At 35.1% G+C, this 60,948-nt stretch overlaps 2 protein-coding genes across 2 annotated transcripts in view; both read left to right on the top strand.

Annotated features, from left to right (window-relative positions):
* Positions 1 to 21,075: 21,075 nt before the first annotated feature.
* Positions 21,076 to 40,791, top strand: LOC137396377 (ESF1 homolog). Its single transcript, XM_068082634.1, has 9 exons — positions 21,076 to 21,233; positions 21,358 to 21,472; positions 22,051 to 22,165; positions 28,565 to 28,615; positions 33,553 to 33,696; positions 35,063 to 35,217; positions 35,353 to 35,508; positions 35,762 to 35,929; positions 40,410 to 40,791. The coding sequence occupies exons 1-9, from the start codon at positions 21,085 to 21,087 to the stop codon at positions 40,716 to 40,718; spliced, it is 1,362 nt and encodes a 453-aa protein (XP_067938735.1). The 5' UTR covers positions 21,076 to 21,084; the 3' UTR covers positions 40,719 to 40,791.
* A 10,918-nt stretch (positions 40,792 to 51,709) lies between these two features.
* Positions 51,710 to 60,948, top strand: part of LOC137396756 (ryncolin-1-like) — a 10,023-nt gene continuing 784 nt past the window's right edge. Inside the window, exons 1-4 of the mRNA XM_068083066.1 lie at positions 51,710 to 51,938; positions 52,609 to 52,827; positions 55,473 to 55,609; positions 58,969 to 59,095. Coding sequence (XP_067939167.1) covers positions 51,710 to 51,938; positions 52,609 to 52,827; positions 55,473 to 55,609; positions 58,969 to 59,095 — 712 coding nt within the window. The remainder of the gene's footprint in view (positions 51,939 to 52,608; positions 52,828 to 55,472; positions 55,610 to 58,968; positions 59,096 to 60,948) is intronic.

The following is a 60,948-nucleotide window of genomic DNA, read 5'->3' as shown; positions in this document are numbered from 1 at the left end:
TACCGTCTATTAATATTTAAAACTCAAGAAAGTTTTATTTTAAAACAGCTTTCTGTCTCACCTAAATAACTAACTGCATAAACATATTAGGAAAATAGCTCATAATTAAATATCCACTGAACATTAACACAATGTTATTGTAAAGGTAGCAGCCAGAAACACAGGCTACACATTATATATAGCATAAACAGATGAGAGCATTTATTTGGATTGCAAACTTAGAGAATTGTGTATATTGCAGGAGCCTGGTGGTACAATAGTTGTGCGAGTTCTAACCTCAATCGTGGCTATGATAATACCGGCCATGCTTCGATCTTGTGGTATCCCTTATTCCAGCTGAAAGAGACAGTGATGAGAGTCAGTAGAGATTAAGTTGTATCAACTCTAGTCAATAGACACAACTAACTAGTTACTAAACTCTATTGACTTTATGATGGATAAACATGACTTCGTTGGGGCTCTATTATATTATATTCATAATTATAGTGCATTTTGGTTGTCTGATGATGTCACCATAAACACTCTTATTATGTTTTTTTATGAATTTGTCTAAAATCGAACATATAACATAAAAACCGCACCTTTTCTCATTATTGTACATGTAGGTAAAGATGTATTTGTTCAGTAAAATTTGGCTGCTGTCCAAACAACATGCATTCTCGGTAAAGCACTATCTGTCAACATATTAAAATATTCACAAGTTTATTAGAAAGCTGATAGTTTTTGTCAAATTTAAAATCATTACTACTATAATAATGAATATAATGACAATTAAAATGACCCAGAACACATTTTAAAATGTTTGCTATTTATTTTAAAAATGTGGATACCTTTTTGAAAATGTAAAAACAAACATCACTTACAAACACTGCATATGAGCACGAATAAGTTATCGATGCTCCAATAATTTAATTATCTAACATTGCTTTATAAAAGGGAAGACAATTACTTGTTTTCTTTTGTTTGCTGCTCAAATTTGTATCTGCATACTGTTGTTGCTAGCAATAATTTTTTAGTTTCAGTTTATTTTGTAATCAATAGCAACATTATGTGTTGTATGTAAATAGTTGATATGTAAAAAATATCTGAAGTTTCCGATTTTTTAAGAAAAGATCGGCCGATACCGATTCAGATACTTAACACCCATATCGGCACCGATAGCGATTCCGATATCAAAATCGGGGCAACTCTAGTAACCATATATGCTGTATAGGTTATTGTTAGTTTCAGTTTGTTTTGTTATTGCTAGCAACCATATATGCTGTATAGGTTATTGTTAGTTTCAGTTTGTTTTGTTATTGCTAGCAACCATATATGCTGTATAGGTTATTGTTAGTTTCAGTTTGTTTAGTTATTGCTAGCAACCATATAGCTGTATAGGTTGTTGTTAGTTTCAGTTTGTTTGGTTATTGCTAGCAACCATATATGCTGTATTGGTTATTGTTAGTTTCAGTTTGTTTAGTTATTGCTAGCAACCATATATGCTGTATAGGTTATTGTTAGTTTCAGTTTGTTTTGTTATTGCTAGCAACCATATATGTTGTATAGGTTGTTGTTAGTTTCAGTTTGTTTAGTTATTGCTAGCAACCATATACGCTGTATAGGTTATTGTTAGTTTCAGTTTGTTTTGTTATTGCTAGCAACCATATATGTTGTATAGGTTATTGTTAGTTTCAGTTTGTTTAGTTATTGCTAGCAACCATATATGTTGTATAGGTTGTTATTAGTTTCAGTTTGTTTAGTTATTGCTAGCAACCATATACCGTAAAACCTCCAATTGAACGCCATGACGCTCTATTATTCAACTATTCTATGGTGGCGGTCAATTGTATGCAGCGTTCAAATAGAGGCTGGCGGTGTATTTTTCAAATGGCTCCTCAGAATCTTTGGGAGGCAAATTTAGCGCTCTTACAGGTGAAATGAATGTCGCCTATTTTTTGCTCTCTTCTTTTGGTGGAGCAAAATTAAACATTTTGGATGCAATAAATCTGCCAACTTGTGTCTAACTTGTCAAAGATCTCTTAATAAATGTGCAATGAGAAACCGAAAAATATATCTATTAGTTGATATCTACTGTGTGCAATTGACCTGCGATGAGATTATAGCTTGTGTTCTTCTTTACAATTGGCTGGAGTTTTCAATTTTTTTTCATTCTAAATTTGAAAACATATTTTTATTTTATATCTGCATTTGATATTATTGAATAAAAGCTTGTTGCACTTTGTAATATGTTTGCTACAATTTGCAGCCAAAACAAACACTTTAGTTGTCCAATACCTCCCGCAATATCCTCTGACCTCAACTCTTTTTTGCACTGCTGAACTAGTTGATGTTAGCGTCCAAACATTTTTAGCATAGCTTTTAGCATTCTTTAGCACGAACACAATGTGTAAAAGTTTGCTTAGTAAACGTAACCTTTGGTCCAAAACTTACGAACCGGTTTTTGTACGCATGTATTTTGAAGTATTATGACCACGTTAAACAAGAAACCACTACTAGCTTGAGATAGTAATTATTTTTATAGCGTTGCTTTGAAAGTTTATCTACCGTCGTATTATTAAGCCATTTTCATATGTAGGCTTCTTCAAAGTAGAAATACCGTGTTAAACAGAGAACTACTACTAGCCTGAGACCGTTATTGATTATTCCTATGGTGTCGCTTTCAAAGTTTTAACAAAAATAAATGAAAAGCATTGGAATTGAATATCAAGATAATTGATTGTTATTGATACAAACAATTCATTAGTAATACGATTTTGTGGACACTTTTCTACTGATTAGTGCATATTATGGGCTCGTAAAGATCAAAGAATATCAAAGTGGTGGTCAAATGGAGGTGGCGTTCAATCGGAGAGTGGCGGTCTATTTTTAACCCTTCTCTCAGGGTGGCGTTCAATTAGAGGTTTTACGGTATGTTGTTAGTTTCAGTTTGATTTGTTGTTGCTAGCAACCATATATGTTGTGAAGGTTGTTGAATTTAATGTCCGTTGCAACGTCAACACCAATTTTTTATAGAAGAGCATATATCACTTTCTGCAATAAATTTGCTTAAAATAATACTAAAGGTTTGAAATCGTTGTATCTATAAACTGGCCTTCTGGCTAACGTACAACTGTAGCCTACACATTGACACTCTTAATATGCTAGACAAAACATATTTTATAAGCAGATGTTGGACTGGTGCTGAGTTAGACAAAGATTGATGAAATATCAAAAAATTCAACTGAACATAAATATATTAGCAAGCTAGGATAACAATTAAATAATTATATTTGGAGTTTCCTACACTGACGTCATATAATAGAAAACCTGGTGCAAGATAAATCATTCCATCAAGGCACTACTATATAAATTGTCTTCCCCTTACAGCTAACCAAATAGCAAAAGGTTTTCTTACAGATATTCAAATTTTCTAACATTTCCTTCATACACAAAATTTGCTGATTTTCATTTTCATGCGGACATGTACGACCATCGGCTTTTACATGTCATTTAAAGATATACCAACTTTATTTCTACATCATCGTTTTAGAAAATGATTTGAATATACAGTAGTTGTATTCAGCAGTGACCCTTATTTGCATTTGACAGTCGCTTGTGTAAATGGTGATACCTAACAGCATTCACAGAGAAAGACAGATTTTTAGGCAATTTTCTCGAATGGCTGGCTGATGGTGCAGTTATTGTGAAAATAACATCATTGATAAGATAACACTTTTTTTCCCTTTGTGCTCTTTCTCCAAAGACTTTAAAACAATATAGAACATATAAATTATCCAGTCAAGCCTCAGAGAAATGTCATTCTAAAGACTGTTTATAATGTAGATATCAATTTTGGTTACAAATTGACCGATATGTAAATAGAGACCACTTCAAACAGCACAGATATAAGCATGATTTTAAACCATCCAGCAGAGCTGCCACTCAGTCAGCAAAGGAAGCAAAGAGATTAGTAGCAGTCACAGACTTTTTTCCCAGACCTAGCCTGTTGTCTTTGAAATCGACGCAAGGCAGCATTACTGCATTGTAATCCAGAGCCCATCATTTTTGGATCCAAGTCCCCTATATACATAAGTAGAACACTATCAAAAACCAGAAAGTTTTCAGCGAGTTAAACTTACGACAGATTAACACTAATATGTTTTCATCTTTCTGTTCTGCTTATTGCAAACACTCAGCTTTTTAAGAGGTTATCGCCTAAAAAGAAAGCGGTATTTCTTGCTGTAGCCCTTGAAAGATAAACTTACACGAAACTTTATCAGATTTATTGTAGAGTATAATTTGTCTATAATTTACAGTGTTATCTGATGTTTAAAGCACATCAATTACATAATAACTGTTTAAGCATATTCAGGTTTTTCAATATCTTGGCTTTCAAATGAGCCATTGTTTGACATGGTGAGACAGACATTGGTTGGTTTTTATAGGATTTCTCCAGAGCTCTACCACAGAAATGTTCAATAGTTAAGGCTCGGAACTTATGACGTCGCAATTTTCATATCCGGTGTTGTGTGCTCTTGCCGCTTCTTTTTATTGCTTACCACTTTTATTATCAACTACGATGATGACGCTAGTGAAAAGCAAAGGTGGGACAACTCCAAAGAACCATCAAAGATGACAAAGGAATCAGTGTCATTAGTTTTCCATGTACAGATTATTTTTATGATAAATAACTCAGATTCTAAGCACTATACTATATTTTCCAAATGATATTATGTACTATCTCTCTTTTTATTGTGATGTTAAGGGGCACGGCTGAGGCTAACTAATGTCAAACATTGCGAGATCTCGCAAGAGTGCAATCTACACAGGCCTGCATTCCCTGGTTGAAGGTTTGGGGGTTAATGTTAGGCAACTAATTATGAGCATCTTGGGGTTTGGAGAGGTGGTGTGAGCCCCCACCCCTCGCAAGAGTGCAATCTACACAGGCCTGTATTCCCTGGTTGCAAGTTGGGGCGGCTAATGTTAGGCGACTAACCATGAGCATCTGGGGGTTTGAAGAGGCAGTGTCAGCCCCCCTTATTGGATGAAATACTTTCTAAAGGGGTTAAAAAGAGGGAAAACAAACACAAATGTAATAAGAGTTATCTTATCTATAATGAACACACGACTCCAATACTTATGGCTATAATAGGTAGCTGGACTAAATTTATGATGAATACTAGTGATGGGCACGAGTACTTCTTGGCCAACAGGCTTTTCTGGTTTCGGGTTTATTAATACAGGGTTTTGTGTCAAAAATCTCTCAACACTAGACATATCTTAAAATTTACAATGTGATTATAATTCTTCTCAATTGATTTATTATCTTTTTACTATTTTCTATCCACTGATATTCGTTCTCGCAGCGTTAATCGGCGAGTTGCTAAACTGTGCTTAGAGCGCAATGGAACGAGTTTTTTTTACTCTACTCGATGGATCCGTGTACCAACCACCCAAACTCGCAAGTGAAAACTCAAACCGGCAAGATCAAAATTCTCCAAATTTCTATTGCCTGAGACTCGAGAGAAAATAAACCCGGAAGTTCAGCAAGTTTCATTACTCGGGCCCAGCACTAATAAGTACAGTAAGTATAAATGTCATAGCTCCACACTTGACTTGCGATCTTTGCGAGTTCTAAACCAATTAGAAGCAGATTTTTCATTCCTAGCTTTAATTTATTTCTAGAATTTAATTGCTGTAGCTAGATGACAACAAACTTTGAGAATTATAGATATTCATAAATATTCATAAATCCTATGCACCAGCTTGTATTAATGCATCACAGAAAGTAACAAAAACTCAAAACTCAAAGCTGAAATAAACAAAGGTACTATAAAACAGAAAACAGACTTCAATAATCATCTATGATGACCTTGATAAATCAGAACAAGCGGTCTATTCTTCATCCTGCACAAGGTGCTTTAAAGGATGGCGAACTAATGCGTAAGTGCAAATATAATATACCCTAGTCAGTTTTGAAAAATATTCAGGCTATACAGTTATTGCCAAAGAAACAAACACATTTCATAACCTTAATAAACATTTTATTTTCATTAGACTTTGAGACACCGACCATTTTCAACCATGCAAGTAAATTCATGGAGTCGATGATGAATTTTCTACTGACTCATGCTTGATGGTTAATAGCAATGCGTAAACATGACAACTTATGAGTGCCTTTAAGTAAACAGCTACCTGTGACACCTGCCACTCACCATGAAGTGTCATGAACTAGTAGAGCACCAGAAGCTCCTATGTAGCAGCTCATTGCAACTAATTTAATACGTTTAACCAATCAGCATTGGGTCTTAAGGTAGTTGTAAATCATTCTATCTAATCTGAATTCAGTGAGGATATGTGAAAACGAGGTGCAAACTCACACCACCACCAGCCACGTTATCAACTTTTCTATTAGGCCTTTGAAATGGCTGACAAGATCGAAGATGAATCTACTGAAAACTTTAGATGATTTTACGGGGAAATATTATAAATATTAATATAACTAATAAATGAAATTATCAATATTTTCCATTCATTTCTGATTGTTGTTGATGTTTAACGAGATCTGACTGCCAAGATGTATTAAGGTTAAAATAGACTAAACTTGATCGGTGTTCAAACACTCAGAAGGAGAATACATACCATAATGACATCACTAGTTGATATAGGCTGTTGCTTACATGTTGCAGTATTACACATATCTATTTTGTCAATCTCTTTGCAACTATAGAGAAATCACACTTTCGCTTGACCAAGTTTTGTCGAATTTAATCTTGAAACATCTTTACAGTTAGTTCACTTCAAACACTAAAAACTAACTGAAACAATAGAAAAATGTGAGTACTTTCTGATAAAATTCACTAAGTTCTTGTGTAAGTTTTTTAGGAAGAGAAAATTACTTTTTTATAAAAATGTAAGTTTCATAGGAAAGGTTATGTTTATACAATAACAGAAGTGGCAAAATGAATGCCTGGCTTTAGTTGTGTTGTTCATGCATTTTTTTCAATTATGATAGATTAAATGTTGTATCATATATATTTTAGGTTATATTATAAATTGCATTGCCCAACAAAATGCTGGCAAACACACTTTCAATATTAGTGACTTACAGGCTTTGGTTTGACAACTTTATATATTTCTTGCATTCAACAAATATTCATATAAATTATACAAATGTACAAACTACAAGTAAGTGAGCTACTAGCAGGTTCAAACAGAGTTGGCATAAAAGTCAAAGACATAAAAAGGCTCTATGAAGCATTTGAAGCCTCTTCTTCCTTGGTGTGATTGATGTAGTTGATCGAAAAATTTTACAGAAAATCTGAACCCATTCGTAATATACTTAAAGCGTTCCTATTCCGCAGTGTCCCAAAATCTGAAATTTATGGTCTTCTCAGCCTTATTTACAGGTTTAGTATCACAGTCTACACCGATGGTGTCTGTGGATCCTGGTTTGACTGAAACAATCAAAAATTGACATTAAAAGCTGCAATTACAGTCAAATGAGTTGCTACAATAAAGTAGGCTACAACTACAACCAAGTTGGCTATCCCTGTAGTCAAATAAGCTACAACTACAACTCAAAAAGCTATAACCATAGTCAACAATCTATGGCTATATCCAAATAAGCTATAACATTTACAACTGGCTTCTTGCGTCATCAATACACAAACGTCTACACAACTGTTTGCATTATAAAAAATAAGCTAGACATTTTTCTTGTTAAGCCTTAAACTGGCAGGTGGCAGGACAACAAAACAATGGTGGCAACGATGTTATGATTGTGTGTGCTTCATAAAGTGTTTTACTGTTAATACATGCCTTCTGTCCACTAATTTTTGATACTGGTAATCCTTGGGAACTAACTTTATTACTTTTACCATTTATATATGGTGAAGCACTTTTACTATGATCATTTGTTTAGGCTTCACGTCGTGCTGTGTATGTTAGGTGTATAATTACAGTATGTAATTTCCTTTTCATATTTGATTTGACTCAGCAGCAACACGCTCATAAACATAAGTTGACTTAAAACATTTTACCATGAAATAGTCTCTGAGAAACCTGACTGGTAATTAAGTCTATACCGTATCTAAACACAAATACAGGTCGTTGTCAACTTACAGCTGCTTTGGTTTCTGCCAACCATAAGACGATTTGGAAATAGGTTGATTCAGTATATTTAGTAGATTCTGTATATTTGGTCTATTCTGATCTAACGTAAACAAATTTAGCTTACTAAACACCTCTTCTGTATCCCTACAGTGTTACGCCCACTTGTATTGAAACTGAACCCTTCTCATAAATTACCATAGCATTTCCTTCACTTGCATGGAATAGAGCCCACTCTAGAGCCCCTCTCACGTATCACCATTGTGTTCACCTTACTTATTCACCACTCTCGTGTACTACTGTAGCAGTTGCTCCCCGTCTCCCAACTTATATATAGTTGGGACACATCTTATGTAACCCTATAGTGTTCCTCCACTTGCATTGAATCTGAACCCCTTTTGTGTGCCCCTCATGATTGCCCCTTCAACTGTATGGAGACTGAATTTCTCTACTGTGCCACCACAGGGGTTCCCCTTACTTATATGAAAACGAAACCCCTCTCGTGAACTACCATAGTGTTTCCCTCACTTGTACGGAATTTAATCACTCTCACGTACCACCAGTGTTCACCTAACTTGTATTGTGTATAAACCACTCTCACATACCACCATTGTAGTGGTTACCTTATTTGTATAGAATCTGAACCTTCTCCTGTACCATCATAGCATTTTCCTCTTGCTGGTATGGAGTCTAAAAACTTCTTCTGTACCTCTATAGTGTTCCCATCTTGTATGGAATCTGCACCCCTTTCGTGTACCACCCTAGTTTTTCTACCTATTGTATGAAATCCAAACCTCTTTCATGTATCCCACAGTGTCCTTGACCTGTATAAAATCTTAACTTCTCTCGTGCACTCCTCATATTGTTGATCCAACATGTAGCGAATCTGAACCTCTTTCATGTATTCTTCACATTGGTTCCCTCACATAGATGAAATCTGAACCCATCTCATGTACCCATATAATGTTTCTCCAACATCTATAAATTCTGAAGTCCCCTCGTGTACCACCATAATGTTCTCATACTTACCATATGTACCATCATGGTGTTTTGCCCACTTGCATAGCAACTAGGAAACTCTCATGTGTACCCCATCATAGTGTTTCCCTCAGTTGTATAGAATCTGCATCCCACCGTTGTATCACCAGTGGTTCCGCCAGTTTTTAGAGTATGAACCCCTTTTGTGTACCGCCCAAGGGTCTCCTCAACTTGTATAGAATCTGAACACCTCTGATGTACCACGACAATATTACATATACCTCTATGGAATCTGAGTGTTCCACATGTACCTCCCATAGTATTATCCCCACCTGTATAAAATCTGAACCTCTCTCATGTACTCATGTAGGGTTTCCCCTTTTGTTTGAAATCTGAAACTCTATTGTGTACCACCATAGGGTTTCACTACTTGTATGAAATCTGAACCCCTCTCTGGTACCACTACAGTTTTCTATTTAATTGTATAGAATCTGAACCCTCCTTTGTACTAAACCCTCTAGGTTTTATAACACTTGCATGGAATCTGAATCTTTCGATATACCTTCAAATGCGTTTACTCTAATTCTATGAAAGCTGAGACCTTCTCATGTACACCCATAGTGTTGCCTGGCGGCAATTTGAAGTCCAAACACTCGACGTTGAGATCAGCAATTTTTCTATGAAAGTCTCTAAATTCAAATTAACTTTTTTGTCACTTTCCCTTGGTCTTAATCTTCCTCAACAATTCATATTGGGAGTACAATTATAGTACTCTTTTATCACTATACTTATGCTCCTAAAAACTACACTTTAAAGTCAGTTACCAAAATACTTTTAGCATATGAAATGAATGAAGCTGGAAAAAACTTTGAGTTTAGGCGCTTTTAATCATGGTTGTTAATAGAATAGTCTTATTCATTTAGCCAACTTTGACCATAATATGCTTTCAAGGAACTCACAGACAATACACTTGGCTTTAAAGTTAATCACATCCATTTACCTTTCAGTAATTTATGTTAGCAATTGAAGAACGCTCTATTTTATGCATTTTACAAATTACATTAGAAAAATATGGTGTAGCCTGTTAACATCATATTTTTATACTGGAGAGAAAACTGTGTTATCGTTAGCTGGTCAGTGTTGGTACAAACATTTCTGTTTGTTTTCTGTTTGTAGTCCGTTTACATTATATCACTTAGAGAGACAATTTTATTTTAATGTGATTTAGTCGGTGTTAGTACTAGGCAGGCTGCATAATTAGAAACATTCTAGCATATCAATCCAACACTTGCGTAGATTTGCTCGAGCTGGCTGATTCAAGCTCTGGTGAGAAAGATGAGATATCAATTGATAAGTACAGAGCTCTCCTACTCGGAGGGGGTCAAGACAACGAAGGAGGACAGTGACGGGTCAGTTGACCTTGAGGTCACATGGGATACAAGTACATAGACCTGTATTGAACCAAAACAGAGATAGTTTGGTTAAGTCTGGCAGTGTGTTCTAATGTATTTCTTAGTTTGCTGGTTTTTTTCTACTCTATCATGATTTTAGTTGACTATAAGGCACAGTGTGTCTTTGAACTGTCAGTGTTCCTGTGACGTACTTACATTAGGAAACTCTAAACACTTATGTCCTATTTAGCGCAAACAATTTTCCCACTAACTAAATATCTTCTTAATTGCCTTTTTTATGTAGAACATAATTTATTAGGCGCTTGAGTCTCGCTAGGGTCAAATTCACAGGCATGAGAATTATATGAATTCTGGATGTCTTTCATTTATGGTTTGTGATATGAAACTTTCATGGGTACTTCACAATCGCTAGGGAGTGTTCAATGTTGGGAGTCTTCCACTTCTGGTTTGTGATACAAAACATTTAAAGATTTCTCAACCCACTAATACTATTATACTAGCATAAAAGTGTAAAAGCTGTACAACCGTTACCATGCCTTTATTTTTGCTTTTGTCTCTATATGCCATTAAAATGTTTCAGGTCTAAAAGATACCACAAAAGGGTTGGTAAAAAAGAAAACGAAGGTAGAGAAAGTAAAGGAGCTGGATTCACTGTTTGATAAACAACGGCAGCAAAAACGTGAATAGGCAAAGTGTCTAAAAGAACTGAAAAAGATCAAAGAAATGGATGAACAGATAAACTTTGGTATACCTTGCATATTTAGTTCAAGCATTTCTTTGGAAAGTACAACATTAGGGTCTTCAGTTCCCTTTTTGATCCATATTGGTGGTTCTAAATTAACTGACAGATAAATATTGATGCTATGCATAGCATTAAAATTATGGTAACAATGTAAGCCATTTACAATTGGATATTGACTGTCACTAATTACTTCTATTTGATACAGGTGCGTTGTTGATGGTAATCAGAGAGAGAGTCGCTGTGCTGTGTAAATTGTTTACAAGGATCATGTGGTGAGTTTTGAACTCAGTTTGGTCCATAGTTCCTGCTTCAATGTCAGCAGGTATTAATACGCTCCCAACCACTGGTCTCTCACTTGTGTGTGACGATTTCATCTCGACTTATACTGATAAATTCTTCTTTAGCCTAAAGTATTCAATAGACATGACCTTGAAAATCCACCAACCCCCCCCCCCCCCCCCGCTGTTTATATGTTTACCACAATTATTTCACTTATTCGCTCCTATGATGAAAGGCTACATGGTTCATTCACTCACACTCTTCAAGACGTACCGAGCAATTTGGTTGAATCACAGGCTATGTAGTTCTTGCACCCAATCGCTGGGAAAAATCCTAGCTTTGTGACTGGATACCTTGCTAAATATTAAATCACAAACTCATCTCTTGTTTACAGTTTGTCCATTTGCGAGTGCTTTAAAGCAATTTTCAAGAATGATCTGGTGAATCAATTTGTTGTTGGAATGATTAAAATAAAAATTGCACCTGCAGTTACTGTCACTCACTGTAAAAGTGGTCAGTTAAAAAGTTTGACAAGTAGTGGCAGTTGTTAATAGCGAAGATGCTAAACCTTATAAGAAGCACCAAAAGATTCATCAGTATTTATTCATAGATAAGGAGATTATGTTCAGCTGTATTGAGATTTGAAAGTTCCTAAAAATAATAAATAAATTGTTCTCATACCCTTTATTTTTTAAGGAAAAAGTTATAAAAACTGACATATTTTATATGTGTATATTTCACAACCTTTTACAAAGCGAATAAATAAGTGCTTCTTATCAAGTTTTGAAATCATGCTTTTGCTACCCTAAATGATTTTTAAAAAATCATTGATTTATTGACTTCTCAAAGGCTTGTGACACAATTAACCGTGATATAATATTGCATGAGCTCAAGCTTTTTATATCAAGCTTTTTATAAGCCTTTTATTTCACGTGACATCGTCACATGTCAAAAAATTACCACATCGAGTTGAATACGTCATCAAAATAAAGGAATTCCCACCTATGACCATACTTTTTAATTGCTCGCTTTTGAGCTTTTAGGAGCTTGTAATCACAATTTAACATATTTTGGACCTACAATACAGTAGAGTGAAACATGGGAAACCTTTTGATGCTAAATAACTGTAATGCGAATTTTGTTGCAAGTCAACCTTTGAGAATCCTTTACAGAAAACTTGCTAATTATCACACAGCTTCATTATTCAGTTACCTGAAGTCCTGCAAATACCACAGCTTTACCAACAGAGTCCATGTCTTTCAGCTCATAGAGCATAATATTTTCATATTAATGGCTTCATGTTGAATCCCAGCTCGCACCATACTAATTTACTTGATAATCTAAACTCTTTTTACCTAAGCCCTCAGCTTGTGGCCAGAGAAATGTCTAAAACCAGATGATAGTCTCATACCATGTCTGAGGCCTGAATCTATCTTCCTGTAGATTTTAAGGTGTTGAAATGTATTGCTAAGTTTATGCTAGCACTGGAACAGTAACTGTTGGTTAATCTGGGTTAGCCAATCCTCAGTGTCGCTTGCTGACTTTAAAGCCTGAACTTTGATTAGCAATGCTATTGTGCATTAAGACCTGTTTCACTACATTCATGGCTACTTTCATGGCTTTTCTTTCCTTCGTTATCTTTCTTCCTTTCAAGCTCAAAGACAAACAAACATAAAACTGACATTTTTAGATGCGTATATTTCACAACTAATTTTATGACTGATTAAGTCATCACATGGTTTATTAGTAAATACCACCTTTAACTCTTTATTTTAGATTGATGATAAAGATGAGAGATTCAGGGCTAGGTACTCATCTCATCTTTACACTATCGACCCTCTTCATAAGACTACAGGAAAACTAAAGCTATGCAAGCAATAATTGATGAAAAGCAACGTCGTATATGTGACAGCGAACGTTCCATTGACAAACCAAAAAGTGGGAAATAGATCCAGAGAACAGCGTAATGATAGACAGTAAAACCCAGAATCAAACAAGAGTATATCTACTTTAGTAAAGTCTATTAAAGCTAAACGCCTACTACATTCTAAAAAAACACGACCATTGAATGCCAAAGGATAGCCTGAGGTGTTATTATTTTTATATTTTATGCATCAGTCGTTCTGTATGTAATAAACTGACCCCCCCTAAACAGTTGTGGAAAGCATTGTCTACATTGTGAATATTAACAGTGTAAACTGTAAAACTAGCAGCTAGATGCATATTGCATCGCTGTGATAGCTAAAGACAGGTTGACACTAGCCTGGGCACGGCTAACTTAGGGGGTGGAGAAGAAAGAGATTCTGGGACACTTAGTGAAAAAAAAGTAAGATAACTTCTGCAAAACGAGCAACGTGTTGCATATGACGCTCAGACTGATACTAATGGAAGCGTGTCAATAGATTCAGATCTCAGGATGTATTAGATGTGACGTGTCTTAGATGTTAAAAGCCTATTGTCACGGTCACGTGACTTGATTCGTCTACTTTATGAAAACAAGCAGTGTAAACTAAAACTATCAGCTAGTTGCATATTACATTGCTGTGATAGCTAAATACAGGTTCACACTCTATAAACATATCAGAGTTGTTCTCTCGGTAATTGTTAGTAGACTAGGTGTACCATAAATCAATTACCTCATTAAGGCAACGTGGATACGTCAGGAAAAACTGTATAAATTGTGAAAGCTGCTAGAATCGTGCTCGCTGATAATTTGTTTAGTAGAATGTTTAGTAGACTATTTTGGTGCGCATGCACAGCTCTGATAATTCGGTGAATTTCGGCCAAATAATTCTGTTTTTCGTTCAATTCGTGAATTTGATCAGAACCAATGAAAAAGTAGGCCCGGGTGGTCGGACCTTAAACAACATGAACCACTTCGGTGATGATAATTACCTATTGCGGATTGCTTGGTTTATGTTTTCTTTTTTGATCGTAGCTGTGACTAATATTTCATCATTTGTTGAATGAGAACACTAATGTTTAATGGTAATGATGATTGGCTATTGCGGATTGCTCCATCTATATTCTCATTCATGATCGTTGCTGTGGGATCAGTATTCCATTGTTATTGTGACCGCAACATATAACGAGAACGCTATACCACATCCTATTTGCTGATGTAAAATCATATGGGTTTGTGATAGTATGAATATCATTGTTATAGACGATCACCAAAGTAGTGTGTGATTATCACTGACATCCGGTGATATTGTGTGAACCAGTCTTTAGTTGTTGATAGCAAAAGAGATTCCAGTAAGAGTAGTTGATCACTACTAATATCTAATGGCAGCACAATTCTAGGGTATAAAAGTGATCAAACTCTTGTACGTGTCAGGGGGCGTCAGCTGTAACTGATAAATTGCTATTTCTATTGAGACTGTTTATATAAGGCAGATAATAAACTAGCAGACGTGATTTTCCACGCTCGCTTGTCCATGTGTTTGCTTACTGACTGCATACATTATTTATAATGGGCTGATATTAAGGGGCAAAAGGAACTACTTTAATCATAAACTCTGGCTACTGCCTCAAAGAAATGCATCACGAATGGGGAAATATAATCTGAATGTAAACACAACAGTATATCTATAGGAGATTCAAAGTAAAAGATAAATTTACCTCCATTCTCCTATCTTCCTCTGCAGCATCACGCTGCTGACACCTGTCAGCTCTAACTATAAGCTGTCTGTCCCAAACTTTAACCACCTGATGCTCAGAAAACTCAAGAGTCATCTTCGCAGGAACTGGTTGCATTTTCACAGTTCTGTTTTTCGTCAATAAAACGTGTCGATCGAGTAATTCATTAAAATAACGATGTTAATTATTTTAGTAAATATCAATGTTGATGCGATCTAATAATAGAGTAAAATGCATAACTTCGAGATCGCATACAAAGCATTTTACAAGTGATAACATTTATTACGACCTATATAAAAATTTTGTGCTGATGATTGGCTAAAGAAGAGATGTTATATTTATCACTCGTGGACTCTTTTTACATGTAACACTCGTCACGAATGAATGTTTAAAAGATGGCCTCATTCAAACGCTTATATCTCTGGACAGGGTTAGCTTATGAAGACAAAAGAGACCTCAATCGTAGCTAATGTTTAGCCTTTTATTGGTCTTAATTTCATTAAATCGAGCTTTTTGACGCAATCAAATTTTTAAGTCACAGGCTAGAAACTCATCTATTGTTTACAGTTTGTCCATTTTCAACTCCTTTAAAACAATGTTAGGAATAATCTGGTGTGTCAGTCTGTTGTATCGTTTATTAAAAGAAAAAAATTACCTGCAGTTACTATTACTCATTATAGAAGTCACCGGTTAAAAATATGACAAGTAATGGCAGGTGTTACTAGCGACGATGCCCAACCTTATGAGAAGCACCAAAGCATACATCGGTGTCTATTCGTAGATAGTAATATTACGTATAGTTGTATGGAGATTTGAAAGTCCCTGAAAATAATGGATATATCGTTCTCATTCCCTTTGTTTTTTTGTTCAGGCAATCATGAAAACTGACATTTTGTATTTATATATTTCACAACCAATTTTATGACTGAGTGCGTCATCATGTTGTTTATTAGTACACAATTAGCCGCAATTTTGTTTATTAGTAAATACCATCTTTCACTCTCTATTTCAAATTGATGTTAAGGATGAGAGATTCAGGGCTATGTACTCATCTCATCTTTACAATATCAACCCCTTTTCACAAGACTACAGGAAAACTAAGGCTATGCAAGCGATAATTGATGAAAAGCAACGTCGTATACGTGACAGCGAACGGTCGATTGACAAACCAAAAAGGCGAAAAATAGATCCGGAGACCAGCCTAATGATAAACAGTAAAAACTCAGAATCAAACAAGAATATATCTACTCTAGTAAAGTCTATTAAAGCTAAAAGTAGACTGCATTCTAAAAAACACGGCTTTTGAATGGCAAAGGAAAGGCTGAGGTGTTAATATTTTTATATTTTATGCATCAGTCTTTATGCATGTAATAAACTGACTCCCCCCAAACAGTTCTGGAAAGCATTGTCTACATTGTGAATATTAGCAGTGTAAACTGTATAACTAGCAGCTAGATGCATATTGCATCGCTGTAATAGCTGTAAATAGGTTCACACTAGCCTGGGCATGGCTATCTTGGAGGTGGGTGGGGGAAAGATAGTCTGGGACACCTAGCAAAAAAAAGTAAGATAACTTCTGCAAAACGAGTGACATATGTACATATGACGCTCAGACTGATACTCATGGAAGCGTGTCGATAGATTCAGATCTCACGATGTATTAGATGTGGCACATCTTAGATGTTAAAAGCCTATTGTCACGGTCACGTGACTTGATCTGTCTATTTTATGATTACAAGCAGTGTAAACTAAAACTAGCAGCTAGCTGCATATTACATTGCTGTGATAGCTAAATACAGGTTCACACTATATTAACATACCAGAGTTGTTCTCTCGGTAATTGTTTGTAGAATAGGTGTACCATAAATCAATGACTTCATTGAGGCAACGTGGATACGTCAGGAAAGATTATATAAATTGTGAAAGCTGCTAGAATCGCGCTCGCTAATAATTTGTTTAGTAGATTGTTTAGTAGACGATTTCGGTGCGCATGCACAGCTCTGATCATTCGGTTAATTTCGGCCAAATAATTCTGTTTTTCGTTCTTTTCGTGAATTCGATCAGAACCAACGAAAAAGTAGGCCCGGGTGGTCGGACCTTAAACAACATGAACCACTTCGGTGATGATAATTACCTATTGCGGATTGCTTGGTTTATGTTTTCTTTCGTGATCGTAGCTGTGACTAATATTTCATCATTTGTTTAATGAGAACACTAATGTTTAATGGTAATGATGATTGGCTATTGCGGATTGCTCAATCTATATTCTCATTCATGATCGTTGCTGTGGGATCAGTATTCCATTGCTTTTGTGACCGCAACATATAACGAAAACTCTATACCTCAGCCTATTAGCTGATGTAAAATCATATGGGTTTGTGATAGTATGAATATCATTGTTATAGACGATCACCAAAGTAGTGTGTGATTACCACTGACATCCGGTGATATTGTGTGAACCAGTCTTTAGTTGTTGATAGCAAAAGAGATTCCAGTAAGAGTAGTTGATCACTACCAATATCTAATGGCAGCACAATTCTAGGGTATAAAAGTGATAAAACTCTTGTACGTGTCAGGGGGCATCAGCTGTAACTGATAAATTGCTATTTATATTGAGACTGTTTATATAAGGCAGATAATAAACTAGCAGACGTGATTTTCCACGCTCGCTTGTCCATGTGTTTGCTTACTGACTGCATACATTATTTATAATGGGCTGATATTAAGGGGCAGAAGGAACTACTTTAATCATAAACTCTGGCTAGTGCCTCAAAGAAATGCATCACGAATGGGGAAATATAATCTGAATGTAAACAAAACAGTATATCTATAGGAGATTCAAAGTAAAAGATAAATTTACCTCCATTCTCCTATCTTCCTCTGCAGCATCACGCTGCTGACACCTGTCAGCTCTAACTATAAGCTGTCTGTCCCAAACTTTAACCACCTGATGCTCAGAAAACTCAAGAGTCATCTTCGCAGGAACTGGTTGCATTTTCACAATTCTGTTTTTCGTCAATAAAACGTGTCGATCGAGTAATTCATTAAAATAACGATGTTAATTATTTTAGTAAATATCAATGTTGATGCGATCTAATAATAGAGTAAAATGCATAACTTCGAGATTGCATACAACGCATTTTACGAGTGATAACATTTATTACGACCTATATAAACATTTCGTGCTGATGATTGGCTAAAGAAGAGATGTTATATTTATCACTCGTGGACTCTTTTTACATGTAACACTCGTCACGAATGAATGTTTAAAAGATGGCCTCATTCAAACGCTTATATCTCTGGACAGGGTTAGCTTATGAAGACAAAAGAGACCTCAATTGTAGCTAATGTTTTAGCCTTTTATTGGTCTTAATTTCATTAAATCGAGCTTTTTGACGCAATCAAATTTTTAAGTCACAGGCTAGAAACTCATCTATTGTTTACAGTTTGTCCATTTTCAACTCCTTTAAAACAATGTTAGGAATAATCTAGTGTGTCAGTCTGTTGTATCGTTTATTAAAAGAAAAAAATTACCTGCAGTTACTATCACTCATTATAGAAGTCACCGGTTAAAAATATGACAAGTAATGGCAGGTGTTACTAGCGACGATGCCCAACCTTATGAGAAGCACCAGAGCATACATCGGTGTCTATTCGTAGATAGTAATATTACGTATAGTTGTATGGAGATTTGAAAGTTCCTGAAAATAATGGATATATCGTTCTCATACCCTTTGTTTTTTTGTTCAGGCAATCATGAAAACTGACATTTTGTATTTATATATTTCACAACCAATTTTATGACTGAGTGCGTCATCATGTTGTTTATTAGTACACAATTAGCCACAATTTTGTTTATTAGTAAATACCATCTTTCACTCTCTATTTCAATTTGATGTTAAGGATGAGAGATTCAGGGCTATGTACTCATCTCATCTTTACAATATCAACCCCTTTTCACAAGACTACAAGAAAACTAAGGCTATTCAAGCGATAATTAATGAAAAGCAACGTCGTATACGTGACAGCGAACGGTCGATTGACAAACCAAAAAAGCGAAAAATAGATCCGGAGACCAGCCTAATGATAAACAGTAAAAACTCAGAATCAAACAAGAATATATCTACTCTAGTAAAGTCTATTAAAGCTAAAAGTAGACTGCATTCTAAAAAACACGGCTTTTGAATGGCAAAGGAAAGGCTGAGGTGTTAATATTTTTATATTTTATGCGTGAGTCTTTATGCATGTAATAAACTGACCCCCCCAAACAGTTCTGGAAAGCATTGTCTACATTGTGAATATTAGCAGTGTAAACTGTAAAACTAGCAGCTAGATGCATATTGCATCGCTGTGATAGCTGTAGATAGGTTCACACTAGCCTGGGCATGGCTATCTTGGGGGTTGGTGGGGAAAAGATAGTCTGGGACACCTAGCAAACAAAAGTAAGATAACATCTGCAAAACGAGTGATATATGTTACATATGACGCTCAGATTGATACTCATGGAAGCGTGTCGATAGATTCAGATCTCACGATGTATTAGATGTGGCGTGTCTTAGATGTTAAAAGCCTATCATCACGGTCGCATGACTTGATCCGTCTATTATATGATTACAAGCAGTGTAAACTAAAACTAGCAGCTAGATGCATATTACATTGCTGTGATAGCTAAATACAGGTTCACACTATATTAACATATCAGAGTTGTTCTCTCGGTAATTGTTTGTAGACTAGGTGTACCATAAATCAATGACCTCATTGAGGCAACGCGGATACGTCAGGAAAGGCTATATAAATTGCGAAAGCTTCTAGAATCGTGCTCGCTAATAATTTGTTTAGTAGATTGTTTAGTAGACGATTTCGGTGCGCATGCACAGCTCTGACAATTCGGTGAACTTCGGCCAAATTATTCTGTTTTTCGTTCATTTCGTGAATTCGATCAGAACCAATGAAAAAGTAGGCACGGGTGGTCGGACCTTAAAGGTTGACTTGCAACAAAATTCACATTACAGTTACTTGGTATCAAAAGATTCACCATCTCTCACTCTGTTGTGTTGTAAGTGCCAAATATGTGGAAATGTAATTACCAGCTCTTAAAAGCTCAAAAACGAACAGAAAATCGCAGCCACACTAGACTGCCGTAGTTTAGATTCGTTTTCCAAAACGGCTAAAATGTGACGTAGTTGCGCGAGATGGTTTCTGTTTACACTTTCTTGCAACCTTAATCGTCGAAATATTTTCACAAATATACTTCACGCTTGCAATAAAAACCATGTCTGTTGTTCTTATGCGTCTATTTTATCGGCATCGTAATGCTGCAACTTTGAGCACTGATATCTCAAAACCTACCATAAAAATATGTTCAATTTTTTAATCTTGGCTTGAACGATTGCATATCATCCTCTGATAAACATGATGAGCCTTTTGGTCCGCTGTGATGGTCGAAAAATGCTGTAGAAAATGTTTGCGCCATATGGCGGGAATTTTACTTCACATGATCAGATAATGTTAGTTTCAGTTCAAGTTTGATCTATCGCAAATTGCAGACACGCTTTCTCGTATTAAACTATTTAATTTCAATTCGTCATAATGTCTAACGTGCTACATCATGTTTGTGCAGCTGAAAAGCACCTTTTTTCTTGGCCAAGAGCAGAGGAAAGACCAGACCTTCACCGGGCGTAGAGCAACTGTGTGAAGCTGGATGTGTGAAGATGGTCTGTTATATGACTATGTTAATCATCTCTCCTCATTCCTAGCTGGTCTGTTATATGACTATGTTAATTCTCTCTCCTCTTTCCTAGCTGGTCTGTTATATGACTGTTATGAATATGCTAGTTCTCTTTTTTCTATCACTGACCATTTGAAGTTATGATGTTGCGTGATTAGTAAAGCATCAGTTTTATAATCCAAGTGTCATCACTTTCAGACCAGAAGAAGGCGATGCTGGAGAACCTGCGACAGTACCAGCTCAATCGACTCAAATACTATTACGCTATCGCTGAGTTTGACTCTCCCGAAACCGCTGCCCATATATATGACCAGTGTGACAGCAGGGAATACCTTGCGTCTTGCACACAGCTTGACCTTAGGTGTGTAGTAACATAACCACTAGCACACATTTCACAAGTTTACTTTACTAGGATTTATCCTATCCAGCGTTGTTCTCACTATCAGATTATGACTGGCCTATTGTCATATTTACTTATTTTACAGATTTGTTCCTGAAGGAATGGAGTTTAATGAAGACGAGTTGAAAGAATCTGCTAATCATGTGCCAGATAATTATGAGCCTAAATTCTTTATCAACCCCGCTCTTGGCCAATCACTGGTAAGCACATTCACGGGTTATTAATTTGAGATTTTTTCCAACCAATAAGCCCACCTTCCTGAACCTTGACACTCTGTTTCACCTGATTAGCATATATACATGAGATTACTTTACTCTTTTCATTGTCTAAACCTGATCTGTTAAGATTGGCTCAAGGTGAAAACAAAATGGCGTTGCCTAGTAGAATAAAAAATACGCGCTTAATTAGTTATTATGATGTTAGCTAGATGAACTATAACTCAACTTACAAATAAATTGGGTTTGTTTGTAGTTTGAGTTTATTAGCAATCGCGTTTATTCACTGCAAACCTAATTTCAATTGATTCAACTGTGTTTGACTGAATAGGATAATGGTGATATTGCATAAGCCGAGAAGTGTCATATTGTCATTCCATTTGTGTCAGATAAGAATTGGGCGATCATGAGATTACAAAATTTATTTTGGCTAACGAGTCATTTCATGCGCCACATTTGTTGATGCAAATTGGTAATTGGAGCTGATAACTCTCAAGTCATCCACTTTATTCTTTCTACATCATTGTTTTGCTCAGACTCAAGGAGTACATGATATGTTACAGGTAAGGTGCACTTGGGATGAGAATGGCCCTGACAGAAGTGGAGTTCTTAACAAGAAATACCAAGCGGATGATCTTGAACAGCTTGACATGGATGACTATCTGGCCTCTGATTCAGGTATGAGGTTTGGGTAGGTCAAGGTCAAAAATTCATAAGAGAAGCTTTCAACATCAAAAGTTTCAGTTAGAATAATCAGCCAAAGTGTAAAAATGTGGAACTGAATGGCTTTGATCATACCTAACTGAAGTCCTGGTTTGATTGGACATAATATTAGCAGTTACAATATTCCCTTTATTGGCTCACCATCATTAAATAGTAAATGACAGAACAAGCATATCACTATCCATTATCTGATGGCTTACAAGATAGGTAGAAATATAATGGTATCAGTGGAGTCACCGGACAGTAGAATAGGAAATAACTGGAATGATGTTGGTACCACTGCTTGGTTCGGCCTTGTGTAGCGACATTTCATAATTGTTGGTTGTATTTATCAAAACTTTATGGCTTTTGAATTGGTTTAAACTAGAGCTGCACATTGATCGCTTTAATTAAAAGATTAACACGATTAATACAAATACACGATTAACTGAGTTGAAACATTTAATCTTCAAATAAAATACAACCAAGGTGTTGTTCCTGATGTGGTTCCTTTGTATCGTTTAATATATGTGACCTCTCGCGTGAAAATCGACCAAAAGTCGGCATTCACTATCATTAGCAATGTAGCTTCGAAGTTTGCATTAGGCTTATTGGGGAGCACATGGCTACTTTGTTTATTATTTTACCCTAGACCAATCAGAGTGTGAGGAATTCATTTCTGAAGTCAAAAAGTGATTTCATTGGCTCCTTATGCCGAAATTTTGCGATCGAAGTCGTTGCTATGCGATCGTGACGTCATCAAAATGGCGACTCGTGAAGATTCTAAAACTTCGAATTTTTTTTTAATCTGATGAATCTGAAGAAATTGGCACATTGCTCGATGATATTGATGCTGAAAATGGAGAAACAATGTCTAGAAATACAGATTTTCATGTTACTGATGACCTGTAAGCTCGGATGCCCGAATTTAGTAACGATGAAGAAGACGATGTTGAACCTACCGAAGGATTAACTGTTATTCACTCGTATAGTACTCCGGTTAATGACTCAGAATCACCTGCTGCCAGCTTACCAACTCATCCTATGGTGCCTGATGAACCTATTAGCTTCAGTTGCAAGTGTGACTGCATCAACAAATTTGATAGAACTCTGATTTTCAGTCAGCTGACTTACAATAAAGGAATTTCAAAAACAGAGTTAGATTTGATTATTATGGGCCGATTTTCTACTTGTGTGGATGATGGAAACACCACAAAAACTTTCGAGCATAAGGAGAAAATCAGAAAAAAGCCTAGATGCAACTTTAAATATCATGGTGAGTCTTATTGAATTTTTTCTGATCAACCCTGTTCATTTTTGGTAGTAATAGTATAGGTGTAGTAGCCTACTAGTTGCTGGCCCAGTGTATGCCACCCTGAGTCACATAAAATTACATCATACAATACATGACTCAGTGATCAGTCGCACTCACTGGCCTGAGGTGTGTTTTCATTCATAATTGATTGCCAGTTGCCACATGACTTATTCAATAGGTCAATGCTTGTGTGTTTATTTTTTTGCCTGCTGACATTAATCCTATGGCATGAGCAACCAATCCCTTCGTCACACGATCACTAGGCCACTAAGTCGATTACTCGTAAAAGTGTCTCAGAGTCAGTGTCTCAGAGTCAGTGTCATTCGTTTTCAATCACCTCATTAGCTCATTCTTTAGATTTTTTTCTAAATTACCTATGAATTAAACGAAATTCAAAATTAAAGGAGTTTAATTTTAATTTAAAGGAATTTAAGGATTCAATTCTAAATTAAAAGAATTAAGAGCTTTCACAAGTTTTCTATCAGCCAAGCTTACCCCGATACATGACAGGTTATTCTCATAGATTGTTGTGTGTACTGTTTGCTAAGCATGCTACCAGGGTCACTTTAATGCACAGCCATGTTTTTGTTTTGTTTAGGAAAAGTAAAAGTTCAGACGTATCTAGACTTCCCTGCCATGAAGTAAGACTCGAAGTTATCAATGGACTGCCGAATGTGATAAAACCTGAAGGTTTAGACTATGACCGCCAAAAATACTTGCATACTAACATTCAAGAATTTTGCCGTCTTGGCACTGAGGGTTTAGTTTGCCTGAAGCCTTATGGTAAAAGACGTAGAACGTGACCATAGCATGAATTTTAGCCTTTTTCTGAGTCAGATGTGAGTAGGAATGTAATCGTGGTTTAGGGTCTGATACCCCTTGTGTTTTTTACACTCAGTGTTTTGGCAAAATAAACCTCAGTATGGATTTCAGATGTGATGTTAAATCCTGAAGCCTATCAGTTAGTGGTGAAATACCTAGGAGCTTCTCATCTTATTCCTATTGTGCGGTTAGTGTAAAGTATGGATGCTTAAAAATGACAAATCTTTTTTCAATTTGAGAGCAGGGTTTACCAGTCTTCTGTTGTCCTGGCCTTAAAATGATGTGCACCAGCTGTTTCAGCATGCTTACTTACCCTATAGACCAAGTTTCACCTCAGTCAGTGAAATACAAATGGCGGTATCCAAGGAGAACCTAACGTAAACAACCTATTTATTTGTGTCGCGTCTTTATTCGCGATTTTCTCCATTTCAGATTTTGGGAGTTTTGGCTGACGTGCCTTCCAAAAATTCGCAATATCTCATGAACTGCTTGAGCTAACTCAAAAATTCAAAATGCTTTAAATGCTCCACAAAATTCTGCATCTGGCTGTGTTACTAACTCAAAATCTGAAAATCCCTCATTTTGGTTGATTTTCACATGAGAGGTCACATATTGTAAAGGATTTTGCTGGCCTTTATTCAGGCATGATCTAGATTTGAAGAAATGTTGCGTAAATTGTAAGAATGAGTATGGTTTTTCTTTTGTTTTATTTCGAATGAATTTCCATTAGTCGTGGAGCTGTGACTATGCTCTCCAACAGCAAGAGCGCTCCCTTATATATACTTATATTTTACCCGGACCGTATATTGGAACCTGGTAGGAAACCGTATAAGAATAAATGATTAATAGGGTCGCTAACATGTTAGCTTAGTTACAGCCAAACTAACAAAGTATTAGCGATGAGACACATAATAAAAAAGACGTAATATGGAAAATATATGTAAGAATAATTATATGCAAGTGTATAAAACATCAGAAATAAATTCGTGGCCCGGCCACAATATAACATTAACATGGCAGGTTACTACCATTTAATTTACTAACAAATAAATATTCTGACCAGCAACACTTTCTTTCCAATTAGATACAACCGCATTTTTTTTGCACTCAACTATGAAAACACTAAATGAGTCGCTAACATGAGACTTGTTTATACAATTACGCAAGCACAGATTTTATCACAAGCTAGCATAGTTACCGCGCTTTTTGAGCTCATTTCTTTGGCGTTCAGCCTATTAAATATCCTGTAACAAGCTACAAGCAATGTTAATTACCGTACTTTTAGTATAGTATATATTCCATACATTTCGGACTATTAGTCGCTACTTTTTTCTTGATGATTTGAGCCATGCGGCTTATATAAGGGTACAGCTATTCTGTGGCTTTTTCTTTCATCGCTAGGGCGCACTAACCAGAATCTCCGGTTAGTGCGCCTTTAGCGGTGAAAGAAAATACGAAACAATGTCTAACAGTACTGTTCCATTAAGAACTAGGTTAAAAAGCATCGATTAATACGAAACTGTGCCGTTAGGCACTGTTCCGTTTTAAACAGGAAAGTTGCTGCCTCGTTAAAAAGCACCATCCTGAGTTCTGCAGCCTATACAAAGGTGCGGCCTATGTACTGTTTTATTATCATTTTTTTGAAAATAAAGCAGGTGCGGCTTATATAGGGGTGCGGTTCATAGTCCGAAAAGTATGGTAGCTTATTTTCATAAAAATAATCAGATTATTTTGAAGGCGGAATTTAGAAAATAATGGATTTTAAGACACCCATCTCTATAATTCTAAATCAGACTAAACATCTTCAACTTCCATCCCAAAAAGTGAAGTTATGTCAAATATTTATTGGCGAGGCTTGTTGTGTCGATTATGACACTGATATTGAATCACTGTAAAAAAGCCTTCAAAAACAAACATGACTTTGAAAGTTAGTTGATCAGTTTTTATTTTGAGTACAAAATTGGAATCAGCGTTTCTGATTTACCTATGGAACAAATAATGAAAGCTGTTTGTAGTAGTTATGGCTTAAAGGTGGACTTGCAACAAAATTCACATCACAGTTATTTGTTATCAAAAGATTCACCATGTCTTACTCTGTTGTGTTGTAGGTGCAAAGTATGTGGGAATGTGATTACAAGCCCTTAAAAGCTCAAAAATGAACAGTTAATCGCAGCTACACAAGACCGCCGTAGTTTGGATTCCCTTTCCAAAATGGCTCAAATGTGGCATAGTTGTGGTAGCTGGTTTCTTTTTACATTTTCATGTAATCTAATTCGTCGAAATATTTTCACAAATATACTTCACGCATTCAATAAAACCATGTCTGTTGTTCTTACGCGTCTGTTTTGTCGTCATTGTAATGCTGTCACTTTTAGCAGTGATATTTTATAACTTACCGTAAAAATTCATTTAATTTTTTAACCTTACCTCGAAAGAGTGCATATCATTGTCTGATGATCAAGACGAGCCTGTTGGTCACCTGTGATAATCGAAAAGTGCTACAAAAATTTTGCGAAGAATTGGGTCATGTGATCAGATTACGACTTGACGATTAGATCAAGCCGAAACAAAACTGTAAAGTAGCGAGCATCTATATTTGATACAGTGTCTTCGGTAAAACCCGAAGTGTTTGTCATAAACTAGTGCTACGATAAGTTTAATATCGAGCTTTTTATTGGCCTTTCAATTCACGTGAGAACATAAGGTGACACGACAATAACCAAACTGTCATGACTACGTCAGAGCAATGAACGGATTCCAATCTATGGCGGCTTGTCGTTTTTGAGCTTTTAAGAGCTTGTAATCACATTTCCCCATATTCGCCACCTACTACACAACAGAGTAAGACATGGTGAATCTTTTGATACCAAATAACTGTAATGTGAATTAAGTTGCAAGTCAACCTTTAAGTTCTCTGATTGTTCTTTCTTAAAGAATAGAGAAAGCATAATATTTTTATGCTTTATTATTTATCTTGAGGTGTTGGGTGATGTTCTAAAAAAAGAATCGAGGAGATTGACCAACCAGAAGCTGAGATATAGCCAGCCAAACACAGGTCTACCAAAAAACATAAGTGTTTTGGTAATCATCAATATATGACGTATAAAATCGACTTGTGTGCCATTGGTCAATTAAGCCAACTAATGCGCTCTCCTATAACAATCACGGCGTTTTAATTGGTTTAATCCCTGGAAGCATAGAACAATCAAATTGGGCCTAACAATCATTGCTGTGAGAATTCCGAACCAGTCCCTTTGACATGTAGATTAGTTTTAGAATAAAATAATTACACGCATTTATTATTTCGTAACATTCTGCTATCACTTTCTACAAATTATATTAGTTACATCATTTATTCTCTCCGCAGTTATATTATTATTTTGTATAATATGCATTATGATTATTATATTAATCATAAAAAATAATCATAGATAAGATAATAGATCAATAGAAAAATCAAATCAAAAGTTATCGTTTTCTTTTCTTACAGCAAGAGCAGCACGGTCAAGTTATTCTTTTTAAGATCATGGCTGTAGTGAACTTACAGTCTGTTAATAGTGACGATAATCATGAAAATAAACTAAATGCTGCAGTAAATACACAATAGAAAAATGATGAATGAACAAAAATTCACATTCTCATTTCTTATTCTAAACGAACTGCAATCGCGGATGTCGCATATAGACTATACACGCGCCGTTCGTTGAACAGAGGATCTTCGGAGCATATCCGTGGAGATCGAGTTAAAATTTGAAGGACAATAGTCAAAATCTGCTCTTCTGTTTTGAAAAATCACGGCGAGGGATTGTGGGCAAATGCCTTTACCACACAATGTTTGCTTGATTTTTCTGAGAAACCAGAGCTAGTCTGTAAATTATTTACTATCGTGAGAAGCGTTTCACATCTTGTAGCCAAAACAATCATTATACGTAACAGCGGTAAGGGTGCACAACTCCGGCAGATGAACATTAAGTCGATTTTATACATCACAGTTTTGGGGATCTTCGAAGGGTTTTCCTCTGATTCATTATTAGGTAGACCTGTGTTTGGCTGGCTATATCTCAGCTTCTAGTGGGTCAATCTCTTTGATTCTTTTTTTAGAACATAAGTCAACACCTCAAGATAACTAATAAAGCATAATAATATTATGCCTTCTCTATTCTTTAATAACAAATTGTTTGGCATGTGACAGCATGTAATGGCAAACCTATTACTAATCTATTATATATGTTGTGTAGACAAAGAAGAGGAGACTGGGAAACCCCGTGCAAAAGCTAAAGAACGATCAGGTACCATCATATTTTGAATATCTGAATGTTTTGTAACAATGAGATATTGAAATGTCTATTTCCCGTAGGGTGATTTACTCATGAAGAGTTGTTTGTTTTTAAGGTGACATTAAAACTATATTGTATCTTTTAGCACCTTCACTACGTGTGTCTACCATCTGGTTCCCTCTTTGCATGCTGCATCAAACATTTCTATATATCAGTAGCGCTTCATTACACAAGTTTCATTCCTTGCGTATCCGACCTTGATTTCATGTAGCTACTTTCAGGGTTACGATTTCAAATAGCACCTTTTCATTGTCATCTTTTTATAGCACATTCTTTTGGCCTCCACATATTGCTTCATGCTTTTCCTATTAAGTTCCTGTTTATGGTCATTATCTCATAAAGAGTCAATTATTATTTGATGGTTCCTTGAGACACCATTATATTTTAAATACCTTTATTCATGGCTCGCAGTTCATAAAGCACCTGTCCATGATTGTCGTTAAATTCTGTTGAAATGCCGTGTCATTTGTCATCAATTCACCCCACTTATTTTCATGTATAGAATATATATATATATATATATATATATATATACCCTGCAACCTTCTTTTTCATCAGTATATATATATATATACTAGTGTTGGGGCGGTATTGGGTTATCCGCTCTCATCGATACCGAGGGATTCTCGGTATCCGAGGAAACCAATCATTTTCGGTGTCAGCTAGGTATCCGCGGTCGGTTTGATATGATTGGTATTTATCTGTAAAAGCCTACCGGTATATGGTTATACGGATATCCGGAGAGATTTTTAAAACGCTTCACGACGAACATGCCAATCTCAGCACGCATTGGCGAACAAATTCAACGAAAATTTCCACGCTTACTGTATCTACTATTATATTACGTTACATTTATAATGCCACCAGCCCCGAAGGTTTGGGAGTTCTACACAGATGGGAGGACGTATAAAGACACTAACGGGACTGGACTCTAATTGGACTGCGTATAATTATGTGGGTACATTACCTGATTACAATATGTGATGGTAAGATTTTTTTAAACTGTTTCAGTATATTTAACAAAGAGAACCCATTGCCATTATCTACCTGTTCTTTATTATACATAACGTTTGTATCAATAACTATATTTTTTAATAGAATAAACAATGAAAACATCTACCATAAAAATTATATTAAATTTCCATCTTTCTTTTCTTTTTTGGCTTTCTAAAACAAGGAGTCTCTTTGCCGTAACAATATCCTGCTGACTAAAGAATGTTTTTTGCACAGGCTACTCTTTGCACAACGATAAAAATTGTTCGAGACAGTTATGATTTAAAGTTTAAACCATTTACAGACACACTCATAACCACATACCGAACAATAGTACCGACAATACCAAACTTTCTTAGTTGGCAAAGGGTACCGAAGATGGTAAATACCGAGGATACCGATACCGGAAAAACCGATAAAAATGTGCAAGGATATCCGATCCGGCAATAAATTAGATACCGGCCCAACACGAATATATACTGATGAAGAAGAAGGTTGCAGTTCATTAGAAGGGAGTGCTCATTATTAAAATAGAGCATTTCTATAAAATATAATAAGAACTGAAAACTTTAAAAACTGTTTACTACTTCAAGTAGTACCCTACAGGATGAAAATATTCGTTGGTCATAAAAATTCGCGATTTCGCGAACAGTCAATTCCGCGACTTATTAAATTCCGTGAATAATTAGTTCTATTTTTAATCACAAGAGAGAATAACTACTGCATCAAATTGAAAACTAGTCGCTAGCCTAGTTTTTAATATAAATACTAAACGAAATTGAGTTCCAAAACATTTTTAAAATCATTGCCTGAGCTTTGAGCTAACACCATTGTCAATGCATCACATTTATTTACAAAATTATTCAAGGTTGTCACAAGATATGCAGAATGGCGTCATCGCAAAAATAGCCGCTAGGCAGAAGTACTAAACGTAGCCGAGTTCCAAAACTTCTTTAAAATCATCGCCAGGCTTCGCGCTTTATTGCGATTGCATCAAACTTTACAAAATTATTCAAGGTTTTCACAAGTTATTCGGCATGGCTTCAGCATCGCAAAAAAGCTTTCCTAGTCTTTTTACATTAAAATCAACTCCATCAATCTCTATTACCGAAGTTAAGGACGATCATGATTCTGATCTGGCCATTATGGTATGTATTTGATTTGCAGTGCAGATACGTTTTTCCATAATCAGCTGCATTAGTTAATTCTCTTGTTTAAAAACTGATCGCTTTCATTAAATATTTTAGCTATTGTTTTTGTACTTCCTTAACACTCGTTAATATTTTTCTTTTTTTTTTGTGTTTACTGCAGATTGCGAATGAAACAACCTACTCCGATTACGAAAACTAGAGACAAGTAGTAATATTCATCAAGGCAGGAATATTGGCAGAGAAGCAACCAGTCAACCTAGACCCCTTCATCGACAACAATTCCTTGATATCGCTGCAGCAAACATGATTAAATTATATATTTTATTTCATGTATAGATATATTATAATTTATTACAAACTTGAGTGTACAAATAAAATACTTCAAATACAAATAAAATTTTACAAACGATGAATGGAGTAAATATAAACAGTTTAGTCCATATAGCGGTTGTCTAGCAATAAAATTAAACTGGTACTCTTGATATGTGAATACTAGCGTGTAATGGTGCTTTCTGACTAGTTATTTTGGTAATAGCAGCTCTGTCGCTATCACTGTCTTGGGTAAATGCTGAAGGCGATTCTCTCGCTACTACATACATGGCTGGTAAGGAAGTTATCATCAGAACTCTCCTCGTGGCTTACTATTGCAAAGTTCTGCCGGTTGGCCAAAGATTTGTGCTCGTAAAGGCGTTTTTGTTCCTTTTTTTAAAAACAAATATATTCTCCTCGTAAGTAACTTCGGTCACTTCAACCTCAATTTCCAGACCTCCCGGAATGATTGGTGATCTTCTAAGAATGACATCTACCACCCTTGCAATGATTGTTCTTCGGTGTATGATGAAAAATCTCTCTCTCACACTAAAACAAATAATGAAGCGGTAGAGATGGAAAAAATAAGTATTGCGTTTTACCGAAGAACTAAAGTAAAATTCAACTAATTTAGTAAATGTGAAAATCTCATTACTTACCACAAGTTGTTGGCTTATCAAATGCCTCCAAAGCGATGAATATTCGTGAAAACCTCTGAACGCAGCAAAAATTGTTTACCATAGCTTAGCACGATCGCTTCGCAGTTGTAAGCTAAATAGGTATAAACCAGAACACGCGGTGTGCGCATGCGTATGAATAACTCTATTACTAGCCGCAATAGAGTTAACTTTTCCTAGAGAGTGGCAGTTTTCAGCCGCGAATAAATTCATCCGCGAATATGCATGAAAAGACAGTTTTCGCGAAATATAACTTCGCAAATAAATTCATCCTGTACGGTAAATAGTTTTTAAAGTTTTCAGTTCTCAATATATTTTATATATATATATATATATATATATATATATATACATAGATCTACAAGTATATATATATACATATATGTATATAGCGTAAAGCCTTTAATTGTATATATATATATATACATGTATATATATATATATACATGTATATATATGTATATATATATACATGTATATATATATACATGTATATATATATATATATATACATGTATATATATATATATGTATATATATACATGTATATAGCGTAAAGCCTTTAATTGTATATATATATACATGTATATATATATATACGTATATAGCGTAAAGCCTTTAATTGAACGCAACCTATATTTGAGCCCGACCTGTATTTAACTGCTGCCACTATGGGAGAATTGTTGAAAAATAGAGCGCCACCCTTTCGTTTTCGTTTCCCTTCGCTATCATTGATCTTTATGAACCCATAATATCAAGTGATCAGTAAAAAAGTGTCCACAAAAGCGTATTGATAATGTATCGCTTTTATTAATGACAATCATCTCGTTGTCCAACTCCGAAGCTTTTCGATTTTTTTTTGTCAAAATTTAAAAAGCAACCTATAAAAATAGTCAGTAACGGTCTCAGGCTAATAGTAATTCTTTTTTAACAGTCTGGATGCTTCAAAGTACAAGTACCTACTATTCAGGATTTTTATTTTGTTTTCTCAGTTCGTATTATTTCTATTATTACTGAATCATCTTTTTATTGTAATCATAGCAAAACAGATTTAATTTAGCTACTACTTGCAAATTATTTCACATTTACATTTAAACTCAAATTCTTATTCTCAAATTTCTTCTCAAACTTAAATTCAAATCACCATTCATTCCTTTAGCAAAAAGTCAATGAGTAATTGCCTTCCTCCTCTGCTATTGATAACATACTGCCCCGACATCTTCCATGTCAGGAATCCAGAATTCTCGATAAACATGAAAGCCTCTCAACCCACAAGTGAAATCAAACTGAGCCATGGCCACCGTGTGCTATAAATACCTGAGATCTACTATTGGTACCACATCAGTCACAGCGGCAGGGACCTAAATGTCATTGATAGTCTAAGAAACAAATGACGGCAAGCGATCAAATTGCATTGTTGATCTCGTCTACACATTTCTACCTGTGGGTCACAAATACAAACTAGTTCCAAATTGAAAATTTTTCATTTTCTTGTAAACTGGACCTGAGGAATCTAATAACGTTTGTTCCACTGCATTTATTTTCACATCCCCATTTTTTCTATTTTGGAGAAAAAATTGTGTTATTGCGAGCTAGTCAGTGTTGGTAGATACATCTGTGTTTGTAAAACCACGTAGTCCGTTTATGTAATATCACCTAGAAAAAAAAATTTTTTTTATTGTGATTTAGTTGCAGTGTTACTATTAGGCAGGCTGCATAAGTAGGAACACTTTAGCACCTCAATCCAATATTTGTGTAGAGTTGCTCGAGCTGGCTGATTCAAGCTCTGGTGAGGAAGATGAGAGATCAATTGATAAGTACAGAGCTCTTTTACTCGGAGGGTTCAAGACAACGAGGGAGGACAGTGACGGATCAGTTGACCTTGAGGTCACATGGGATACAGGTACATAGACCTGTATTGAACCAAAACCGAGATGGCTTGGTTAAGTCTGGCACTGGGTTTTAATGCATTTCTTAGTTTGCTGGTTTTTCTACTCTAGCATAATAATAGTTCACTATGAGGTTCTTGCATAATATCTCTTTGAACTGTAAGTGTTTCTGTGATGTACAAACGCTGCCCAACTTACGATCGAGTTATGTTCCAAATGATTGTTCGTAAGGTGAATTCATTCGTAAGTTGCTTCAGTGCTATATTTTGTATTATATAATTTATTTTTAAGGCCTATATAAGTGTATCGAAGGTTTACATAAGTATGTTTAAGGCTTGTATAAGTAACCTGTATTGGTTTGTACTAAAAAAAAAACATTTAATAAAATGGCGAGAATGCGTACAGTACTGTACTACGTATTTTATATCATGAGAGGGTCTCCGTCGTCGCTGGAATGGGCTTCAAAAGTTACTTCCTCTTCCATAACTTCAATGTTGGAACAAGATGAGGGTTGATGAGTATCTTCCTTGGAGGATTTACTAGAAACTGGCCGAAAGAAGCGATCTAACGACGATTGTAGTTTTCTTCTTTTTTAACGGTCGAAGGATTCAGGTTGTATGCCCTTGCAACGCTCACCATTGTCTCACCCGCATCAAGCTTCTTTATTATTGACACTTTCGTTTCAAATGAAATGGCTTGCCTCTTCTTTGCACTACCACTCTCACTAAATATCTCGTGCATCCATTATTCAATATGGTTGGTGAAAGGCGAAAGGCTTTTCGCTTTTCACCAACCATATTGAATAATGGATGCACGAGATATTTAATGATAAAAAAAAAGTTCTTTGCGCACTGGAGATACGTTCACACACTTATGCACTGCAACGAGCTGGGCAGAGGAAGGTGGATGCTGGGTGGTGCTTCCGAGTAGTGCTTCTTTTCGCCGTCAATACCGACGCCAAGCGTCTTTATTAGCGGCGGACATACGCGCAGACATGTTCGTATGTACTGTTGTTCGTAACTCGAATGTTCGTACGTAGGGGAGTGTCTGTACTTACATTAGGAAACTCTACACACTTATGTCCTATTTAGTGGAAGCGAATGTCTCACACTAATTACTATCCTCTTGTTTGCTTTTTCCATTTTATTAAGAAAACACTTCATTAGGCACTTGAGTATCGCTAGTCAACTTCACAGGCATGAGATTTATAGGAATTCTGGCAGTCTTCCACTTCTGGTTAGTGATATGAAACAATTGAAGATTTCTCACCCCTCTAATACTATTATATTAGTACTAAAAGTGTAAATGTTGAACAACAGTTACCATGCCTTTATTTTTGCTTTTGTCTCTGTATGCCATTGGCCCATTAAAATGTTTCAGGTCTAAAAGACACCGCAGAAGGGTTGGTAAAAAAGAAAACGAAGGCAGAGAAAGCAAAGGGGCTGGAGTCAGTGTTTGATAAACAACGACAGCGAAAGCGTGAAAAGGCAAAGCAGCTAAAAGAACAGAAAAAGATCAAAGAAATGGATGTACAGGTAAATTTTTGCATTCGTTGCACATTTAGTTCCAGTATTTCTTTGGAGAGTACAACATAAGGGTCTTCAGTTCCCTTATTGAGCCATATTGGTGGTTCTAAATTAACTGACAGATAAATTTTTACCAATTTGAAGGCTTTCTCGGATGATGAACTACCAGAAGGATTTAATGCCTCAGAACTTGTTGCATCGGATGAGGGTATTAAAGAGGTGCGCACCAGCAAGCATGAAAAGAAAAAGAAGAGACCTAAGGCTAAGTCTGAAGTCCTAACTCATGAGGCAACTAAAGAAGTGAGTCATATCAGCAAGCTCATTTTACATGATCATCAACTCATAGAGTTATTTGTATACCCATCGAGTTACCTATTTCTTTGTCATTGCCTTCACCAGTTCATAAACATATCTAACTGCCTAGAGACATACTTATCTGTTCATCGCATTCCCTCGCTACCGTAGAATCGCTTAGTTTTTTATAGTCAAGTCGGTGATAGTACCACTTGGCATAAAGGAAATCTTTGTAATTGAAAGATGTAAGTGTTATTAGGGAGAAGGGGAGTCTCTCAATCTGATGGTGATGAACGACAAGGGAGACACCCTGTCAAAGAAGCATTTCAACATGAAGGAGATTGCTGAGTATGACAATATGACAAAGAGCAAGAGGAAAAGGAAGTTGAAGAGAAATGAGCTAAAGGATTTCGAAGATGATTTCAAGGTTTTTGTTAAAATCATCATATACAATGGAACCTCGGTTCTCGAACGCTTCGGTTCTCGACCAACTCGGTTTTCGACCAAACATTTTGAGATTCCTTCGTCTCAGTTCTCGAACATAAATTCAGTTTTCGACCAAACCGGAGCATGCGCATTGAAATCAAACGCTCGTAAAAGCTCCAAAAACAGCATGGAAACTTTCGGAAGGTTTTCAAACAGAGGGAGTAGCAAGTTAGGCTTCATAAATTCCTTACAAAAATTAGGAAACCATTTGGGACGCCGTCTCGTCTACTGAAGAGATTTGCTAGAGAGACAACTCCTCTTCAGTCGAGTTTTCTTAAAATGTTTCGGAGGAAGATTTTCTTTCAAAGATGTGAAGTGAACATGTTTCTGCTGTTTTTTTTTTTCACAAGTTTTTATGTAACCAATCTGTCACATTTTTTGCTGTTTCAGTATGTATTTTTGGTATTGTATTTTGACCTTTAATGTTTTCGATGTTTTAAGAGCAAAACGCATAAAAGTTTACTTTTTGTATTCTTTTTTCATCATCATAAATGAAAAATATTTTAATAACATTCAACAAGATCTACATCTACTCGTTTTATTGATAGTATGTGGTATACAGTACCGTTTATCATGTAAAAGGTTAAAGAAACACCTACCGAAGTTGTTTTCTTGACATAGAACGGATAAAAATTCACATATAATAATTGTAATGGAAAAAGTTGTTTCAGATCTCGAACAGCTCGGTTTTTGAAGAACTTTCTGGAACGGAGTATGTTCGAGAACCGAGGTTCCACTGTATAGACATATTATCATTCCTTGTAGCCCATCTATCCTTGTTGGTTCAGTCTTTCTGTTTATTTGTCTATCACAATTATTTCACTCATCCACTCCAATGATGAAAGGCTACATGGTTTATTCAATCACACTCTTCGAGGAATCCTAGCATTGTAGTTGAATCACAGGTTATGTGGTTATTGCACTCATCCACTTCGAAAAATCCTGGCTTTGTGACTGAATGCTAAATATTAAAGATGTTAAAATCATCATATACAATGGAACCTCGGTTCTCGAATGCTTCGGTGCTCGACCAATTCGGTTTTCGACCAAACATTTTGAGATTCCTTCGTTTCACTTCTCGAACATAAATTCAGTTCTTGACCAAACCGGAGCATGCGCATTGAAATTAAATGCTCGAAAAAACTCAAAAAACAGCATGGAAACTTTCGGAAGGTTTTCAAACAGAGGAAGTAGCAAGTTAGGCTTCATAAATTCTTTACAAAAATTAGGAAACCATTTGGGACTCCGTCTCGTCTACTGAAGAGATTTGCTAGAAAGACAACTCCTCTTCAGTCGAGTTTTCTTAAATTGTTTTAGAGGAAGATTCTCTTTCAAAGATGTGAAGTGAACATGTCTCTGCTGTTTATATTTCCTTTTTTCACGAGTTTTTATGTAACCAATCTGTTGCATTTCTTGCCATTTTTCATTATCAATTTTTGGTATTGTATCTTAACTTATAATGTTTTCGATCTTTCAAGAGCAAAACACATGAAAGTTTACTTTTTGTTTTCTTTTTTCATCATCATAAATGAAAAATATTTAAATAACATTCGACAAGGTCTACATCTACTCGTTTTATTTATAGTATGCAGTATATAGTACCGTTTATAATTTAAAAGGTTAAAAAAACACCTACCGAAGTTGTTTTCTTGACATAGAACGGATAAAAATTCACATATAATATTTCTAATGGAAAAAGTTGTTTCAGATCTCGAACAACTCAGTTTTTGAAGAAATTTCTGAAACGGAGCATGTTTGAGAACCGAGGTTTCACTGTATAGACATATTATCATTCCTTGTAGCCCCTCTATCCTTGTTGGTTCAGTCTTTCTGTTTATTTGTCTATCACAATTCTTTCACTCATTCACTCCAATGATGAAAGGCTACATGGTTTATTCACTCACACTCTTCAAGAAATCCTAGCATTGTAGTTGAATCACAGGTTATGTGGTTATTGCACTCATCCACTTCGAAAAATCCTGGCGTTGTGACTGAATGCTAAATATTAAATATGTGATTACATCAAATGTTAGTTGATTTTAAATGAAACTATTTTTTGTCTACCAGTTGATATGTTTGTTGTGTTAAGCGATCTCATTGTCAAGATATTTGAAGATTAAAATCGGAAAAAATTGATCGCGGTCAAAGCGCTCAGGCCAAAAAAGACATGCCCAGACTTGCCCAAAATGATGTAACATGTGATAGAACCTGTCTCTATATCTCGTATTCCCATCGGCTATTGCGATAAAAGTCTAGTCCTACGTGACTGTATTGGCATATATTTTATTTTGTATTTGCTCATGTTGGCTAGAATAAAATTTTTAATCCAGCTACAGATACATTATTATGAACGTCTCAAAAGCCTCAAATAAGGGAAATTAAAAACTTGTCATATTAGCCTCCTCTACATGCTGTGTAAACATCTTAGTAACGACTACCAATTCTACCGGTCTACAGTAATTATGTCAAGCAAACGAAGTAGAATAAGGTCTTTGTATTGGTGCAGTTCCGTTGCTACCCACACCGGAAACTAGTTACTAAGTAAAATAAGCAAGCTGCGTCTTTGAAAAGGCAAAAGTACCTGTCAATGCATCTCTCATTACACTTCACAAATCCATCTATCAGACAAAGTTTCAGCACAGGTGTCAACGGGGCAATGATGTATTCAATGTTCTGCAAATCATGTTTTGCATTATCTTCAACAATATTATTTTATTATATAATTTTTACAATCCAAAAAGTTTTCATCCCGGCATAAAGCTTTTATTAAAAATATTCAAGTCGTGGCCACTCACATAGTTTCAGCTTATACAATAGGACAAATTAAACTACTGCAGCAAACTAAAACAAAACATCATGGTTTATGCAGCACACATTCAAGTCTCTCTTTCCCATTTATGACAGTTTCCACACTGACAAAGCTGTTCGCTGATGGGACCACATAAACATCCTGTAATCAATAAAACAAATACAATAAATATATGTCATTCATAGAAATGTCGTTCTAACGCGTATCAACTGAAAGCTATCAAATGGGGAGTTAGATAGATTACGAGTGTAATTTTAAAAATGAATAAATGTTTAACAAAAGCATAAGTACGCGAAGCTAACGATTCGAAGCTTTGGTTCTGGAAGTTAAGATGTGCTTTGATCAATCGATTATCCTCACTTTCTACAAGCGAGAAGTGAACATCTAAAGTATAATCATAAAACTAAATTACTAGCTTAAACTGCCAAAGAAAATTGGAAGCAAATATTATAGCTAGGTGAAACAATAAATAAATTATAAAACGATGATTGGTGATAGCAAAAAGTTATAATTTTATTAATTAGTAAATGTATTCATGAGTACTAAAATTATTACTTTTAGTATATTCATCAATCTAAGCCTTGATTCTCCTATCTTCCTCTGCGGCATCACGCTGCTGAAACCACTCAGCTCTAACTATAAGCTGTCTGTCCCAAACTTTAACCACCTGATGCTCAGAAAACTCAAGAGTCATCTTCGCAGGAACTGGCTGCATTTTTACGATTCTGTTTTTCGTCAATAAAACGTGTCGATCGAGTAATTCATTAAAATAATGATGTTAATTTTTTTTGTAAATATCAATGTTGATGCGATCTAATAATAGAGTAAAATGCATAACTTCCAGATCGCAGACAACACGTTTTACGAGTGATAACATTTATTACGACCTATATAAACATTTTGTGCTGATGATTGGCTAAAGAAGAGATGTTATGTTTATCACTCGCGGACTCTTTTTACATGTAAAACTCGTCACGAATGAATTTTTAAAAGATGGCCTCATTCAAACGCTTATATCTCTGGACAAGGTTAGCCTATGAAGACAAAAATGACATCAAATTTTAGCTGATGTTTTAGCTTTTGATTGGTCTTAATTTCATCAAATCTACCTATTTGACGCAATCACATCTTTAAGTCACAGGCTAGAAACTCATCTATTGTATACAGTTGGTCTATTTTCAACTCCTTTAAAACAATGTTAGGAATATAATCTGGTTTGTCAGTCTATTGTATCATTTATTAAAAGATTACACCTGCAGTTACTATCACTCATTATATAAGTCACCAGTTAAAACTATGACAAGTAATGGCAGGTGTTACTAGCGAAGATGCCCAACCTTATCAGAAGCACCAGAGCATACATCGTTGTCTATTCGTAGATAGTAATATTACGTCTAATTGTATTGAGATTTTAAAGTCCCTGAAAATAATGGATAGACTGTTCTCATACCCTTTGTTTTTTTATTCAGGCAATCATGAAAACTGACATATTTTATATTTCTATATTTCACAACCAATTTTATGACTGAGTGCGTCATCATGTTGTTTATTAGTACACAATTAGCCACAATTTTGTTTACTAGTAAATACCATCTTTAACTCTCTATTTCAGATTGATGTTAAGGATGAGAGATTCAGGGCTATGTACTCATCTCATATTTACAATATCGACCCCTCTTCACAAGACTACAGGAAAACTAAGGCTATGCAAGCGATAATTGATGAAAAGCAACGTCGTATACGTGACAGCGAACGGTCTATTGACAAACCAAAAAAGCGAAAAATAGATCCGGAGACCAGCCTAATGATAAACAGTAAAAACTCCGAATCAAACAATAATATATCTACTCTAGTAAAGTCTATTAAAGCTAAAAGTAGACTGCATTCTAAAAAAACACGGCCATTGAATGGCAAAGGATAGCCTGAGGTGTTAATATTTTTATATTTTATGCATCAGTCTTTATGTATGTAATAAACTGACCTCCCAAACAGTTCTGGAAAGCATTGTCTACATTGTGAATATTAGCAGTGTAAACTGTATAACTAGCAGCTAGATGCATATTGGATCGCTGTGATAGCTGTAGATAGGTTCACACTAGCCTGGGCATGGCTATCTTGGGGGTTGGTGGGGAAAATATAGTCTGGGACACCTAGCAAAAAAAAGTAAGATAACTTCTGCAAAACGAGTGACATATGTTACATATGACGCTCAGACTGATACTCATGGAAGCGTGTCGATAGATTCAGATCTCACGATGTATTAGATGTGGCACGTCTTAGATGTTAAAAGCCTATTGTCATGGTCACGTGACTTGATCCGTCTATTTTATGAATACAAGCAGTGTAAACTAAAACTAGCAGCTAGATGCATATTACATTGCTGTGATAGCTAAATACAGGTTCACACTATATTAACATACCAGAGTTGTTCTCTCGGTAATTGTTTGTAGACTAGGTGTGCCATAAATCAATGACCTCATTGAGGCAACGCGGATACGTCAGGAAAGACTATTTAAATTGCGAAAGCTTCTAGAATCGTGCTCGCTAATAATTTGTTTAGTAGATTGTTTAGTAGACGATTTCGGTGCGCATGCACAGCTCTGACAATTCGGTGAATTTCAGTCAAATAATTCTGTTTTTCGTTCATTTTGTGAATTCGATCAGAACCAATGAAAAAGTAGGCACGGGTGGTCAGACCTTGAAGGTTGACTTGCAACAAAATTCACATTACAGTTCTTTGGAATCAAAAGATTCACCATCTCTCACTCTGTTGTGTTGTAAGTGCCAAATATGTGGAAATGTAATTTCCAGCCCTTAAAAGCTCAAAAACGAACAGAAAATCGCAGCCACACAAGACTGCCGTAGTTTAGATTCGTTTTCCAAAACGGCTAAAATGTGATGTAGTTGCGCGAGATGGTTTCTGTTTACACTTTCATGCATCCTTATTCGTCGAAATATTTTCACAAATATACTTCACGCTTGCAATAAAAACCATGTCTATTGTTCTTACGCGTCTATTTTATCGGCATCGTAATGCTGCAACTTTGAGCACTGATATCTCAAAACCTACCATAAAAATATGTTTAATTTTTTAATCTTAGCTTGAACGATTGAATATCATCCTCTGATAAACATGATGAGCTTTTTGGTTCGCTATGATGGTCAAAAAATGCTGTAGAAAATGTTTGCGCCATATGGCGGGAATTGTACTTCACATGATCAGATAATGTTAGTTTCAGTTCAAGTTTGATCTATCGCAAATAGCAGACACGCTTTCTCGTCTTAAACTTGTTAATTTCAATTCGTCATAATGTCTAACACGCTACATCATGTTTGTGCAGCTGAAAAGCACCTTTTTTCTTGGCCAAGAGCAGAGGAAAGACCAGACCTTCACCGGGCGTGGAGCAACTGTGTGAAGCTGGATGTGACAAACTTTATTTATTCGCCTGCTTACTCTTACCTTTGTTTTCGCCATTTCAAAGACGACATGTTTCCTAACCGGTTTGCATACTCCACATGTCACCAAAACACTTGAGTAATTTATTTTATGAACTACTTGTATTAGTAGTAGTAACTCGGGTTATTTTCTAGTATTCTCCTAATACTACTGTACTAATCTATATTTAATATTACAATATTAATGTCATTTAATTGTAATATGATATTATTAGTATTTTATCTTTTTAATTATGTGTGTTATTCTTATTATAATAACAAAACTAATTCATGCTGCATATCTATCTGTAAATTGTAATATATTAATCTATAATTCATCAAATAATGTTATAAGTTTCACGATTAATTTCGCCAAATTTCTTAACCCCACTCACTTATAGATATGTTTTATAAAATAGTTATTGTCATTCTCTGGTATCATCATTAGTAGCATATTAATATTATTAGATGATTATTACTATTAGTATTAGATGATGAAGATTTTGTGCCAACCACTGAAGACTGGGCAGAGTTTGAGCGCTATGTTGGCCAGCGTCAAACGCTCTCCTATTACATGTAAGATAGAGCTAAACTTAACCAAACTTGACAAAATATAAAGAATATCCATAGAGTTATTACTCACATTTTTATGTTTACAATATCATGGATTCTGATAAGGTTTTGTAAAATCTGTGTCATGATTGCATGGCTTTATATTTATTCTTTTTTGATCATGCAAATATGATATAATAACAGGAAATGATGTTGTACAAATCTTATTGCAAGTCAACCATTGTGTTGTGATTTCAGACCCGAATCCTCCTTCAAAGAGGAAAAAATAATAGTAAGTGTGACAGCACTCCAGCGACTATTTCACTGTCACGCCTGCGCCCTCCACTGCTCATTCACGATGGTGCAAGAAGGCGGATGGGTAGAGTTCAAGGTTACATGTGCCTCCTGTCACCAATCGTACACTTGGGAAACAAATGCCAGGGTGAACAGAGCTCACGTCATCAACTCCCTGCTGGCAGCTGCATCACTGTATTCTGACGGATGCCTTACGCAGAACCTCCGTTTTCTGTCACTCCTGAACATCGCGGTACCAAGCCACAGCGTTTGCCTCTACCAACAAAGAGAATACTTACATGGTGTGAGTGTTAATATTTTCCCATGAACTTGGAAAATGTGAGTAAAAGCTTGACTAACTAATTGAATAACGACATTTAGAAACAATTTTTTTCTTGAGATGAAAATATGTCATCCTTCAAGCGAAATACATCATAATTTAAAATTCTGATTCTTCATCCTAATGTAGCACAAAAAGGGGAAGAGGATTCCACATTCTTAGACTAATGATAAGGATACAAATTAATCTTGTATAATGAAGTTTTACAATATTTTACAGTGTATTGCTGAGCAGTACACTCTGCATAACGAGGGATTGATGGCAGCAATCGATTGGGAGCTTGATTTGGCAGGTGACGTAGATGCGATAGTCCGGGGCATTGCGCACTATACGGGGCCTACACTATGATGGATCAGAGCTGCGGTTTAATAGTCAGCAGCCTTCTTGTCAAGGTAAAACTTTGACAGTTTTTACTTCACAGCCTGACAAAAACCCAATTTTTTTAGTAATTATCAATACATAAACATGAAGTTGCTGATCTAGCTAAATAATTCATTCAAATAATGTGAAAGTGATTGTTGGTCGTAACTTTCTTTACTTTGCAGTCAACAGAGACCACCAGCTCTAAAGCCATGGAGCTGGAAGGTTTCAAGCGATGCCAGTCCGATCTAATTTCCCACGGCCTGAAAGTGAGGTCTATTACAACGGATCTTGTTACAAAGGTTGTGTGCATACCGCAAGCTTGTGTTTTGGCTTATGCCGCAAATTTGTTGCGGTGAGCGACGGCCTCTACCTGCCTGCTTGGTGTCTAAGATTCGGGCTCTCTTCCCACCAACGGATGATGAAGAAGAGTTTGCAGACTTGCAAACAAGATTTGCGGCATAAGCCAAAACACAAGATTGCGGTATGCGCACAACCTTTTCCGAGCATTTGGCGATGGCTCTCCAAATGGGAATAAATTATCTACCAAAACAATTATTGAAAAACATTGCTGATCATCAAAATAATCTCAATCTTTATATAATAAAATCATAAAACTAATACAATCTCTAATATAGTAAGTGTACAAGCCAAATATAACAGTTCTCCTTGTGTTCCACGAGTTCAAAGTATGTGTGTTCCACCGATGCATTAATTGTGTAACACAAGAATTGTAGATATTGCTTGACACATCAGCATAGCTTTGGTGTTGTTGGCATTAAATGAAAATCCAACTCACTATGATATCGCAGGTAATTATTCCATCCCAACTCAAGTGGTGCAGGCGCCACAAGTTTGTCCACACCAGGATGCATACACAGACATTTTTGCTCCCCCCGGTCATGGAGACGATGCGCAAACTCTGCATCATGGCAGCACAAACATTCAGGAAGAGATGGCATGTTTTGACAGCACTTGCAGACACACTACTCTGTAGCCGGTGGTATTAGCTCCTAAAGAAATGAACAGATATGTCTATGCAACCATAGCTAATACATCAGGTCGATGTTATCAAACAGTATATCAGAGCAGCACTAGATTTAAATATTAAAATTGTTAATGTTGTCATTCGAGAAAAATCTGTAATTATTTTTTTGCAATATGAAGTGATAATTATCATCACTAAAATCATATATATATATATATAATATTCATTCTATCACTCTCTAGCTAAAACTATTACTACTAGCTAGCTTGGCACATAAGAGCTGGCTAGTGGCGGTGCTTACTTGCTGGGAGGTTTGATTCTGTTGAGGATCTTCTTCAGATAGAGCATCAGGCTCGAAACACCAGGTTCTTATTTCTACAGAATTCGACATTTTTTATGATCGCAACTAAGACATGTACACGTACGTTGAATTGTCAGACGGAATGGCCAAGCTGAAACTGTAAAGTAGCGAACATTTATATTTGATACGGGGTTTTAGGTAAAACCAGAAATGTTTGTCATAAACTATTGCTACGATAAGTTTTATACTGAGCTTTTTATTGGCCTTTAAATTGTCGCAAGAACATCACGTGACAAGACAATAACCAAAATCCGTGGATACGTCATCGAAATCAAGAGATTCCAATCTACGGCGGCTTTTTGAGTTTGTGATCACATTTCCACACATTTGGCACTTACAACACAACAGAGTAAGACATGATGAACCTTTTGATACCAAATACCTGTAATGTGAATTTTATTGCAAGTCAACCTTTAAGCAACATGAACCACTTGGGTGATGATAATTACCTATTGCGGATTGCTTGGTTTATGTTTTCTTTCGTGATCGTTGCTGTGACTCATATTTCATCATTTGTTTAATGAGAACGCTAATGTTTGATGGTTATGATGATTGGCTATTACGGATTGCTCGATCTATATTCTCATTCATGACCGGTGCTGTGGGATCAGTATTCCATTGTTATTGTGACCGCAACATATAACGAGAACGCTATACTACAGCCTATTTGCTGATGTAAAATCATATGGGTTTGTGATACTATGAATATCATTATTATAGACGATCACCAAAGTAGTGTGTGATTACCACTGACATCCGGTGATATTGTGTGAACCAGTCTTTAGTTGTTGATAGCAAAAGAGATTCCAGTAAGAGTTGTTGATCACTACCAATATTTAATGGCAGCACAATTCTAGGGTGTAAAAGTGATAAAACTCTTGTACGTGTCAGGGGGCGTCAGCTGTAACTGATAAATAGCTATTTATATTGAGACTGTTTATATAAGGCAGATAAGAAACTGCATACGTGCTTTTCCACACTCTCTTGCCCATTTGTTTGCTTACTGACTGCATACATTATTTATAATGGGCTGATATTAAGGGGCAGAAGGAACTACTTTAATCATAAACTCCGGCTACTACCTCAAAGAAAAGCATAACATCTGTCAGACTAAACAATCCCAAAAATAACCATTTGAATAGCATTTAGTACATAGCACTAGTTGCCTAGAAGCAATTTTTCCATTGCAGCCTTATCTGTTAGGACCTTAATTTGTACATTTTAGCAGTAATGAAAATTCAATAAAACCAGATAATAAAACTAATATTACAAACTGGGTCTTGAAAGACCGTCACTAATAGATCTATCAGTTTTTATTGTAACTGTGACACGGTCAAGACTAAAAATACATGTAAAAATGTTAAAAAAGTTGCATATGTGTAATTTAGAAGCATAGAAAACAACAGAAAACCTACAAAAGAAAGGTACATGCATATACATGAAAATATGGCCAGTGTCACTACCGAAAGTTGAATGTTATTACTGTTGTCTCAGGGAAGAAAAAGATAGAAGAGCTAAAAGGTAGTAAAAAGAATAAAATAAAACCTACCCATCAGTTTCCTTAACTAAAGCAATTCAGTGACAAAGTTTAGTAGAAACTATATAGTAGCTCTGCAGTTCAGTATAATTGAACAGGTGTTCAGGTATACTTGGTTATTTTGTAAAAAGTAACTAAGTATGACATAGCCCTTCCACGGCTCACTAGTAACTAAGCACCAGTCCAAGGTCTGCTTATAAAAGACTTTGTGTCTAGTGGAATTAGGACTGTCAGTGTGGGTGGTCTAGGGCTGTACTTTAGCCAGCAGGTCAAGTGTACTTATAACTAGAAATTCCACTGTCATACAGCCCACGACCAAAGAGATGGCCAGAGATATTGGCAAAAAAATCAATGTTAGTGTCTGGAGGAAAATCATCTCTAGAGACAAAACCAATATGAAATTATTTTGATCAACTGCTACAGTTGAGCACCGTGAACAGAGCCGCAGACTGACTCCCTGGTCACCATAGCGAGGTTGTGCATATATATTTACTTTAGTGGTAGAAATAAGAAGACTTGAAATACGTAAGGATTAATTATCCTTCAGAGAGTGATTGAACTTGGTACCAACAATTACTGCTTCAATTCATTACTGAACAGATTATCAAATATTCTTAATCCATTCTTAGTTCATTAATCCTTATGAATAACATAATTAATCCTTATGTTTCAAGTATTTTTATTCACATCACGAGCTGAACAGATTTTCAAAGATTCAATATAATAGTATTCGTGGAAGCTTTTTCATTGTTTTGTGAAAGCTTTTTCGTTGAGCTCTATTTTGATATCTTGTAGCAAAGTTGGGATTATATCGGTGACAATTCAATTATTAATATGTAGAATATCTCTAGACTTTTTACCTTGTTCTGAGCATTTTTATTGCAAAAAAAATAATATTTGATATTCGGTTCAAGTCTTTTAACAAGGTCAATGCTGGTGTCTGGAGGAAAATCATTTCTAGAGACAAAACAAATATGAAATTATTTTGATCAACTTCTGCAGCAGAGCGCCGTGATCAGAGCCTTAGACCGACTCCCTGGTCACTATAGCAAGGCTGTGTCTATATATTTGATGTTGTGGTAGAAATAAGAAGACTTGAAATACGTAAGGATTAATTATCCTTCAGAGAGTGATTGAACTTAGTACTAACACTTACTGCTTCAATTCATTACTGAACAAATCTGATAGAGTTCAATCGCAGTATTCGTAAAAGATGTTTTATTGTGTTACATTTCGATCTTTTTAGATTAGCTGCTGTGACATTATTGATGATAATTCAATTAATTAAATATAGAATATCTTCAAACTTTCACATTGTTCTGAGCAATTTTATAGCAGATTGAAATAAATGCTCCCCTTAAAGTAGGTTGGGGAAGCATATTGCATTTTAGCCTTGTTCTTCCCTGGTTTAGTCCGCGCTTGGATTCTTTGTTGAGAAGCGAAGTTGCCTAGCATAGATATAAATACAACATATACAGTCATACTTTGACTTACGAGCTTAATGCGTTCCAAGACTGAGCTCGTATGTCAATTTACTCGTATGTTGGTGCAATTTATTTATAATATATAGAACAATTAAATATATATTGATTGGTTTCCATACTCTAGAAAATGCAAATAAAACACTCAAAACAAGATATTGTAACAGAAAGAACATGTTGTTTATTGTCCTAACTTACCACATGCTTTCAAAAAGCAACAAATAAAAAATAATGCAAGGAAATGTGATAAATTAAAATGTAAAATTAAATACATACAATAGCAGCTAACGCTAGCATTTGCCAGAGAGGGAGATATAAGTTATCCTTCATTACAACAGTTGACTTTGATAAATTTGGATTTTATCAAAGTCTTAAAAGACAAACTTAGAAGCAAATCTGAAAGCAAACTTTCATTTTTAACTTTACGAAATTAAAATTTCTTCGGCGTTCATAGTTTGAAGTTTCCCGCTGGTTAGCTAATTTTTCCTTTGTTTTGCTTTCACGATTAGCCGGCCGTTTTAAGATGAACCCATCCAAGAAGGTTTGCCTTTGTCGCCCTTTCAACATGTTGCGATTAGGACGAACACAGGTGTCGTCAGAAAGGTTTAATGCACGACCACTAGCCAACTTGTCCGATTGTCTATTTTTATAGTTTTGATAGATAGCACCGGCCTTTTCAAAAAGCGTCGTTTCAGTTACGCTGTCACTGGCCAAATGTTTATCTTTTATCCAATGCCTGAGCGGTCTCTCCATCAGCGGTCGTGAAGATCGCTGTGCCGTTTAGAAACTATGGTTAGTCCTTTTGCGAGCTAAATGCCCTGAATATAATCCTTCTGTTCGATAATTGTGGATGTATTTCTGTCATATTGCTAAGCTAGCTCAATCACACATACACATTTTGCATATTTTTCAATAATTTTCCGTTTATTATCAATTGTTATCATTTGCTTTCTCTTTGCATTATTTTTCATTTTACTGGCAAACTTTCGGTCTATGCACAATACTTTTAATTCACATAATTCTGCACTGAAAAGCGCGCACAACTGTAGATAACTCGACTTTAACTTCGTTAACGCGAACATATTTTTGACAAACGGCTACTGAGACGGTTGTTTTTGTTTTAGAAAATTACTTTATTTCAAGCCATAGAGATAAACATCTACTCTTAGTAGTTCTTAGCTGTCATTATTACCACCATTGGCAAAATATTTTTCTTAGCGACTTAAAACTTGGAAAACTTGCCCTCGGATAACATGAAAACATGGCTAACTCAATGTATTTGTTTGGTCTGTTCTCACGCAATGCTAAATTGCTTTAGATATCTCGACCTTAACTCAAACAGTTTTTTGGCCAAACAGCTACCGAGACGGTTGTTATCGCTTTAGAATATCACTCTATTCCAAGCCATAAATATAAGCATTAATTTTTTGTAGTTCTTAGGCCTTGTTATTACCAGCATCGGCAAAATATTTTTGCTAATGGCTTTACTTAAGGTTTGCAAAAAATCAAATTTTACCAAACACTCGCTTAGCTATGGCCCTCCAAAAGCACAAAAAAGCAAAGTAAAATTCGGATAAATTTAAAGTAAAATCGGCAAAATTGATAATGTTTTTTTAATCGTAAAGCAATTTTGTAATAACTGACGTACTGCTTATTGATCTTGGTTAAAACGCTTGGTAGAAAAATATGTATTTTTTCTGAGAGTTTTAACCACGATCAAGTTTTGCCAATTTTAACCTGAGAATGTCCGGGCAGTCACATCACCTAAAACAACAAACAAATTTCCAGTGATAGAAAAATATCTATAATTTCTGATAAAAATCTTTAAAACTTCACAAGAGACCCTTTAATTTGCAACAAGCAATCTATGCTTTTGATTTATATATAGTTTGTATATGTACATGTATCTACTGATTAATACATGCACTGTGACAGTGCTCTGATAACGCGAACACTTTTGCTCGGTCCCGTGAAGTTCGAGTTATCCGAGTTTCACTGCATATATATATATCTTTATCATGTATATATATATATATATATATATATATATATATATATATATATAATACTCACTACAATACAATACATATATATATATATATATAATACTTACAAATAACACTGATAAGTAAGTGACAGACAGTCTACATGGCATTAATAAGTCTTAATAGTCTTAAGTCTTAGTCTACGTACAATTAGAGGTTTTACGGTTTCAACACCAGGGAGTTTGTTATACAATGTTCCATATTATTGCATGTCAAACCTAACCTTACCTAGGGCCAGACTTTGTTACTGACAGTGCCAATGTCATCATGCAATTGCGTTAGATTGAAGATATACTATCAAATATTTACTCAGTTACCATAATACTGATAAGTAGGTGACAGGCAGTCTACCTGATGTTATTATTATTAAGGACTTTGACTACCACCCACCAAGCGAGAGCTGTTTGCATGTATTACATATAACTACATAATACACATCTGATTGTAACCATGCATGTACAACAATGTTTCCTCAACAATGTCTAATCACCAAGTACTTCATAGAGCACTCTAAAACCAACACCATCTGTTACACAGACAATAGTTTCTGGTAGAGTTAATTCTCCTTCTGGCTCAAAACAACCATCCACTTTAAAAAAGTGTTTATGTGAACACATTTTTTTATATTATTCAAATATAAGACATTAGAGGGAATAATGTAGAGTTGCAGCAGATATAATAAAGATACAGATGATATGTTGAATATAGACTAGCGGTAGTGAGTCCATTTTGGCTTTCTGAAAGATCATGTGAGTGGGTGTTGTTCATACAGACCTTAATTTAAATGTATTCTTATAAACATGTTTCTTTACGCTTTCATGTTAATAAAAATTATTTGTGATGTTCCTTGGCTAATCACCAAATACGTCTTAGAGCAATCTGGAACCAACAACATTCATTACACAGACCATAGTTTTTGGTAGATTTAATTCTCTAACTGACTCTCTAAATAACTATCAACCTCTTTTAAAATAAGTGACTATATGGACACCTTTTCTATATAATACAAATATGAGAAGTTAGAGAGAATAATGAGGAATGACCAAAAGAATACTATAGATAGAGGTGATATGTTGAATATAAACTAGAAATAGCAAGTCAATCTTGTCATTTTAAAGTATTATGTGGTTTGGTGTTATTCGGACAGACCTTAACTTAACAGTATTTTTATAAACATGTTTCTTTAAGTTTTCATAGTGACAAAAGTATTATTGGTGTAAAAATATCAAACTTTTATAAAAGATTTTAACTCAAGAGAAAGAGTACTGAACCAATACTCCAAAGGGTTGGGTTTCAACAAATTAATCATAGAATATTTTTATTTTCCAGGTTTTTAAACTATGATAGTATGAGAATATAGTGGTGTCATGCAGATATTCTAATCTTATGCAAAGGCTTTATGGAGCCTGAACCAAAGTGTAGGCGGAGCTAGGCACTGGCTTAGTTTTCTCCTATGCTTCTTGATATATAAATGGATAAAGTGGGCTTGCAGGATTATTAGTAGCCACGCTACGCTACAATGGCTGCTCTTCTACAACTCGCACTGCTCACTCTGCTAATATCAGCTGCACAATCTAACGTTCCTGAACCCGACACAATTGAGGAAGACTTATTCTTTTATCAACATCAAATCAAAGCTATACATCAAATACTGAAAACTGAATGCCCAGACCTCATAAGATTTAAACGTGAACTCTACCATGACGGCTTCACATCTCTGCATTTGGAAGCGGCAAAAATCGCTTACAGTAAGGTACTGAAAGTTCTGATGTCATGTCGTTCAGTCTCTACCAAACAAGCAGCAACAACAACAACAACAACAACAACAACAACAACAACAACAGTGCCTTTAAGCAAAGGTAATCTATTTTTTCATTGCACTCAGCCGTGTCTCTTTATCGAATTACATTTTACTATGTTTTCCTGTGATTAATTACTATTTATGTCTTTGCTAGTCAAACAAATATGCTTTTTTTTCTATAAATTTGCTTAATACTTTAATAGAATGTCAGGAGCATTATAAACATGGAGCAACTACTTCTGGAGTCTACCTAATAGATCCACCCTCCAGCAACTTGAAACTATTTCCTGTTTGGTGTGATTTTCTTGAAGGTCATGGATGGACTGTCTTCCAAAAAAATGGCGTATTCAAAGCTGTGCCTAAACAACTTTTATAACCAAAGTAGCTTTAATCTTTTTTGTTTACAGAAGCCACATCGACGTCAGCAGCTACCAAACAAGCATCAACAACAACGACCGTGTCTGTAGGCAAAGGTAATCTCTTCTTTCCTTAAACCAGCTGTCTCTTTATCTAATTACAATTGGACTGTGTTACTCTGTGATTAATTACTATTTAGGTCTTCACTAAACAAAACAAATAAGATTGTTTTTCAATAAATTTGCTTAATACTATAATAGATTGTCAGGAGCATTATGAACGTGGATCAACTACTCCCGGAGTCTACCTAATAGATCCATCCTCCAGCAACTTTGAGCCATTTGATGTTTGGTGTGATTTTCTTGATGGTCATGGATGGACTGTCTTCCAGAAGCGTTTCGACGGCAGCATTGATTTTTACCAAGACTGGTCACACTACAAAAAGGGATTTGGCACTGTAACTAAAGAGTACTGGCTTGGTAAGATTACTGGAATTAGTTTCTTTTTAAGAATATTATTACCCGATATTTTCTCTTAAATATTTTGTCAGATTGTTCAGCGTGAAGTGTTTAAATCATATACTCTTTAAAGAAAAGACGGCCCATTGTCAGGCTCGGGATGTGTAACTTGGGTGCTAGATTTAAACTAGATGTATCTCTAAAATTGGTTCTAGACGGCCTAGATAGGTGATTCCATTGTCAAAATGGGGGTTTCTAAGGACAGCAGATTTAATTATGCTAAAGTAAATGTACTAGAAAGTTATCTAAAAATTAAATAGGTCAAATTTCAAGGACAAATAGCATAATTTGGCTGAAAATTAGTCTTAATTGGCCTCAGCGTGAGTTAAAAGAGTGATTTTAGTGTGTTTTGACGGGCTAAAATCACTTCTAGATAAGATAAATAATATTGATGCAATGAACATTACTACTACTATGCCTATTTTAGTAACTTACATGCAAAGGTTTATCAAAATGGTTATACTAGTAACAATAAGTACTTAATTTGACAACTTTTCTTCTCTTCTCAAGTACTCAAGTTGCTTCTCTTTGTCACTTTTATCAAATACAAATGACATTAAGAAAATATTAGACAATGTCACACATGCTCCATGAATTATTGCCATAGGTCTATGATTAAGTGATATTGCTTGGCTAAGGTAAACACAGCAGCGGTGAATGTTACAGTCAATGAATAATATATGAGCAGCATGAACGAAATAAGCAGTGGACATTTTTGGTACAGTCAAGCTACCCCTTTTCAAGTTGGTGGTAAAATCAGATTTTGCGAGGTATTCAGCTATATCTGGTTCTACAAAACCTGCTGTCCCACAAAATTTGTGCTCTAAAAACCCTGCTGAGAAAATGGTTTAGTGTTTTGATGTCTCATCAGAGTTTGTCAGTTCCTCAGTGTCAGTAATGGTAAGATCATATTGATGATTATCAATGGTCTTCAGCTGTCACAGAATTGTAGGAAACGTGTGAAGTCATATCTACCAGTGCCTGGTAAGGTGGTCGAGGTCGAAATGAAAAACTTACCAAGTAAACCCTAAATGCTTTTGTGATATCAACGAAAACAATCATTGAGGCTGCAGAGTTTCTTATGAATGAACATAGCTACAGCTATGTCTTACCTGCAATATTTTCTGATGAAACTCTTGAAAAGCTCTTTGGTCAGGCTCGAAAACACAGTGGGGTAATTTCTTTTATTGACAGGGTAGGCATTAAGGCAAGTGCCAAGACTAAGAATCTACACTAACCGCTTAAGTATGAGTTCATATCATCAACCCCATCACAAGCTATGTCTTGCATCAACAACACTTCCATTGATAATGAGCAATATGATATTACCATTACTGACACTGAGGAACTGATAAACTCTGATTAGACATCAAAACACAAAATCATTTTCTTAGCAGGGTTTGCAGAGCACAAATTCCGTGGGACAGATGATTTTGTAGAACCAGAGACAGCTGAAGACCTCACAGATTCTGATTTTATTACTAACTTGAACAGGGATGGGTTGACTGTACCAAAAATGTCCACTGTTTACTTTGTTCATGCTGCTCATAGATTATTCATTGACTGTAACCTTCACTGCTACTGTGTTTACCTTAGCCGAGCAATATCACTTAATCATAGACCTATGGCAATAATTCATGGAGCATGTGTGACATTATCTAATATTTTCTCAAAGTCATTTGTGCTTGATAAAAGTGACAAAAAAAGCAACTTGAGTACTTGAGAAGAGAAGAAAAGTTGTCAAATTAAGTACTTATTGTTACTAGTATAACCATTTTGATAAACCTTTGCATGTAAGTTACTAAAATAGGCATAGTGGTAATAATGTTCATTGCATTGATGCTGTTTATTTTATCTAGAAGTGATTTTAGTCCATCAATACACACTAAAATCACTCTTTTAACCCATGCTGAGGCCAATTTAGACTAATTTTCAGCCAAATTATGTTATTTGTCCTTGGAACTTGATTTATTTAATTTCTAGATAACCTTCTAGTACATTTACTTTAGCATAATTAAGTCTGCTATCCTTAGAAACCCCCATTATGACACCAGAATCACCTCTCTAGGCCGTCTAGAATCGTTTTTAGAGATACACCAATTAAGTCTAGCACCCAAGTTCCAAATCCTGACCGGCACAGTGTGCAGCCCTTTCTTTAAGAAGTCTATGGTTTAATTAGTAAACCCATCAAAGAGATCAATATATAAAATAACATTACTATTGTTCCTCGCTGCTTTGATTACATAATATATAAAAGTTTTATAATTTTTGGTTTACTTGCCGTAACTTCAACAATTATAGTATAAGCAAATCTATTCAACGTTTAATTTAGTTACTTGGCTGATAAATTCAGTAATAAAACAAGCTGAAGATCACTTTCCTATTTTACTTGGTGTCTAAGTACATTTTAAAACTAGAGTCTGTTTTTATTCAACTCCTAATAACATATATTAGTAATCAAAGTTTCACTAAGAAAGATAACTAACTGACATCTATGACCTAAAATGCCAGATGTGTTCTTTTATTATGTATTATAGAATATATGCTTCTAAATGGATATTATTATTGTATGTACCAATTTTATGTTTGTATATTTCATATTTTAGGACTGGATAAGATCCATGCTTTAACTCAGACTAATAGGAAGCTGAACATTCTTGTGAAAGCCGCCAATGGGACTATACTGTCTGGAACCTGGTCTAGCTTTATAATTGGGAGTGAGGGAGACAATTACAAGCTAAGTGTGAGTATGTAGAGCATAAGAACTAAATGAAGTGAATGTATGCTAGTAGTGAGGGAGACAACTACAAATTAAGCGTGATTAAATAGGGAAATGTGGATTGAATGTAAAGATAAAAGTTGATGAATAGAAACATTGTATATGAAGTTGGTAAAAAGAGGTGGAATTGTTGCCGAGTTGATATGATGACAGTTACATGTAATTCACAGTTGGTAAGAATCATATCGCTCCGAGATCTTCTCCAGCTAAATATGATTAAAATGACAAAGTTACTCTGAAAAGAAAATGTTAAAGGTTGACTTGCTACAAAATTCACATTACAGATATTTGGTATCAAAAGATTCAGCATGTCTTACTCTGCTGTGTTGTAGGTGCAGAAAATGTGGAAATGTGATTACTAGCTCTTAAAAGCTGCAAAATGAACAGTTAATCGCAGCCATCATGAAACCACCGTAGATTGAAATCAGTTTATTTATCTGATGTAGTCATTACATTTGATTATTGTTTTGTCACGTGATGTTCTCACGTAAATTGAAAAATCAATAAAAGGCTCTATATAAAACGTCTCGTAGCGCTAGTTTATGACAAACACCTCGGATTCTACCAAAAGCCCGTATCAAATATAGATGCTCACTACTTTACTGTTTTGTTTCGGCTTGGTCTGATTGCCCAGTCGTAATCTGATCATGTGACGCATACGCCTTGCCAAACCGCGCCAACAATTTTGCTGTATTTTTCGACTATCACAGGTGATCAACAGGCTTGTTATGTTTATCAGAAGTTGATATACGTCTTTCGAGCTAAGTTAAAAAAATTAAACAAATTTTTACTGTAGGTTATGGGATATCAGTGCTCAAAATTACATCATTACAATGATGATGAATTTGACGTGTGAGAACAATAGACATGGTTTCATTGAATGCGTGAAGTATATTTTTGAAAATATTTCGACGATTGAAGTTGCGTGAAAATTTAAACAGAAGCCATTTTGTACAACTATGTCCAATTTGAGCCGTTTTGGAAAGAGATTCTAATCTATGGGGGTCTCGTGATGGCAGTGATTAACTGTTCGTTTTGGAGCTTTTAAAGGCTTGTAATCACATCCCCACATATTTTACACTTACAACACAACAGAGTAAGACATTGTGAATCTTTTGATACCAAATAAATGTAATGTGAATTGTTTTGCAAGTCAACCTTTAAGTAGTTATTCTGAAGAAAAAACATCAATATGATTTTGAACACTACGAAGGAATGTGTTTTTCACAAATAAACTGCCCTATAAATTGTCTCTTACACATAAACATACCTGCTATGATTATCAGTCATCTTAATGTTATTGGTCTACCAATAATTATATGTATATAAATGGAACTACCCAGTGAGTGTTACCTCTGCTTCACATTGAGTAATTTATCTGTATTTTATATTCACAAAGCTATTAATAACTAAAACAAAAACTTCAAAACCTAAACTAAGGAAAAAATAGCTGATAAAATTCATGATGAAAATTAATATAATATATTAATAATAATCATAATAATATTAAATTAACATTTAATAATAATAATAATAATTACACACTCAACAAAGAAACATGAGTGTACATATTCCCTCAAGTTGATATCACTTCTTACCTCTCTAAACAATGCTTATAACACATCGTAATTATTATGTGAACTAACCAGTTTTTACAAATATATATACTGTAGGAGTTATCTTTCCTCAACCAATTACAACTTTTCTCTTTTAATTTGGGTCATAGTTAGCTTTAGAATATTTCTGGTATATATTTAACCATATGACGTGACACGCATACTTTAAAAGTATAACTCTATTGAAAAACTATGGTCGTGTCAAAACCAACATCAAAGTGCACTTTTAAATAAATGCAATATTTCCATGCCACCTTTGCTTGATAAAATATCATAAAAAGAATATTCTAACTCACTATATCTGATGTACATTGAAACTTACACCTCTCACTAAACAGAAAGTTAGAAATTTGGTTTGTAGCATACTTTCATTCAGTTAGTATTTTCATTAAAAGTGTTATAACTATAAAAACTGATTTTTAATTGAAAAAATATAGCTGCTTGTAAAGCTTCGATTCATACTCATCTAATGTGCAAAATTTAATAGATTTGTATGCATAAGTAACAAAGGGTTTTAATCACTGGATTTCCATGCATAGAATATGTAGATTCGGAGTTGACCTCTGCTGACCAATTTGCACTATACCGTTTTCATGATTCAAAGCTGCACTTTATCAATTTTCCAAGAATAGCTATGTACTCTTCACAACAGAAATCGTTAAGATATACTCACTTTTGGGTCTGGGTCACTTTTCCATTAATACTTCATACACTTGTTGTACTAACTCAGCCAAGATATCTGATCAGAATGTTTTTATTATTGATAATATGAGTAGCCCTCTACACTACAAAACAGCAGTGGAATGTACTACATGCGATACATTTATTAAGACTTATTAATTTTCCGAGACTAGCTATGTACTCTTCGAAATAGAACTTGTTAAAATACTTGAAGCGTTAAGCCTAGGAACAGTGCAGTGGGAGTCAGTAAAAGCAGCAGATCATTTGTTTAATGAATAACATAATAAAAAATAAAAATGTATTTATCTCATCATTGTTGTATGAGCAACGTATCCTTAGCAATAGTATCTATAATAGACCCACATGATAGTGTAATGAAATGCACCGATTTTTTTACTTCCACCGGGAAAGCTTAATTGAACAATTGATAAGCCTAATTTTGTATTATCAATTGTTATCAATTCAAATCCATCCGCTGTGAGAGTTTCTGTGATTTTAAATAGTAGGTTCAATGCAAATGCCTTTACACCAATTTTACTAATAAAAATGGCGTCAACTTCATTTGAACTTGATTGTTTCTAGGATTCAGAGCAAAAATGCTCCGATCTGTTCGAATCATTTAAACCCAGTTAATACATAGTGCACAGTTAGTTTTAATATAGAGCACATAATGGGTTTCAATGTAAGATACACAAAGGTGCGTTTGCACTTCCATAACAATTATCAAAATAATATATTGCATAATATACGGATTTTTCCTGCTGTGGAGTTTAAAAATTCATTCTCTAAGAAATTAAAAAAGTTATTAAAAATTTTGTTTTTTATAAAACTTGATCTTTAAAATATAACAAAGCGTTTTTTTTAATAAAATTCAAATTTTTGGTAAATAATAAAGTTCTAACACTCAAAGTTATTATTTCTTTGAATGTACTGTTCATGCTAATTAATAAATTATTTATTGTAGATTTGTCATTCTCCACTATATTAATCTGTATTATATTATGTGTTTATGTATCTTACCAACAGGTTAGCAGTGCAGCATATAGTGGGAGTCTTAATGAGAACGGTCTCTCCTACTCCAATGGTATGTCCTTCTCTACAAAGGACAGAGACCATGATGAAGCGCGTGTCAACTGTGCAACATACTGGCATGGTAAGTATAAACTTGTATGTAGCTGTCCATCTTTTCACAGCCCATAGAAACATAATTATATTTAAATGTATCCTAATACTACTATTACCTGGTAACTAGTTATTTTATACTATATAAACACTATTAACTCTACAAGACTTAATATTATAACAGAACTAGTTAGAGTGTCTATCATGGAGTGTATGTACTAGGTGATAGCATAAGATAGCTAGTGAATATTTAATTTATTACTAGTAAACTGCATATCGTTGCTATAAATTTAGCAGCTAGGAATGCAGGCTAAGCGAATGTAGTACAATCATACCTCAACAAACGAGTGCCCAAGATACAAGCAAATGGAGATATAAGCAAAATTTTGAGTCAGTGACTACTTTGAGATATAAGAAACCTTTAAGATATGAACTTACAACAGATTGTCAATGGTCATCAATGGCCAAGTATGCGACAGGCTGTGTTCGAGAACAGCATCACCCAAATTTCCTTGTTGATTTAGTGAAAAAAGTACAATCGGTTGGCTACTAGTTACAGTGAGAGCTCAAAAAATTCGCCGAGCCAGAAGCTGGTAAACAAAAAATTAGGACGATGACAAAATTAAAGTTTATTAGAAGAATAAAACTTAGCTTTAAGTGTTTGACTAAATTCATTTACATTGGTTAACGGCCAAGTGAAAGAGACTTTACAGCTTTGTGTTTGATACACTAGACTAGCATGATGCAGCACGTAACATAGCGGAAACTTTAAATTTAAATTCATTTATATGAAATTTAAAGTTACAGTTACGTTACGCAGCGTCACGCTAGTCTAGCTTATTGAAAAACAAACTTTCGAGTTTCTTTCACTTTGCTGTTAGCCATTAAATCTGTCTCAAAGTTAAACACTCCAAACAGTACTGTACTCAGTAATGTTACATTTTATTGCAAATCATAACCACTAAATAGGTAATTGTTACTTTGTGTTTGAGAACAGTATGGCTTATCTACTGAAGGTTGGCTAATAGTTACAGTGAGAGCTCAAAAAAGTCACCGAACCAGAAGCTGGTAATAAAAAAATTAGGACGATGACAAAATTAAAGTTTATTAAAAGAATAAAACTCAGCTTCAAGTGTTTGACTAAATTCATTTACATTGGTTAACGGCCAAGTGAGAGAGACTTGACAGCTTTGTGTTTGATACACTAGACTAGCATGATGCAGCACGTAACATAACGGAAACTTTAAATTTAAATTTATTTATATGAAATTTAAAGTTCCAGTTATGTTATGCAGTGTCACGTTAGTCTAGTTTATTGAAAAACAAATTTTCAAGTTTCTTTCACTTCGCTGTTAGCCATTACATTTGTCTCAAAGGTAAACACTCCATACAGTACTGTACTCAGTAATGTTACATTTTATTGCAAATCATAACCACTAAATAGGTTATTATAATTTTGTGAGCATAAATAGTTAATTACGACATTTAAAAAGGTATTTTTTCATCATTTTGTCCTGTTTTAGGTGTTTGTTCCTTAGTATGCAAACGGATTAATTTTTATTTAGTTACTTTTTATAGAAAATATTGCCTTGAGATACAAGCACTTTGACATATGATTTCACTCGAAATATGTATTAAGGTTGTATGACACGGTTTGAGTTTATATTCAAATAAGAGAAATTGTTTTAATATAGCTTTCGTTACAGGGGTTATATTATCATTTGACTCATCGAGTTTTACAGTATAACATGGTTTGTAAAAACTGTAACGCACATAATCAAATAAAGAAAACAAATTACATTTAAAGATACTAGTAAATTATTGTTGCAATAAATTCCCAGCAATAATCCATAAATTCTTAATTATCATTGTTCAGTATGTCTC

The sequence above is a fragment of the Watersipora subatra genome, chromosome 5 (assembly GCF_963576615.1).
Source record: "Watersipora subatra chromosome 5, tzWatSuba1.1, whole genome shotgun sequence".
Taxonomy (NCBI): domain Eukaryota; kingdom Metazoa; phylum Bryozoa; class Gymnolaemata; order Cheilostomatida; family Watersiporidae; genus Watersipora; species Watersipora subatra.
This window is presented reverse-complemented; position numbering and strand designations above follow the sequence as displayed.

Excerpts from the sequence above, each read along its gene's own strand:
- LOC137396377 (XM_068082634.1), top strand. The coding sequence starts at position 21,085 with ATGCTGGAGAACCTGCGACAGTACCAGCTCAATCGACTCAAATACTAT. Across the intron at positions 21,234-21,357 it reads TGCACACAGCTTGACCTTAG|ATTTGTTCCTGAAGGAATGG; the intron begins GTGTGTAGTAAC and ends CTTATTTTACAG. Across the intron at positions 35,218-35,352 it reads TCAAAGAAATGGATGTACAG|GCTTTCTCGGATGATGAACT; the intron begins GTAAATTTTTGC and ends ACCAATTTGAAG.